The sequence below is a fragment of the Lynx canadensis genome, chromosome X, assembly GCF_007474595.2.
Source record: "Lynx canadensis isolate LIC74 chromosome X, mLynCan4.pri.v2, whole genome shotgun sequence".
In the NCBI taxonomy this organism is placed as follows: domain Eukaryota; kingdom Metazoa; phylum Chordata; class Mammalia; order Carnivora; family Felidae; genus Lynx; species Lynx canadensis.
The window spans coordinates 58414910-58486998 of record NC_044321.2 but is presented as its reverse complement, the minus strand read 5'-3'; the positions used below and the strand labels follow the sequence as shown (position 1 = coordinate 58486998).

General features: G+C 37.5%; 2 long non-coding RNA genes across 2 annotated transcripts; both read left to right on the top strand.

Moving 5' to 3' along the window:
• Nucleotides 1-12933: 12933 nt before the first annotated feature.
• On the top strand, nucleotides 12934-23668 carry LOC115507569. Its single transcript, XR_003966723.2, has 4 exons — nucleotides 12934-13079; nucleotides 13881-14073; nucleotides 21670-21805; nucleotides 22518-23668. It is a non-coding gene; the product is annotated as an uncharacterized LOC115507569 (long non-coding RNA).
• An 8704-nt stretch (nucleotides 23669-32372) lies between these two features.
• Nucleotides 32373-36580, top strand: LOC115507571. The gene is made up of 2 exons (XR_003966725.1): nucleotides 32373-32413; nucleotides 35992-36580. It is a non-coding gene; the product is annotated as an uncharacterized LOC115507571 (long non-coding RNA).
• Nucleotides 36581-72089: the final 35509 nt, after the last annotated feature.

The window sequence follows — 72089 nt, the reverse complement described above, 5'->3', positions numbered from 1 at the left end:
GCACTCATTTCTGACTGATTCTTTTTTTAACTTTTTTTTATCTCTGTGGTAAGGGTTTCCCTGATGTCTTCCATTCTTTCTCAAGCCTAGTGAGTATCGTTATGCTTTAAATTCCCCATCAGGCATGTTACTTGTATCTGTTTTGCTTAGATCTCTGGCCATGACCTTATCTTCTTCTTTCATTTGGGGTGAATTTTTCCATCATGGCATTTTGTGTTAGAAAAGCGAGTTATGTTTCCTGCTCCTGAAAATAATGGCTTTCTTTAGAGATCCTGTAGTGTCCAGGTCCTGGTGCTTCAGAGAGTGTCTCTAGTGTCTATGTGCACTCTGGTGTTGTGTTTTGTTTGCTCTATCCTTCAGTCCAGTCATCTGCATAGGCTCTCCTTGCCTGTAGTGGGCAGTCCTTGGTTTTACTGTGGCAAGTTTTACCTAGATGTGTTCTGGTCTGCTTGTGAAATGAGACCTGATACTACTTCCACTAGAACTAAAGCCATGCAGAACTCTTTAGTAGGGAAATGTGTTGTGGTCAGGGGCTTGTGCTGGTCTTCTGGGGAAGGGTCCTGTCACACTGGGTCTGAAGCAAGCTTGATTGAGGACAGTCCCACCAGAGTGCAGGGATATGGGTTTGGTGTAAGTAAGTTAGGCAGCCAGTATTGGCACTGTGCTGCTTCACACAGAGGGCTCTGTGTTAATGTTGAAGGGTGGGGGGAGAGAAATGGCAACACCCAGCTCCTTTGTCCCTGGAGAGGTGTCTCTGTAAACACTGCCTCTTAGGAATGCACTGGGAGAAGAGCAAATAATCTCCCTGTGTGCCCCAGGCATTCTTCAGATCACTGTTTCCATGCAGTCCACCCCCAGGTGGTTTGCTTGCCTTCCTTCCAGGACAGGGCCTTGCCCTCAGGGCTCTATCCCAGCCAAGCCTGCTGACCTTTAAAACTCAAGGCTTTAAACCCTGCTAGTTACAAGAACTCAGGAAATCAGCCCCTCTTTTTTTCCCAGCCAATGTCTTTGGGGGAAACCTTCTCCTTATGTGTTCCCATGTGTGCTTTCTTACTCTTCTCTCCACAACCATGGCTCCCTCTCCTCCACAGCACCCATGATGGGTTTCTCTCCTAAACCAAGTCTCCACACTTCCTACTTTCTTCAATGTGACCTCTTCTGTCCTTTTAGTTATGCAGTTCATTCTGTCAGTCCTCAGGTTGATTTCTGGGATAATTAGGGTGATTTGATAGTTATCTAGTTGTATTTGTGAGACAAGATAAGCCTAGTGTCCTCCTACTCCCCCACCATCTTCACACGCTCTTTTTTTAATCCATTCCATTATTCTATGTTTTTTGATTGGAGTATTTAGACCATTTGCATTAAAATAACTCATAGCATGTATTTACTGGCATTTTGTTAATTGTTTTGGATATTTTTATAGTTGTTCTTTCTTCCTTTCTTCTTCTCTTGCTCTCTTGTGGATGACAGCTCTATTATACTTGGATTCCATTCTTTTTTTGTGTATGTATTATAGGTTTTTGATTTGTGGTTACCATTAGGCTCATATATAACAAAATATGTGTAGCAGTCTATATTAAGTTGATGGTTCCTTAAATCTGAATACATTCTAAAAATTTTTTAATGTTTTATTTATTTTTGAGAGAGAGACACAGCTTGAGCAGGGGAGGGGCAGAGAGAGAGGGAGGCACAGAATCTGAAGCAGGCCCCAGGCTCTGAGCTGTCAGCACAGTCTAATGTGGGGCTCAAACTCAATGGGGTTTGCCCCACTGGTTTTCAAAGCCAGATGTTATGGGGATTCATCTTCTGAGTGTAAGTCCCCAGTGCCTAGGGTGACTGGTATGGGATTTGATCTTCTTGCTTCTTTGTGCTTGTGGTGTCCCTCCTGTTTGTGACTAGTCTTGTTAGGGGTTTGTTTCCCAACCACATCTCTGCCCCTCCTAGCTTTTTTGATGTGGCCTCCTTTCTACAATTAACCGTGGAAGGTCTGTTTTACCAGTCTTCAGGTTATTTTCAGAGTCCAGTCAGTTTCACGGATGTAGCTGTTATCTCAGTGTGCACATGGGAGACAGCTCAGGATCTTCCTACTCCACCATCTTCCCTGAACTCCCCTTAAATGACCTTTTTATTCTCAAAGGGAAATTTTTTTTCCCAGTTTTATTGCGCTATAATTGCCATACAGCATGGTATAAGTTTAAGGTATACAGCATAATGTTTTGACTTACGCATACTGTGTCACTACAATAAGTTTAGTTAACATCCATTATTTCATATAGATAATAAAAAAAGAAAAAAATGGTTTCTTTTCTTGTGATAAGAACTTTTAGTGTAACAGGGAGGAAATTTAACATGTATGGCTCCTTGCAGCTTCTATTTCCCTTGCTGCTGTTACCTATAGCTTAGAAGCTTCAGCTTAGCCCTGAACATATGCATGTTTCAGATAAGATTTGCAAAAACTGCTTTTTACTTAAAATCTACCTTATCGAAGGAGATAAAGATGTACAAAATGACTATGCTATGTTTAAAATTTACAGTAATGACATGACCAGATTTCTGTACACAAAGTTCAACTGACCAAGGACAAAGAAGTTACATGACCTTCCTGGGGTGTCTATAGACATCAGTAACCTTTTGACCCCTAGCCTCTCCTGCTTTCCCCTTTTGCTAACATAAAAGAAACTTGAATTTTATGTCAAGGGGAGATGGTTCTTTGGGACAACAGTCTGTAATCTCCTTGGTTTGATGGCTTACTGAATAGTCACTTTCCATATCCCAAATCCTGCCTCATGACTTACAGGCCTGTCAATGCAGTGAGCAGAATGAGCCTGGACTCGGTAACATTAGGATCTACTCTTAACAACTTTCAAATATACTATACAGCAGTATTAACTATAGTCACCGTGTTGTACATCTTCAGTATTTATAACTGTAAATTTGTATCTTTTGATCACTGTCATCCAATTCCCCCCTCCCACCCTATTTAGAGACTTTCACACTAATCCCGTACTCCTTGTTATTTTGGCTTCTGAAGTCTCTATTCTGTCCCCTAATAATTGCACAGAGATTTCCTTAAACATTTGAAGACAAAAAATCTTCATCTTTGACCATGGGCTCTGTGTTGGGGCACATCTCCAAAACTGAGTCCAGACAGTTTACACTTCTGCCTTTGTCTTCATTTCTTGCCTCCATAGCTACCCCTTTTGGAATAAGTAGTGCCCAAATTGATTCAAGCCTTTGGTTAATTTCCAGAGTTCTAAAAAATGTTGATTCTGACAGTTTTTGTCTATTTGTTCACTGAATTTATGGGGAGGACATCAAATTTTGAGTATTTTACTCTGTCATTATTGCTGACAACATTACTATAATGGTTCAAAATACATCTACCAGTTCTCTAATATTCATCCTTTACGTGGTAGAGTCTAAATACCATCATTTCACTCACAGAAGTAGAAAGTGAGAGACTTAGGGTCTACTCAGATTTTTTCTACATATACACACAGCCATGAGTAAGCATGTGGCCTTTTAGATTTCCAGAAATTTCACAGAGGTTTTCAAAGCCCTTTCAGATATATCATTCCCCAGCCTTACCTCTCAAACTGTTTTGTTAATGTATTATATGCCCTGTTCCCTATTGCTTCAGGCAGCAGACACCTAAGACATTATCTTACACATATTTTCCATAAATGCCTCCTGAGAAACATCTTTATCACTAGATCAGTTCTGAGTTAAAGATATCTTAATAAAGATAAAATTCTGAATCAGTCTCCCAGGTAGCCATAAGACAGGTAAAAACAAATAATTATTAATTATATTTATTTATAATGTCAGTTCCAGGCATCTAGGCTGGTATTTTCACTACTAGCCAAGGATTGGAGAATAATACTGAGATAAATTAAAATGGCACAATTTGCGGTTCTCATTGAGAATCAATTACAGTTTTTGGAATAAGCATTGCCCAGGTTGATTCAAGACTTTGGTTAACTTCCAGAGATCAAAAAAAAAGTTGATTTTGACTATTTTTGTCCATTTGTTCATTGGTTTTGTGGAGAGGTAAGATTATGAGTCTTTTATTGTCACAATTGCTGACATCTCTCCTATAATGGTTTAAAAATATGTCTACAAACTCTCTAGTATTCATTCTTTAAATTAAAAAAAAATTGTTAATGTTTATTCATTTTTGAGAGACAGAGAGAGACAGAGTGTGAGCAGAAGAGGGGCAGACAGAGAGGGAAACACAGAATTTGAAGCAGGGTCCAGGCTCTGAGCTGTCAGCACAGAGCCTGATGCAAGGTTCGAACTCACGAATCGTGAAATCATGACGTGAGCTGAAGTCGGACACTTAACCAACTGAGCCACCCAGGCACCCCTCATTCTTTAAATGGTAAAGTCTATCATTCTATAAATGTGGGTTGCATTTTGTGACTCAATCATAATAGAAAAAAGTGGAAGGGATGGTACATGACTCAAAAGGACTATGTCACAAAAAGCATCTTTTTTCCGCCTGCTCTCTTGGATTATTCACTATTGGGAAAGCCAAGTGCACATGCTGAGGCCCACACAGAAGGAATGTAGTATTTCTACCCAAAGCAATGTGATTGAGAAATCTTAAAAATTAATCCTACAACCCAGTCAAACCTTCAGATAATTGTAGTCACAGCAGACTCCTTATCTCCAGTATCCTGAGAGCCTCTGTGCCAGAACTATTAACTAAGCTACACCCAAATTTCTAACCCCTACAAAACTGTGCAATTAATGTTTGTTGTTTTTATCCACTACATTTTGGGGCAATTTGTTACACCACAGTAGATAGCTCATAAACCCTCTCATAAAAAAAGATTAAACTTTTAAGAGCAGTCCTGAAAAATATATTAGATGATCATCTTTTCCAGTGCTAATCAAATATTAGAAAAGGTAAAAGCCTATTAAAATGGATTCTAGATATAGTTCTTGACAGGTTGTCTGTTATACCTCTGAAATGATCTCTAAAGAAAACGAGAGAAATATATAAGCTGAGGGCCAGTTTTTTGTAGTGAATTTGGAAATTTCTGACCTGACCTAGGAAAAATGTGACCACCAGGTGGCAGTAGCATACCATGAGTTTTATTCAGATGGTACTTTAATAAATTTGTGTGAAGAACAGGGGATGGGGGAATTCCTTACAGCATGGGACCTTACAGAGTCTCACAACTTAGAAGACGAGGAGGCAAAGAAACTTCAATGAAAGAAGGGAAATAAGAAAGGGTCTTACCGTCTAGGTGGTATCACTCAGCAGCAAGATGGGGACTCTGGGTCAGGGAGCTCCACAAGGCAACAGGGGCTTGAGGTCATTTATAGCACCAGAATTTACCTTGTCACCAGCAGATTTACAAGTACAGTTTTATAAAGCATGCAAACCAGGCAAACCCAAAATGGCTAAGCAAATCCTTATAGGGGCTACATTTAAAGTAAATGCATACAATGTCTACATTTGTTAAAAATTGTACAAATTTGTAAAATGTGTAAAAAATTGAGTTTGTCACTGGTGGGCCTGCTGTGAAGAAGGAAACAATATAGGGCCAATATACAAGAGCCATCTTTGGCTTATTTATTTTTTGGCTTATTTATATAACAACTTCCCATGCCATTTAATATGAAGACAGTCTTCAATGATATACAGGTCTTTGTAGGTATGTTAATATTTTTAAAATCTCATTCAAGACAAAATAGCCTCTTCCCATTGTATGCCATGGGAATTCACTGGTTCTCTAGAGGGTAAATCAGAATTAAATATTTACCTTGGGTGGGGGCTCCTGGGTGGCTCAGTTGGTTAAGCGTCTGACTCCTGATTTTGACTCAAGTCAGATTCTCATGGCTGTGAGATTGAGCTCTGCACTGGGCTCAGTGCAGGGCCTGCTTGAGATTCTCTCCCTCTCTCTGTGCCCCTCACCCTTCTCTAAGTAAACAAACTTAAAGAAAATATTTACCTTGAGAAAATATTTTTTTGAAAGACAGGTTACTTACAGAGAACCAACTAAGATTCATATTAAGCTTTGTATGTGTTTTCTACATTTGTCTAAAAATTGCCACAAACTTAACAGCTTTAAATAAAATACATTTATTACATCGTGTTTTCTGCAGGCCAAGGATTTGTGACAGTTTACTTGCATCCTCTGTTTAGGGTCTCACAAGACTGTAACCAAGGTGTTAGCTGGGCTGCATTCTCATCTGGAAAAATAAATGGGGAAGAATATATTTCCAAGTTCATTCAGGTTGCTGAAATAATTTTAAAATTTTTAAATTAAAATTTAAAAAATGACAGGACCAAGAGAGGTTAAAATTTAAAAAATGACAGGGACCAAGAGAAATATCATGTTACCTAGGCATGATATTTCTCAGACTTAAGAAGATAACAAATTACTATGAATTCTGTATATATATAAAATAGATTACTTTCTTTCCCATGTTTTTACTACTAGCTGCAATTTACTCTTTTACAATTGCCATAGCTAATATTGTGATAGTAAAAAACACAACAAACATTAATTTTGTTTCCATTAGCCTACAAAAAATCTTGATGACAGACACTTCTGAATATATGAGAAAATATTTTATTTTTGGAATAAAGTATCATAAATATAGCCCAACTTAAGAACACCGATAAGCGGTTATAAACTGGTTCTCAAATAAATTTGCCAGAGTGAGTTATAATTGCTCTACAGGTAAAGTTTTCTAATTATAATTACTCTAACCTTTTAAGGTTAACATTTGAAAATATTATGAAAGAGAAATGAGAATTTTAATCTAATGCTTAAAAATCAGTCTTCCAAAATTAATTTGAGCATTCTAAGCTCTGAGATGTAAATTTGAAAGTGTTGTTTCTTCAGAAGAATTCTCCTCAAAAGAAATTCCAGGAAGAAATGACAGCCAGAGAATTGCTCAAAACAGAGACAAACAATATATCTGAACAAGAATTTAGAATAACAGTCAAAAGACTAATAGCCTGGCTTTAAAAAAAAAAAAAAAAACATAGAAGACAGCAGAGAATCTATTACTACAGAGATCAGAGACCTAAGAAATAGTCACAATGAATTAAGGAATGCTATAAATGAGATGCAAAATAATAAACTAGATGCAGTGACAGGATGGAGGAGAGAATAGGTGAAATCAAAGATAAAATTATGGAAAATGATGAAAAAAAGAGGGAAAATAAATGACTAGACCATAAGGAGAGAATTCAAGACCTAAGTGATTCAATGAAATGAAATAATACCTATATCATAGGAATTCCAGAAGAGAGAAGGTTTATTTGAACAAATGATAGCTGAGAATGTCTCTAATCTGGGGAAGGAAACAGGCATCCAAGTCCAAGAGGCACAGAGAACTCCCTTCAAAATCAACAAGAACAGGTAAACACCACGACATATCATCGTGAAACTGGCAAAATACAAAGATGAAGACAGAATTCTGAAAGCAGTTAGGGACAAACAGGTATTAAACCACAAGGGTGGACACATAAGGGTAGTAGCAGACCTGTCCATTGAAACTTGGAAGGCCAGAAGGAAGTGTCAGGAAATATTCAATGTGCTGAACAGGAAAAATATGCAGCCAAGAATCCCTTATCCAGCAAGGCTATCATTCAGAATAGAAGGAGAGATAAAGGTTTTCCAAGACAAAAACTAAAGGAGTTCACGCAGGAAATTCTAAGAGGGACTCTGTGACTGGAAAGCAGCAAAGATAACAAAGAACCAGAAACACCACCACAAGCATGAAACCTACAGATATCACAATGACACTAAATCCATATCTTTCAATAAGCACTCTGAATGTAAATGGACTAAATGCCCCAATAAAAAGACATAGGGTATCAGAATGGGTTAAAAAGAAAAAAAAAAAAAAAAGATCCATGTATATGCTGCCTACAAGAGATTCATTTTAGACCTGAGGACACCTGCAGATTGAAAGTGAGGGGATGGTGAACCACCTAATATGCTACCAGACATCAAAAGAAAGGTAGAGTAGCCATACTTACATCAGACAAACTATATTCTTTAAAAAGACTGTAACAAGAGATGAAGGGCACTGTATCATAATTAAGTGGCCTATCCATCAAGAAGAGCTAACAATTATACATGTTTATGCCCCCAACATGGAATAACCAAATATATAAATCAATCACAGACATAAATAAATGTATAGATAATAATACCATGATTGTAGGGGACCTTAATACTCCACTCATAGCAATGCACAGATCATCGGGGGAAGAAAATCAATAAGAAAACAATGGCTCTGAATGACACATTGGACCAAATGGACTTAACAGATATATTAAGAACTTTTCATCCAAAAGCAGCAGAATACACATTCTTCTCAAGTGTACATGGAACATTCTCTAAAATAGATCACACATTGGGTTAGAAAACAGCCCTCAATAAATATAAGAATTGAGATCATACCATGCATATTTTCAGATCACAGCACTATGAAACTTGAAATCAACTACGAGAAAAAATTTGGAAAGTCCCAAATACATGGAGGTTAAGGAATATCCTACTAAAGAATGAATGGGTTAACCAAGAAATTAAAGAAGAAATTTAAAAATATATGGAAGCAAATGAAAATGAAAACACAACAGTCCAAACCCTGTGGGATACAGCAAAGGCAGTCCTAAGAGGAAAATACATTGCCATTCAGGCCTATCTCAAGAAGCAAGAAAGGTCCCAAATGTACAACCTAACCTCACACCTAAAGGAACCAGAAGGGCGGCAGCAAAGAAAGCACAAAGCCAACAGAAAAGAAATAATAATGATTAGAACAGAAATAAACAATATAGAATCTAAAAAAAAAAAAGTAGATCAATGAATCTAAGAGCTGCCTTTTTGAAAGAATAAACCAAATTGTTAAACCCCTAACTAGACTTCTTAAAAAGAAGAGAGTACCCAAATAGATAAAATCACAAATGAAAGAGGAGAGATGACAACACCAAAGAAATACAATTATTAGACAACACTATGAAAAATCATATGTCAACAAACTGGACAATCTGGAAGAAATGTGCAAATTCCTAGACACTCACACACTACCAAAACTCAAATGGGAAGAAATAGAAAATTTGAATACACCCATATCCAGTGAAGAAACTGAATCACTTATCAAAAAACTCCCAAGTAAGAGTCCTGGACTAGATGGCTTCCCTGGGGAATTCTACCAGACATTTAAAGCAGTTAACTCCTATTCTCCTCAAGTTTTTTCAAAAAATATAAATGGAAAAAAAGCTTCCAGACTCATTCTAGGAAGTCAGAATTACCTTGATCCCCAATCCAGACAAAGACCCCACTAATAAGGAGAATTACAGGCCAATATCCCTGATGAACATGCATGCAAATATTCTCAACAAGATACTAGCAAATCTAATTCAACTGTATATTAAAAGGAATTATTCACCATGATCAAGTGGGATTCATTCCTGGGCTGCAGGGTTGGGTCAATAATTGCAAATCAATCAATGTGATACATCACATTAATAGAAGAAAGGATAAGAACCATAGGATCCTGTCAATAGAAGCAGAAAACACATTTGACAAAATACAGCATCCTTTCTTAATTAAAACCCTCAAGAAAGTGGGGATAGAAGGAACACACCTAAACATCATAAAAGCCATATATGAAAAGCCCACAGCTAATATCATCCTCAATAAGGGACAACAGAGAGCTTTCCTCCTGAGATCAGGAACACGACAGAGATGTCTACTCTCACCACTGTTGTCTAACATAGTGTTGGAAGTCCTAGCCTCGCAATCAGACAACAAAATGAAACACAAGGCAACCAAATTAGCAAAGAAGAAGTCAAACTTTCACTCTTCGCAGATGACATGATACTCTACATGGGAAACCCGAAACATTCCACCAAAAAAATTGGTAGAGCTGATACATGAATTCAGCAAAGTCGCAGGATATACAATTAATGTATAGAAATCAGTTGCATTTCTATACACCAATAATGAAGCAACAGAAAGATATCAAGGTATCGATCACATTTAGAATTGCACCAAGAACTATAAAAATACCTAGGAATAAACCTAACCAAAGAGGTAAAAGATCTGTATGCTGAAAACTATAGAAAGTTTATGAAAGAAATTGAAGACACAAAGAAATCGAAAAACATTCCATACTCATGGATCAGAAGAACAAATATTGTCAAAATGTCGATACTACCCAAAGCAATCTACAGATGCAATGCAATCCCAATCAAAATAGCACCAGCATTCTTCACAGAGATAGAACAAACAATCTTAAAATTTGTATGGAACCAGAAAAGACCCTGAATAACCAAAGTAATGTTTACAAAGAAAACCAAAGCTGGAGGCATCATAATCCCAGACTTTAGCCTGTATTACAAAGCTGTAATTGAGACAGTATGGTATTGGCACAAAAACAGACACTAGGCCAATGCAACAGAATACAAAACCCAGAAATGGACCCACAAACATATGGCCAACTAATCTTCAACAAACCAGGAAAGAGTATCCATTGGAAAAAAGACAGTCTCTTTAGCAAATGGTGCTGGGAGAACTGGACAACAACATGTATAAGAATGAAACTGGACCACTTTTTTTACACCATACACAAAAATAAACTCAAAATGGATGAAAGACCTAGATGTGAGATAGGAAGCCATCAAAATCCTCGAGGAGATAACAGGCAGCAACCTCTTGGACCTTTGCCACAGCAATTTACTTGACATGTCTCTGAAGGTAAGGGAAGTAAAACCACAAATGAAGTATTGGGATGTAATCAAAATAAAAACCTTCTGCACAAGAAAAGAAACAATCAACAAAACTAAAAGGCAACCAACAAAATGGGAGAAGATATTTGCAAATAACATATTGGATAAAGGGTTAGAATCAAAAATCTATAAAGAACTTACTAAACTCAACACCCAAAAAACAAATAATCCAGTGAAGAAATGGGCAGGAGAGATGAATAGTCTCTTTTCCAAAGAAGACATCCAAAGGCAAACAGACACAATGAAAAGATGCTCAACATCAGTCATCTTCAGGGAAATACAAATGAAAACAAGCTGCTCAGAGTGGCTAAAATTAACAACTCAGGAAACAACAGATGTTGGCAAGGATGTGGAAAAAAGGGAACACTCCTAAACTGTTGGTGGGAATGCAAACTGGTGCAGCCACTCTGGAAAAGTGTGGAGGTTCCTCAAAAAAATTAAAAAAGAATTACCCTACACCCCAGCAATAGCACTACTCAGAATTTGTCCAAAGGATACAGGAGTGCTGATTCATAGGGGCACATGCACCCCAATGTTTATAGCAGCACTATCAACAATAGCCAAACTATGGAAAGAGTCCAAATGTCCATCAATTGATGAATGGATAAAGATGTGGTATATATACACAATGGAATACTATTCAGCAATGAAAAAGAAATACTGCCATTTGCAACAACATGGATACAACTGGAGAGTATTATGGTAAGCTTAAATAAGAGAAAGACAAACATCGTATGATTTCACTCATATGTGGAATTTGAGAAACCTAACAGATGACCATAGAGAAAGGGAAGGAAAAATAAGAAACAGAGACGGGGGCAAGCCCTAAGAGACTCTTAATTAGAGAAAACAGACTGAGGGTTGATGGGGGTGGAGGGCTGAGGAAGTGGGGAAGATGGGTGAAGGGCACTGAGGAGAGCACTTGTTGGGATGAGCATTGAGTGTTGTATATAAGTGATGAATCACAGGAATCTACTCTTGAAGCCAAGTTAGCTAACTTGACAATAAATAAATAAAAACAAAGAAAAAAAGAAAAGAAACTGTTGTTTCTTATTACTTCACTTCACACACATAAAGTAGTTGTATTAGTTAGGGTTCTCCAGATAAATAGAAATAGAACCAATAGGGGAGATGTATATATATATATACACACATACATACACATACATATACATATATTATAGAAATTTATTATAGGAATTAAATCATGTAATTATGAAGGCTAAGTCCCACGATCTGCTGACTGTAAACTGGACAATCAGAAAATCTGGTGGTATAATTCAGTCTGAGTCTGGGAACTAGGGGAGCCAATGGTGTAACTTAGTCAAGATTGAAAGCCTAGGGGAGGAGAGAGGTGCTGCTATAAGTCCTGGAGTCTGAAGCCTGAGAACCAGGAACTCCAATGTCTGATAGCAGGAAAGAGAATTCCTTTGCCTTTTTGTTCTATTGAGGCCCTCAACAGATTGGATGGAATTTCTCAAATAAAAATGTACAAAATATTTTCATGTACTTATGGCTGCTGATGTATCAACTTTGGAGAAATGTCTTATTTAAGCTCTTGGTGTATTTGGTTTTGAGTTTATTTATTTTGAGAGAGAGAGAGAGAGAGAGAGAGAGAGAGTGAAAGAGAGAGGAAGACAGAGAGAGAGAGAGCAGAGGAGGAGCAGAGAGGGAGAGGAGAATCCCAAGCAGGTTTTGCACTGTCAGCATGGAGTCTGATGTAGGGCTTGATGTGGGATTTGACATGGGACTGGAAGAAGGGTTTGAACTCACACTGTGAGATCATGACCTGATCAAAAGTCTGATGCTTAACCAACTAAACCACCCAGGTGCCCCTCTTGGTGCATTATAAATTGGGTTTTGTTTCTGTTTTTTAATTGGAAGTGTTCTTTATATATTCTGCATGCTAGTACTTTCTTTTTAAAAAAAAAATTAATGTTTTTATTTGATTTTTGAGAGACAGAATGCAAGCAGGGGGGAGGAGCAGATAGAGAGGGAGACACAGAATCCCAAGCAGGCTCCAGGCTCTGAGCCATCAGCACAGAGTCTGACGCGGGGATCAAACCCCTGAACCGCAAGATCATGACCTGAGCTGAAGTCAGATGCTTAACCAATTGAGCCATCCAGTCACCCCACATGCTAGTACTTTCTTAAATATATTTTTTCCAAGTATTTCCAGTTTTGTGGGTTGTCTTTTCACTTTCCTGACAATGTCCTATGGTATAAAAGTTTATGTTTGATGGAAGTCCAATTTATTTTCTTTTTGTGATTTTAATTTCAGTGTTATACCTAAGAATCAACTGCCAAATTAAAGGTCAGGAAAATTTAACTATATTTTCTATTAAAGTTTTTATAGTGTTAGCTCATACATTTAGCTTTTCATTGATTTTGAGTTCATTTTTGTAAAGGGTATGAAGTAAAGGTCCAACTACATTCTTTCTAAGTTGCTCTCCAGTTGTTGAAGGACCATCTGTTGAAGAGATTATTCTTTCATAATTGAATCATCTTGGCAACCTTCTAAAAATCAATTAGCCATAGATGTATGGGAGTATTTCTGGACTCTTTTCTATTCCATTGGCTGATATGTCTATCCTTATAAAAATACCACATTGTTTAGATTACTATAACTTTGTTGTAAGGTTTGAAAAAAGGAAGTGTCCATCATCTAGATTTGTGTTTCTCAAGATTGTTTAGGCTATCCAGGGCCCTTTGTAATTCTGTATCTATTTTAGGATCAGCTTTTCCATTTCTATAAAAATGACAGTTGAGATTTTGATAAGGATTGCATTCAATCTGTATATCACTTTAAGGGCTGACAACATGCTAAATTATGCTTTCCAGTAAATGAACACAGGATGCCTTTCCATTTGTTTAGGTTTTCTTTCATTTCTCTCAGTGAAGTTTTATAGACTTAAATTTACAAGCCTCCCACCTACTTGAATAAATGTACCCTATTTTATTCTTTATGCTAATATTATAGATGGAATTGTTTCCTTATTTTCCCTTTTGCATTGTACATAGCTACTGTATAAAAATACAACTGACTTTTGTGTATTTTGCAAATGTTCTGAAACCTTGCTGAATTTCTTACAAGCTCTACTGGTTTTTCACGCAGATTCTTTAGGACTTCCTACATGTAAGATCACGTCATCTGAGATTAAGACAGCTTTACTTCATCCATTCCAATTTCAGTGTATTTTATTCTTTTTCTTGCCTGACTGCTCTGGCTAGAACTTGTAGCACAAAGCTAAATACAAGTGGCATCATAGTTTTATTTGTGATAACAAAGGGAAGACAGACTTTTCACAGTAAGTATGTTAGCTGTTTTTCACAAATGCTTTTCATCCTCTTGAGGAAATTCCATTCTATTCTTAGTTTGTAGAGCTTTGTACACTGTGAAAGGGTGTGGAGTTTGTTAACATGTTGCTACATTTGATTTACTAGTACTTTATTAAGGTTTTTGGCATTTATAGATAAGGTATATATAGGTTGTGTTTGACACTGGTACAAGGGAAATGTCTCAAAATGAGTTGGAGTGTTTTCTCAATTCTATTTTCTGAAAGAGGTTGAAGAGTGGTATTAATTCTTTAATTTCTGAAAGAACTCACCAGTGGAACAATTTGGTACTAGGCTATTCTTTTGTCAGGTCATTTTTTAAAACACAATTTCCTGATATGAAATCCATATAACATCAAAGTAACAATTTTAAAGTAAACAGCTTAGTAGCATTAAATCCCATTCACATGATCTACCTGCAAAATGTTCACCTCACTCAAAACACTATAGTCATTAAACAGTTTCTCCACATTGCCTCTCCGAGCTTGTGGCAGCTACCAATCAAAATTCTTTTTCAAAGGAATTATCTATATGTATGGAATCATACATGCAACCTTTGTGTCTACTTTCATTCACTTTGCATAATGTTTTGTAAGTTCATCGACACTATAGCATGTATCAGTAATTCATGACTTTTCATGCCTGAATAATACTCCATTTTATGCATATACCAAAATTTTATTACTTTGGACATTTGCACTGTATTCTACTGCGGCTAAACCATTTTATTTTATTTTATTTTTTTATTATTTTTTTTATATGAAGTTTTTTGACAAATTGGTTTCCATACAACACCCAGTGCTCATCCCAAAAGGTGCCCTCCTCAATACCCATCACCCACCCGCCCCTCCCTCCCACCCCCCATCAACCCTCACTTTGTTCTCAGTTTTTAACAGTCTCTTATGCTTTGGCTCTCTCCCACTCTAACGTCCTTTTTTTTTTTTTTTTTTTTTTTCCTTCCCCTCCCCCATGGGTTCCTGTTAAGTTTCTCAGGATCCACATAAGAGTGAAACCATATGGTATCTGTCTTTCTCTGTATGGCTTATTTCACTTAGCATCACACTCTCCAGTTCCATCCACGTTGCTACAAAAGGCCATATTTCATTTTTTCTCATTGCCACGTAGTATTCCATTGTGTATATAAACCACAATTTCTTTATCCATCCATCAGTTGATGGACATTTAGGCTCTTTCCATAATTTGGCTATTGTTGAGAGTGCTGCTATGAACATTGGGGTACAAGTGCCCCTATGCATCAGTACTCCTGTATCCCTTGGGTAGATTCCTAGCAGTGCTATTGCTGGGTCATAGGGTAGGTCTATTTTTAATTTTCTGAGGAACCTCCACACTGCTTTCCAGAGCGGCTGCACCAATTTGCATTCCCACCAACAGTGCAAGAGGGTTCCCGTTTCTCCACATCCTCTCCAGCATCTATAGTCTCCTGATTTGTTCATTTTGGCCACTCTGACTGGCGTGAGGTGATACCTGAGTGTGGTTTTGATTTGTATTTCCCTGATAAGGAGCGACGCTGAACATCTTTTCATGTGCCTGTTGGCCATCTGGATGTCTTCTTTAGAGAAGTGTCTATTCATGTTTTCTGCCCATTTCTTCACTGGGTTATTTGTTTTTCGGGTGTGGAGTTTGGTGAGCTCTTTATAGATTTTAGATACTAGCCCTTTGTCCGATATGTCATTTGCAAATATCTTTTCCCATTCCGTTGGTTGCCTTTTAGTTTTGTTGGTTGTTTCCTTTGCTGTGCAGAAGCTTTTTATCTTCATAAGGTCCCAATAATTCACTTTTGCTTTTAATTCCCTTGCCTTTGGGGATGTGTCGAGTAAGAGATTGCTACGGCTGAGGTCAGAGAGGTCTTTTCCTGCTTTCTCCTCTAAGGTTCTGATGGTTTCCTGTCTCACATTTAGGTCCTTTATCCATTTTGAGTTTATTTTTGTAAATGGTGTGAGAAAGTGGTCTAGTTTCAACCTTCTGCATGTTGCTGTCCAGTTCTCCCAGCACCATTTGTTAAAGAGGCTGTCTTTTTTCCATTGGATGTTCTTTCCTGCTTTGTCAAAGATGAGTTGGCCATACGTTTGTGGGTCTAGTTGTGGGGTTTCTATTCTATTCCATTGGTCTGTGTGTCTGTTTTTGTGCCAATACCATGCTGTCTTGATGATGACAGCTTTGTAGTAGAGGCTCAAGTCTGGGATTGTGATGCCTCCTGCTTTGGTCTTCTTCTTCAAAATTCCTTTGGCTATTCGGGGCCTTTTGTGGTTCCATATGAATTTTAGGATTGCTTGTTCTAGTTTCGAGAAGAATGCTGGTGCAATTTTGATTGGGATTGCATTGAATGTGTAGATAGCTTTGGGTAGTATTGACATTTTGACAATATTTATTTTTCCAATCCATGAGCAGGGAATGTCTTTCCATTTCTTTAAATCTTCTTCAATTGCCTTCATAAGCTTTCTATAGTTTTCAGCATACAGATCCTTTACATCTTTGGTTAGATTTATTCCTAGGTATTTTATGCTTCTTGGTGCAATTGTAAATGGGATCAGTTTCTTTATTTGTCTTTCTGTTGCTTCATTGTTAGTGTATAAGAATGCAACTGATTTCTGGACATTGATTTTGTATCCTGCAACTTTGCTGAATTCATGTATCAGTTCTAGCAGACTTTTGGTGGAGTCTATCGGATTTCCCATGTATAATATCATGTCATCTGCAAAAAGCGAAAGCTTGACTTCATCTTTGCCAATTTTGATGCCTTTGATTTCCTTTTGTTGTCTGATTGCTGATGCTAGAACTTCCAGCACTATGTTAAACAACAACGGTGAGAGTGGGCATCCCTGTCGTGTTCCTGATCTCAGGGAAAAAGCTCTCAGTTTTTCCCCATTGAGGATGATGTTAGCTGTGGGCTTTTCATAAATGGCTTTTATGATCTTTAAGTATGTTCCTTCTATCCCGACTTTCTCAAGGGTTTTTATTAAGAAAGGGTGCTGGATTTTGTCAAAGGCCTTTTCTGCATCGATTGACAGGATCATATGGTTCTTCTTTTTTTTTGTTAATGTGATGTATCACGTTGATTGATTTGCGAATGTTGAACCAGCCCTGCATCCCAGGAATGAATCCCACTTGATCATGGTGAATAATTCTTTTTATATGCTGTTGAATTCGATTTGCTAGTATCTTATTGAGAATTTTTGCATCCATATTCATCAGGGATATTGGCCTGTAGTTCTCTTTTTTTACTGGGTCTCTGTCTGGTTTAGGAATCAAAGGAATACTGGCTTCATAGAATGAGTCTGGAAGTTTTCCTTCCCTTTCTATTTCTTGGAATAGCTTGAGAAGGATAGGTATTATCTCTGCTTTAAACGTCTGGTAGAACTCCCCTGGGAAGCCATCTGGTCCTGGACTCTTATTTGTTGGGAGATTTTTGATAACCGATTCAATTTCTTCGCTGGTTATGGGTCTGTTCAAGCTTTCTATTTCCTCCTGATTGAGTTTTGGAAGAGTGTGGGTGTTCAGGAATTTGTCCATTTCTTCCAGGTTGTCCAATTTGTTGGCATATAATTTTTCATAGTATTCCCTGATAATTGTTTGTATCTCTGAGGGATTGGTTGTAATAATTCCATTTTCATTCATGATTTTATCTATTTGGGTCATCTCCCTTTTCTTTTTGAGAAGCCTGGCTAGAGGTTTGTCAATTTTGTTTATTTTTTCAAAAAACCAACTCTTGGTTTCGTTGATCTGCTCTACAGTTTTTTTAGATTCTATATTGTTTATTTCTGCTCTGATCTTTATTATTTCTCTTCTTCTGCTGGGTTTAGGCTGCCTTTGCTGTTCTGCTTCTATTTCCTTTAGGTGTGCTGTTAGATTTTGTATTTGGGATTTTTCTTGTTTCTTGAGATAGGCCTGGATTGCAATGTATTTTCCTCTCAGGACTGCCTTCGCTGCGTCCCAAAGCGTTTGGATTGTTGTATTTTCATTTTCGTTTGTTTCCATATATTTTTTGATTTCTTCTCTAATTGCCTGGTTGACCCACTCATTCGTTAGTAGGGTGTTCTTTAACCTCCATGCTTTTGGAGGTTTTCCAGACTTTTTCCTGTGGTTGATTTCAAGCTTCATAGCATTGTGGTCTGAAAGTATGCATGGTATAATTTCAATTCTTGTAAACTTATGAAGGGCTGTTTTGTGACCCAGTATATGATCTATCTTGGAGAATGTTCCATGTGCACTCGAGAAGAAAGTATATTCTGTTGCTTTGGGATGCAGAGTTCTAAATATATCTGTCAAGTCCATCTGATCCAGTGTCTCATTCAGGGCCCTTGTTTCTTTATTGACCGTGTGTCTAGATGATCTATCCATTTCTGTAAGTGGGGTGTTAAAGTCCCCAGCAATTACCACATTCTTATCAATAAGGTTGCTTCTGTTTATGAGTAATTGTTTTATATATTTGGGGGCTCCGGTATTCGGCGCATAGACATTTATAATTGTTAGCTCTTCCTGATGGATAGACCCTGTAACTATTATATAATGTCCTTCTTCATCTCTTGTTACAGCCTTTAATTTAAAGTCTAGTTTGTCTGATATAAGTATGGCTACTCCAGCTTTCTTCTGGCTTCCAGTAGCATGATAAATAGTTCTCCATCCCCTCACTCTGAATCTAAAGGTGTCCTCAGGTCTAAAATGAGTCTCTTGTAGACAGCAAATAGATGGGTCTTGTTTTTTTATCCATTCTGATACCCTATGTCTTTTGGTTGGCGCATTTAATCCATTTACATTCAGTGTTATTATAGAAAGATACGGGTTTAGAGTCATTGTGATGTCTGTATGTTTTATGCTTGTAGTGATGTCTCTGGTACTTTGTCTCACAGGGTCCCCCTTAGGATCTCTTGTAGGGCTGGTTTAGTGGTGACAAATTCCTTCAGTTTTTGTTTGTTTGGGAAGACCTTTATCTCTCCTTCTATTCTAAATGACAGACTTGCTGGATAAAGGATTCTCGGCTGCATATTTTTGCTATCTAGCACCCTGAAAATCTCGTGCCAATTCTTTCTGGCCTGCCAAGTTTCAAAAGAGAGATCAGCACGAGTCTTATAGGTCTCCCTTTATATGTGAGGGCACGTTTACCCCTTGCTGCTTTCAGAATTTTCTCTTTATCCTTGTATTTTGCCAGTTTCACTATGATATGTCGTGCAGAAGATCGATTCAAGTTACGTCTGAAGGGAGTTCTCTGTGCCTCTTGGATTTCAATGCCTTTTTCCTTCCCCAGTTCAGGGAAGTTCTCAGCTATAATTTCTTCAAGTACCCCTTCAGCACCTTTCCCTCTCTCTTCCTCCTCTGGGATACCAATTATGCGTATATTATTTCTTTTTAGTGTATCACTTAGTTCTCTAATTTTCCCCTCATACTCCTGGATTTTTTTATCTCTCTTTTTCTCAGCTTCCTCTTTTTCCATAACTTTATCTTCTAGTTCACCTATTCTCTTCTCTGCCTCTTCCATCCGAGCCGTGGTGGTTTGCATTTTGTTTTCCATTTCCTTTAAAGCGTTTTTCAGCTCCTCGTGACTGTTCCTTAGTCCCCTGATGTCTGTAGCAAGAGATTCTCTGCTGTCCTGTATGCTGTTTTCCAGCCCAGCGATTAATTTTATGACTATTATTCTAAATTCACTTTCTGTTATATTATTTAAATCCTTTTTGATCAGCTCATTAGCTGTTGTTATTTCCTGGAGATTCTTCTGAGGGGAATTCTTCCGCTTGGTCATTTTGGATAGTCCCTGGTGTGGTGAGGGCCTGCAGGGCACTTCCCCTGTGCTGTGGTGTATAACTGGAGTTGGTGGGCGGGGCCGCAGTCCGACCTGATGTCTGCCCCCAGCCCACCGCTGGGGCCACAGTCAGACTGGTGTGTGCCTTCTCTTCCCCTCTCCTAGGGGCGGGATTCACTGTGGGGTGGCGTGGCCCGTCTGGGCTACTTGCACACTGCCAGGCTTGTGATGCTGGGGATCTGGCGTATTAGCTGGGGTGGGAAGGCAAGGTGCCCGGCGGCAGGGGGGGCAGGCTTAGCTCGCTTCTCCTTAGGTGATCCACTTCAGGAGGGGCCCTGTGGCAGCCGGAGGGAGTCAAATCGCTGCCGGAGGTTTGGCTCCGCAGAAGCACAGAGTTGGGTGTTCGCGCGGAGCGAGCAATTTCCCTGGCCGGAGCCGGTTCCCTTTGGGATTTTGGCTGGGGGATGGGCGGGGGAGATGGCGCTGGCTAGCGCCTTTGTTCCCCGCCAAACTGAGCTCTGTCGTCCGGGGGCTCCGCAGCTCACCCTCCCTTTGTCCTCCAGCCTTCCCGCTTTCCGAGCAGAGCTGTTAACTTATGACCTCCCAGACGCTAAGTCGCGCTTGCTAAGTCGCGCTTGCTGTCGGAACACAGTCCATCAGGCCCCTCCGCTTTTGCAAGCCGGACTCGGGGGCTCTGCTTGGCCGGCGAGCCACCCCTCCGCCCCGGCTCCCTCCCGCCAGTCCGTGGAGCGCGCACCGCCTCGCCGCCCTTCCTACCCTCTTCCGTGGGCCTCTCGTCTGCACTTGGGTCCGGTGACTCTGTTCTGCTAATCCTCTGGCTGTTTTCTGGGTTATTTAGGCAGGTGTAGGTGGAATCTAAGTGATCAGCAGGACGCGCGGTGAGCCCAGCGTCCTCCTACGCCGCCATCTTCCCAGAATCTCCTAAACCATTTTAAATAGCAGTTATGTTGACATTTCAATTTATGCACATTCTTGCCAAGACATTATTTGTCATGCTTTTTAAAAACCATGTTTATTTTGAAAGAGAGCACACAAGCAGGGGAAGGGCAGAGAGAGGAGAGAAAGAATCCCAAGCAGACTCCACGCTATCAGCACAGAGCCCCAACATGGGGCTCTATCCCATGAACTGTGAGATCATGACCTGAGCCAAAAGTAAGAGTCGGATGCTTAACTGACTGAGCCACCCACGTGCCCCTATTCTTCATGCTTAAAAATATTTTTCACACTTAGTCATTTTTGAGTGAGACAGGCAGAGCATGAGCGGGGAAGGGGCAGAGAGAGAGGGAGACACAGAATCCAAAGCAGGCTCCAGGCTCTGAACTGTCAGCACAGAACCCCACGTGGGGCTTGCACCCATGAACCGTGAGATCATGACCTGAGCCGAAGTCAGACACTTAACCGACTTCAAGCCACCCTGGCGCCCCTTTCACGCTTTTTAAATTACAAGCAAACTAGTGGATGTGAAATGATCTCACTGTGGTTCTGATCTGCACTTCACTTATATCTAATGTGAAGAATGTTTCATGTGTTTTTTGTCCATTTGTACATTTTTGAAAAAATGTCTTTTCAAGATTTTGCATTTTAATTGTCAATTTGTTATGGAGATGTGACCAGGTTTTTAAAAAATACATAACATATTCTTGATACCAGACCTTTATTTAATATATGCTTTGTAAATATTTTCTCATCGTCTGCATATTGTCATTTTATTTTCTTGGTAATGTCTCTGGATGCATAGAAGTATTAATTTTTGATAAATTGAATATATTATTTGTTTTTGTTTCTGCTTTAGGAATCACATTTAAGATTCTATCATCAAATCCAAGGTCATGAAGATTTATTCCTATTTTCTACTGAAAGTTATAGAGATTTAACTCTTGTATTTGGGATGCTGATACATTTTGAGTTAATTCCGTAGAAGGTGGAAGGTAGGAGTCCATCTTCATTTCTTTGCATGTGGAAATCCAGCTGTCCAAGCACTATTTGTTGAAGGGACTGTTCATTCCTGTAAATCATCTTGGGACCCTCATCAATAATCAACTGGGTACAGATGTATGCATTTATTTCTGGAACCTCAATTCTATTCCAGATTCTATTAAGCTTTGAAATAAAAACTTGAGTCCTTCGACTTTATTCTTTTTCAAGACTGATTTGGGTATTCAGAAACCCTAGCAATTTTATATGAATTTCTGGATTAGCTTTTTCACTTCTGCATAAAATGCTGTTCAGATTTTGAAAGAGATTGCATTGAATGTGTAGATCACTATGGGTTGCACCAACATCTTAAGAACATTGTATTACATTACATGAACACAGGATGTTTTGCCATTTATTTACATGTTCTCTAATGTATTCCAGCAAAGTTTTGCAGTTTTCACTGAACATGTATTTTACCTCTCAGGTTAAATTTATCCCTAGGTATTTTCTTTTGTATGCATGGAATTATGTTAATTTTTCACACTGTAATTAGCTATAGAAATGCAATTAATTTTATGTGATTTTTAACCCTTTAACTTTCCTGATTCTGTTATTATGTCTGAAACTGTGCCCATAGCGTTAATGAGGTTCAAACTAGCAGAAAATTTAAAACTTGTGTTTCAGAGAACTGTTTCCCCCTAATCAGCCATTGTATCTTTTCAGAACCCACCAATAAATCCACTAGCTGTCTCTGCAGAAGCCTGGACTCAAGGCCAACTAATATGGTTCCAGCCTATGAAGAAGCAAAGTTACATTCAGTTTATGCCAGTTCTGAGAGCATGCAAGTAGCTCCTTCTTCTTGTCCTAAGATAACCTCCTGACATCAGGGACTGAATTTTGCCTCATTTTGATGTTAACTTTCCACCCCAAAGTGAACAAGGAATGTATGTTACATATATGTTTGCTCAATGAGCATGTTCCACCTTTCCTCATGAATAGTCACAAGTTTCCCCACTCTTTTCTTCAATATGTATGTAATCTCAACTCCTATGGTTATAAAAAACTTGTTCTCTCCACCTTTGCGGAGTTGGATTTGAGGCTTGCCCTCCTGTCTCGTTTGGCTGCCTCTCAAATAAACCCTTTCCTTACTGCATACTGTTATTTTAAAATGCATAGATTCATCTAAACAACACGAAGCAAAAACTTCTATAACCAACAAAATAACTTGTCTACTCTCATACTTAACCTCAGGAAAACAACTTATTCTGTGTTACTATACTTGGCTTTTACCAAAACATCATCTGTATATAGGAATTTTGAATATGGATTCTTTCACCTACCAAAACCCATTTGAAATTCATCTATATTGCTCATGTATCAATAGTTCATTCTGCATTATTGTTTAGTTTTACATTATATGGATGTAGCACATTTTATTCATCCAATACTCTATTTGAGGGTCATTCAGGTTTTTTTCCAGTTTGGGCTGACAAAAAAAAAAAAAAAAAGCTACTATGTTTTGATGGTGCGCAACATTAATGCACAGTTCTATGTTAGAACACAGATTATTATTTCAACTTGGATAAATACCTTTAAGAGTAACTGCTTGGCCATATAATAGATGTACATTTAATTTTATGAGAAACTGACAAACTGCTTTTACAAAGTACCTGTCTCATTTGATAGGCAATGCATAGGAATTCCATTTATTCTGTATCTTTAGCAGCACTTTAAAATGTTGGTTTTTCTTATTCAGCCATTCAAGATGTTTAGTGACGTCATGGTGATTTTAATCACCATTTCCTTAATGACAAATGGATGCTATTTTTCTATTTACTTGTGTATTAATAAAAAATATATTTCCATCTTTTGTACATTTAATTGTGATATAATTCATATACTACAAAATTAACCCTTTTCACTACCCACTTATCATTCCTTCTAGTCTCTGAAAACTACTCTTTACTTCTGCTCTATCACATAATAAATGGCATTTTGTGTCTGACTTCTGTCATTTGCATAATATTTTCAAATTCATCCATATTGTACCAAGCATCAGTACTCTATTTTTTTTCATTGTAGAATTTTTTTTTTTTTATCAATAGGGGATCACTTTCATTATTTTTTTTTATTTTCTATTTTTTTTAATTTACATCCAAATTAGTATATAGTGCAACAAAGATTTCAGGAGATTTTTTAGTGCCCCTTACCCACTTAACCCATCCCCCCTCCCACAATCCCTCCAGTAACCTTCAGTTTGTTCTCCATATTTATGAGTCTCTTGTTTTGTCCCCTTGCCTATTTTTATATTATTTTTGTTTCCCTTCCCTTATGTTCATCTGTTTTGTCTCTTAAGTCCTCATATGAGTGAAGTCATAGTACTTTATTCTTTTTATTGTAATTTATTTCACTTTTTTGGCAGTGTCTCTTTAAGCATGAAAGTTATTAATTTTGATGAATTTTATGTACAGGTTGTCTTTGGCTGCTTGTACTTTACATATCATATCAAATCCAAGGTCACAAAGATGTACAACTGCTTTGGTTATTTCAGCTCTTAAATTTAGGTCTTTGATTCATGTTGTCATCATTTTTTCAGTGTTAAATCCTTGGACAAACTTCTTGTGTTTAGAATGGGGATATCCACGTATCCCAATATTATTTGTTGAAAAGATTATTGTTCTCCACTGCACTGTCTTGACACCCTTTTCAGGAAATCAATCATATAGATATATTTGTGGACTTTCAATTCTATCCTTCCATATGCCTTTGTAACCTAACCTATAGGTCTATCCTTACAATATTACTATTCTTATGTACTGGATTTTTGTACTAACTTTTACAAAAGTAAAATGTAAGTTCTGCACTGCAGTCCTTTTTCAGATTGCTTTGTCTATTCTGTAGCTGTATTTCCACATGAATTTTAGAATCAGCTTGCCAATTTCTACAAAAAAAGCCAGTTAGAACATTGATGAGACTGTACTAAATCTCTGGATCAATTTGGGGAGTACTGCCAATCGTATTCATTTCCTAGAGCTGCCTAACAAACTACCACTGGAAAGCTTAAAACAAGAAAAACTGGTTCTTCCACAGTTCTGGAGACTAGAAGACAGAAATGAAATTGTCAGCTTAAAGCAAGTGAAATTAATTCTCTCACAATTCTGGAGGACAGAAATCTGAAATCAAAATATTCACAGCCGTGCTTCTTCTGAAGGCTCTTCCATATTTCTCTAAGCTTTTAGTGTAGCTAGCAATCCTTAGTGTTCCTGATCATGTAGAAACACCAATCTCTGCCTTTGTAATCATATGCCATTTTCCCTGTATATCTCTTTCTTTTGTGTCCTCTCCTTACAGGAACACCAGTCCCATTGGATAAAAGCCCCAACCTCCTCCAAAATAACCTCATATTAACTTGATGACATTTGCAAAGCCCCTATTTCCAAATAAGATCAAATTCATAGGAAACAGAGATTAGAATTTAATAATATCTTTTAGGGGTACATAGTTCAACCCAGGACACCATCTTAACATTACAAATTTTTCCAATTCATGAACAAGGTGTTTAGTTCTTAAATTTCTTGCAATGTGGTTTTCCTAGTTGTCAGTGTAAAACTCTTACACACTTCTTTTGTTCAATTTATGCCTAAGTATTTTATTCTTTTGGATACTATTGATGGGGAAACATAAGGTAAGCTGACAGGCTGCAAACACTTCCCCCAACCCTAGGTGGGATAGGTGTGATATTCCTCAGGCACTCCTGACTGTCCATGGGTCTCCATCAGTTTGCAAATATCTTAGTAAATTACAAGAAAAAGGCAATCTTATCAGTAGCCTAATCTCCAGAAACCTATAGGCTCAGTTTTCTGGAGCCCCAACATCACCCCTCAATAGTGATATGGGGAAACAAAGGCAAAAGGAAATGGCAGGTAAAATTAAATTTCCTTACAACCTGCAGCCCATTGACAGATAATTGAGGCTGGCAGAGGAAAACATTTCTCCAGGAACTCCCTACTGTCTTAATGTTAATGCTTTGCTAGAGGGAAAAACAACCTTAGCTTGACAATAGCAAGGCCTCAGGTATCTCAGAGTCCTCTTTAGCATATCAAAGTCCCTCTGGAGGCCTCCCTTTTGACTTTACCTCCCCCAACCTCAAAGTATATACTGAACCACTCTTCACAACCCCAGTGCACTTCTTTCTGCCCAAGGGTCCAGTCCCCATGCTTTAATAAAATCACCTTTTTGTACCAAAGACATCTTCAAGAATTCTTCCTTGGCTGTCGTAGACTCCGGACCCCACGAACTCCCACCATCACCCCAAAACTTCAGCACTATTGTAAATGGAATTTTCATAGTTTCATTTTCAAACTGTTCATTGCTACTATACAGAAATACAACTTATTTTCTATTTTTTCTTCTATCTGGCAATCTTCCTGAGATCATTTATTAGATCTAATCATGTTATGTGGGTTACCTAGGATCTTCTACATACAAGATCTTTTCATCTGTGAATACAATTTTTCTTCTTCCTTTCCAATCTAGATGCAATTTGTTTTTCTTGCCTTGAACGACCTGAATGAAATTTCTAGTATAATGTCAAAAAGAAGTAGTAAAAGCAGACATTCATGTCTTGCTCCTGATCTCAAGGGGAAAGTATTGAGTCATTAAACATTAAGTTTCTTGGGGAGCCTGGGTGGTTCAGTCAGTTAAGCGTCTGACTTCGGCTCAGGTCATGATCTCACAGTTCGTAAGTTCAAGCCCCACGTTGGGCTCTGTGCAGACAGCTCGGAGCCTGGAGCCTGCTTTGGATTCTGTGTCTCCCTCTCTCTCTCTCTCTGTCCCTTCCCAGCTTGCACTCTGTCTCTCCCTCTCTCAAAAATAAACATTAAAAAAAATTTTTTTTTTAAAAACACACATTAAGTTTCTTAGCTGGAGATTATTCCTAAATACCCATTATCCAGTTGAGAAAGTGATCTTCCATTCCTTAACATGAACACGTGTTGGATTTTGTCAAGTGCTTTATATCATCTATTGTGCTTATGTGCATTTTAAAATGCATCCATTTTCTGGATGTACCACAGGTTATTCATCCATTCACCTACTAAAGGACGTCTTTTTTACTTCCACCTGGGCAATTATGAATACAACTGCTATAAACATTCATGTGCAGACTGTGTAGACATAAGTTTTCAACTTTTTTGGGTAAATATCAAAGAGCATGATTGCTGGATTGTATGGTAAGAGTCTGTTTACTCTTGTAAGAGCCATTTTGAATCTCTACCAGCAATGAAGGAGAGTTACTGATGTTCCACATTCTTGTCAGCACATGGTATTGTCAACGTTTCAGAATTTGGCCATCTCATAGGTATGTAGAGGTATCTCATTGATGTTTTTAAATTTACATTTCCCTTATGTTTACAACATATCTGTATATTTTCTTTGGTGAGGTGTCTGTTAAGGACTTTGACCCACTTTAAAAATTCTTAGGGGCTGTGGGAGGGGGAATGGCCTAAATGGGTAAGGGGCATTAAGGAATGTACTCCTAAAATCATTGTTGCACTATATGCTAATTTGGATGTAAATTAAAATAAAATATCTCGAAAAAAATAAAAATTAAAAAAAATTTTAAAAATTCATTGTATATACTAGATTAACAGCTCTTTATCAGATATGTCTTAAGCAAATATTTTCTCCCAATGTGTAGCTTGTCCTGACAATCTCGGGACATTGTCTTTCACGAAGCAGAGATTTTTAATTTAATGAAGTCTAGCTTGTCAACTATTTCTTTCATAGACTGTGCCTTTGGTGTATCTAAAGAGTTATTGGCATACCCAAGGTCACTTAGGTTTTCTATTATCTTGTAGGACTTTAAATTTGCATTTTAAATTTACTGTAAAATGCCTGGGATTCATTTGGAGTTAATTTTTACAAAGAGTGTAAGGTTTGTGTCTAGATTCATTTTTCCCATATGCATATCTAGTAGTTCCAACACTGTTAGAAAGATTACTTTTGCTTTCATTGTATTGACATTGTTCCTTTGTCATAGGTCAGTTGGCAATATTTATTTGGGTCTATTTCTGGCTACCCTATTTCATTGATATATTTATTTGTTGGATAATACCACAGTATTTTGATTACTATATCTTTAAAGTAAGTCTTGATGTACAATAGTATCAGTCCTCTAAGTTTGTCCTTCTCCTAGAATAATGTGGTTGGAAATGTGGGGTCTTTTTGTCCCTCCATATAAACTTTAGAAGCAGTTTGTTGATATCCACAAAATAAGTTCCTGAGATTTTGATTAGGATTACATTGAATCTATCAATCAAGTAGGAAAGAACATACATCTTAAAGATACTGAGTCTTCCTTATCCACAAACATGAGTATCTCTCCATTTATTTAAATCTTGATTTCTACCATCAGAATTTTATAATTTTCCTCAAATAGATCTGGTATATATTTTATTAAATTTCTACTTAAGTATTTCATTTTGGGAGGTGTCAATGTAAATGGTATTGCATTTTAACTTTAAATTCCACTTTTTAGTGGTGGTATACAAAAAAGCAATTGACAAAAACCTTGTATCTCACAACCTTGCCACAATCATTTTAGTTCCAGTTTGTGTGTGTGTCAATTTGGATTTTCTACACAATCACATCATCTGCAAAGACAGTTATACTTTTTCCTTCCCAATCCGTATTCCTTTAATTTCTATTTTTTGCCCTATTGCATTAGCTAGAATTTCCAGTACAATGTTGAAAAGAAGTGGTAAGAGGTGACATCCTTGCTTTTACCTGATTTTAATGAGAAAGCTTCTAGTTTCTCACCATTAAGCATAATGTTAGCTGTAGTTTGCCTATGGATAGATCATCTTTATGAGATGAGGGAATTCCCCTCTATTCCTAGTTTACTGTAACTTTTTATCACAAATGGGTGTTGGATTTTGTGAAATGCTTTTCCTGCAAGTAAAATCATGTGGTAATTATTTTTCTTTGGCTGACTTATTTCACTTAACATAATACCCTCTATGTCCATCCATGTTGTCACAAATGGCAAGATCTCATTATTTTTAATAACCGAGTAATATTCCATTATATTACTTATACACACCCACACACCACATCTTTATCCATTTACCTACTGATAGACATTTGGGTTGTTTCCGTAACTTTGCTATTATAAATAACACTACACTAAACACAGGGGTGCATGTTAACTGTTTAAGTTAGTGTTTTTTGTTTTCTTTGAGTAAATACCCAGTGATGGGATTATGGGATCATATGATATTTCTATTTTTAATTTTTTGAGGAGGCTCTATACTGTTTTCCACACTGGCTATACCAGTTTACATTCCTAACCACCAGTGCATGAGGTTTCCCTACTTCCCAAATCCTCATAAACATTTGTTATTTATTGGCTTATTGATACTAGCCATTGTGACTGATGTGAGGTAGTATCTCATTGTGGTTTTTATTTGCATTCCCCTAATGATTAGCAATGCTGAGCACACCCTCATGTGTCACTTGCTATCTGTATGTCTTTTGAAAAATATCTATTCAGGTCCTCTACCCATTTTTTTACTGGATTGTTTTGTTGGTGTTGAGTTGTATAGTTCTTTATATATTTTGGATATTAACCCTTTCTCAGATATATCATTTGCAAATATTCTCCCATCAAGTAGGTTGCCTTTTTATTATGTTGATGGTTTGCTTTGCTGTGCAAGGTTTTTTATTTTGGTGTAGTTTCAATAGTTTATTTTTGCTTTTGTTTCTCTTGCCTTAGAAGACATAGCTACAAAAATGTTGCTAAGGCTAATATCTAGGAGATTACTTCCTGTGTTCTCTTCTAGAAGTTTTATGGTTTCAGGGCTCACATTTAGGTCTTTAATCCCTTGTGAGTTTATTTTGGTGTATGGTGTAAGAAAGTGGCCCAGTTTCAGGACAGTTACATTTAAAAGAATGAAACTGACCTGGGGGCTAGGGCTTACCGAGACAGCAGGCCTGTTAGGGTGTCCAGACCCTGCTATTGTCTGCACTACCAAAGTGGAAGGAAATGTAAACATTAGTGTCTATCAGCGCCCCCCCCCACCCCACCCTGGAGAGAATTCCAGCAGGCCACCTACCATTTGGCAGAAGAGTAGTTCCTTTATATTTTAGTTGCCTTTTCCAACAACAATTTTTCTGTGCCCCAGGGCAGATGAATCTGCTTCTGGTCCCTCAGTACTGTCCTTCCCTACTGCAGTTTTAAGCATCAGGAATGGGTTTCCCATCATTAGTGTGTCTCTCCTACCATTCTCTAGGTTATCCCTCTCTATCCTTTGTTGTATAGAAGCTGTCCAGACTTCTTAAATATATGTGTTTTTGTTTATATGTATTTGTGTATCTGTGTATATGTACACATGTACTTCCTAGCTGAAAGGGCAAAAACCCCAGGAGCAATGAGCAACCTACTGCCTAGATCTCGGTTTCTAAATACTATTCCTCCACTAAAAGGCTCCTAAAAAAATGTATAATTGTAAGATGAGGCAGGATACGTACAAGATGAGTCTTACAACGACAAAAGTAAGGACGTACTCAAATATGTGTTGGGGATATATCACAAAAACATAAAAAGACAGTTTGAAGGGGCTCACACTGTCCAAAAAATCTAGATCATTTTGATCACAAAAATAAATATGATAAATTATAAGCCATTGAAAAACAGCTAAGAATTCGAATCCCTCATGATAATTAATAAATAAATCAGAGAGAAAGTAGGTTTTGTGCTTATGGTATTATGCTGAGGCCTGACTGATAAATCTAGAGAGAGTACCAGAGTTACAAAACAATCATGGTAAATAATGGGCAAGGTAAAAGGCTAAATACAAGGAGACATGTTTGATAGGGAGAATATTTTCCTGATCATAAATGTCTCACTACATTTTGATGGAATCGTTGTGTATTCTAGACTGCAACAACATGAATATTCAGGTTGCCATACTGTACTACAGTTTTTCAAGGCTGTAGAAATGCTGCAGATTAAAGAAGGCTAAAAAGACATGACAAGTAAATGCAATACTTGTACCTAGACTGAATGCAAACTTAGAAGGGGTAAAAATGCTATTAAGAAAACATGGCTATGTAATATGAAGGGTAGTTTAGAAAAATGAGGTTGACAAATTTACTATGGTTATAAAAACAAATCCAATTCTTAGGAAGTATCCACTTAAGTATTTATAAGTAAAGGACCAAACAGTCTAGAAAAAAACTATTCACAGTGGAAGAGGAGGAGCACAAAAGATAAAACAAGTGACGTAAAATGTGAACAAAAGACAAATCTTGATAAGGGAATGAATGTGTTCATTGTATTATTTTTTGGTAAATTGTTGAAGTATGAAATTGTTTTCAAACAAATTTTTAGGAAGAATGATATCTACAACATTAAAAAAAAAACCTAACGTAAAACAGAATCCAGAATATTAAAAGTCACAAATCAATTAACAAAATTAAAAATAAAACAAGCCAACAGATAACAGTAAATGACATGAACAGAAACTTCAGAAAATAAAAAAGCAATCAGTAATAAGGCTATGAAAAGATCTTCGCATAAGCACAAGATACCATTTTATATCCATTATACTGGCAAATTTTTAAAAACAAATAATAACAAACTGCTGAAAAGAACAAGTGGGGGTGGGGGGGAAGGGATATAGACAGGAAAGAAAATGATATAGAGAAACCAATATTCTCAGACCCTTTGGTGAAAGTATAAATTAGGACAATCAATCTGGAGAGTAACACACATTTCACGTTAAATACAATGCAATTTTAACTTTAAGTTTAAAAACTAAAGAAATTCTCATAGATGTTCATAAGAACTCATACATTTCACTGCATTTTAAGTCAATAACTAGAAACAACCTAAAAGTCCATCGATAGAATAATAGATCTACTGTATTTTCACCAACTGGAATATGACACAGTAATTGAAATAAATTGACTAGATCAATACATTTATCAAATCAGATAAATCCAATGGTGAAATACTAAAAAATTTAAAAACTAGTATAGGTATTAATCAGAAAGGACATGGGCTGTAAATAACTACTATGGATACAGAAGTCCATACTTGCTCATTACCCTATATGTCCTGAAACACATGAGTGAAAAAAATCAAATGGTGGGATAAATAAAATGATATAAATTTTACAGTTTAAGTACATCAAAATACCATTAATCTATAACTGCACAAAGTATAAAAATGCATAGTAAGGATACACACCTTCAGAACACGACTTACTTATGTGGAATGGAGAAGTACAAAAGGGACTTCAACTGTACCTATGTTATTTAAATTTTTTAAAAATCTAAAACAAACATGGTAAAGTGTAAGATTTGTTAAAGCAGAATAGTGGTAAGAAGTGTTCAATATGTCATTTCCAGTATTTTCTGTCTGAAATATTTCATCTAAAAAACTGTATTTAGAGAGGAGGGGAAGATGGCGGCGTAGGAGGACGCTGGGCTCACCGCGCGTCCTGCTGATCACTTAGATTCCACCTACACCTGCCTAAATAACCCAGAAAACCGCCAGAGGATTAGCAGAACGGAGTCACCGGACCCAAGTGCAGACGAGAGGCCCACGGAAGAGGGTAGGAAGGGCGGCGAGGCGGTGCGCGCTCCACGGACTGGCGGGAAGGAGCTGGGGCGGAGGGGCGGCTCGCCAGCCAAGCAGAGCCCCCGAGTCCGGCTTGCAAAAGCGGAGGGGCCTGACGGACTGTGTTCCGACAGCAAGCGCGACTTAGCGTCTGGGAGGTCATAAGTTAACAGCTCTGCTCGGAAAGCGGGAAGGCTGGAGGACAAAAGAAGGGTGAGCTGCGGAGCCCCCGGACGACAGAGCTCAGTTTGGCGGGAACAAAGGCGCTCGCCAGCGCCATCTCCCCCGCCCATCCCCCAGCCAAAATCCCAAAGGGAAACGGTTCCGGCCAGGGAAATTGCTCGCTCCGCGCAAACACCCAACTCTGTGCTTCTGCGGAGCCAAACCTCCGGCAGCGGATCTGACTCCCTCCGGCTGCCACAGGGCCCCTCCTGAAGTGGATCACCTAAGGAGAAGCGAGCTAAGCCTGCCCCCCCCCCTGCCGCCGTGCACCTTGCCTTCCCACCCCAGCTAATACGCCAGATCCCCAGCATCACAAGCCTGGCAGTGTGCAAGTAGCCCAGACGGGCCACGCCACCCCACAGTGAATCCCGCCCCTAGGAGAGGGGAAGAGAAGGCACACACCAGTCTGACTGTGGCCCCAGCGGTGGGCTGGGGGCAGACATCAGGACTGACTGCGGCCCCACCCACCAACTCCAGTTATACACCACAGCACAGGGGAAGTGCCCTGCAGGTCCTCACCACTCCAGGGACTATCCAAAATGACCAAGCGGAAGAATTCCCCTCAGAAGAATCTCCAGGAAATAACAACAGCTAATGAGCTGATCAAAAAGGATTTAAATAATATAACAGAAAGTGAATTTAGAATAATAGTCATAAAATTAATCGCTGGGCTGGAAAACAGCATACAGGACAGCAGAGAATCTCTTGCTACAGAGATCAAGGGACTAAGGAACAGTCACGAGGAGCTGAAAACCGCTTTAAATGAAATGCAAAACAAAATGCAAACCACCACGGCTCGGATGGAAGAGGCAGAGGAGAGAATAGGTGAACTAGAAGATAAAGTTATGGAAAAAGAGGAAGCTGAGAAAAAGAGAGATAAAAAAATCCAGGAGTATGAGGGGAAAATTAGAGAACTAAGTGATACACTAAAAAGAAATAATATACGCATAATTGGTATCCCAGAGGAGGAAGAGAGAGGGAAAGGTGCTGAAGGGGTACTTGAAGAAATTATAGCTGAGAACTTCCCTGAACTGGGGAAGGAAAAAGGCATTGAAATCCAAGAGGCACAGAGAACTCCCTTCAGACATAACTTGAATCGATCTTCTGCACGACATATCATAGTGAAACTGGCAAAATACAAGGATAAAGAGAAAATTCTGAAAGCAGCAAGGGGTAAACGTGCCCTCACATATAAAGGGAGACCTATAAGACTCGTGACTGATCTCTCTTTTGAAACTTGGCAGGCCAGAAAGAATTGGCACGAGATTTTCAGGGTGCTAGACAGAAAAAATATGCAGCCGAGAATCCTTTATCCAGCAAGTCTGTCATTTAGAATGGAAGGAGAGATAAAGGTCTTCCCAAACAAACAAAAACTGAGGGAATTTGTCACCACTAAACCAGCCCTACAAGAGATCCTAAGGGGGACCCTGTGAGACAAAGTACCAGAGACATCACTACAAGCATAAAACATACAGACATCACAATGACTCTAAACCCGTATCTTTCTATAATAACACTGAATGTAAATGGATTAAATGCGCCAACCAAAAGACATAGGGTATCAGAATGGATAAAAAAACAAGACCCATCTATTTGCTGTCTACAAGAGACTCATTTTAGACCTGAGGACACCTTTAGATTCAGAGTGAGGGGATGGAGATTTATCATGCTACTGGAAGCCAAAAGAAAGCTGGAGTAGCCATACTTATATCAGACAAACTAGACTTTAAATTAAAGGCTGTAACAAGAGATGAAGAAGGACATTATATAATAGTTACAGGGTCTATCCATCAGGAAGAGCTAACAATTATAAATGTCTATGCGCCGAATACCGGAGCCCCCAAATATATAAAACAATTACTCATAAACAGAAGCAACCTTATTGATAAGAATGTGGTAATTGCTGGGGACTTTAACACCCCACTTACAGAAATGGATAGATCATCTAGACACACGGTCAATAAAGAAACAAGGGCCCTGAATGAGACATTGGATCAGATGGACTTGACAGATATATTTAGAACTCTGCATCCCAAAGCAACAGAATATACTTTCTTCTCGAGTGCACATGGAACATTCTCCAAGATAGATCATATACTGGGTCACAAAACAACCCTTCATAAGTTTACAAGAATTGAAATCATACCATGCATACTTTCATACCGCAATGCTATGAAGCTTGAAATCAACCACAGGAAAAAGTCTGGAAAACCTCCAAAAGCGTGGAGGTTAAAGAACACCCTACTAACGAATGAGTGGGTCAACCAGGCAATTAGAGAAGAAATTAAAAAATATATGGAAACAAACGAAAATGAAAATACAACAATCCAAACGCTTTGGGACGCAGCGAAGGCAGTCCTGAGAGGAAAATACATTGCAATCCAGGCCTATCTCAAGAAACAAGAAAAATCCCAAATACAAAATCTAACAGCACACCTAAAGGAAACAGAAGCAGAACAGCAAAGGCAGCCTAAACCCAGCAGAAGAAGAGAAATAAAAAACTGTATTTAAAATCTTCAGATGGCTTGTTGTTTTCACCACAATGAAGTGCAAATTACCAAGGAAAACCTTGTGGGTTCTGTACACTCTAGCCCCAAACTATGTCTATCTTATCACCTACCACTCACTCTCCACCTCGTATAACCCTGTTACAGATACAAACAATAGTACTTAGTACAAGTATTAGTACTTGGCGTGTCTCAGCCTGGGTTCCTGTTAACAGCTCTGAGCCCTACATGCATCCATTGGGACTAGGTGCTCTTTCCAAGCTTGTTCAACACTGGCACTCAACTATAAGACAAAAATGATTTGTTGGCCTGTTGATCATGGGTATCTTAGCAGCAGTAGGCATTATCGCCTCTGCCACTGTCACTGGAATCAGTCTACATTATACTATCCAAACAGCCATGTCCTTAATAAATTTACAGTTAACGCTATTGAAGAATTAATAAGCCAAACTTCTATTGATAGACAAGTTCTGGCCCACCTCGAAGCTCTTGAGACTGCAGTGGAATTTATTGAGAAAAGACAGGACGCCTTGATCCTCCACTCTAAACTAACCTGCGACCCTAACTACCAACATATTTGCGTGACTGGCGTTCCTTATAATCACTCTCAATCTTGGGATGCTGTCTAGACACACCTTCGCAGTGTTTTTTCTTCCAACCTTTGTAACAATATAGAAAACTTAGATGTGACCTTGCACCAACAAGTACAATATGCAGAAGACCAACTCAGAAATGAATGGGCTGATTCCTGGGCAATGTAGCATAACCTAAATCCTTTCTCATTTATAGCCAGCATCCATCTCAAATTCTGGATAACTCTGTGTCTCTTTTTATATCTTTGCAGAATCACCCTCCAAGCCACCCGACAGCAAAACAAGGACCAAGAGCTCGTCATGGACAGTCCTCTCACACAAGACCAGAAGAACCAAGAAAAACAAGAGGGAACTGTGGGGAATAAGTTTAAGAATTCTCTAGGCTTACACCAATGGGTTAACAAGGCTTAGAGCAGAAAGCCGCTTCTGCTTCCACAGTAACAGGTAGGGGAGGAAAGCTGCCACAGGTAGAAAGTGCCCAAGGCTAGTCGTTAAGTAAAAAAAAAAAAGAAAAAAGGATAGAGCTGAAAGTGGCTGCAGGGTGAAAAAGCCCAAGGCTAGCTAGCAAGAAAAATGCCTCCTTAACCTTAAGGTGGCATGCCCCACTTACCTTAATCCCTAGAAAAGTTAAGATAAAATAAACAGATATGGTGCCTGCTTTAAGTAAAGTGCCTGAAGTAAAAGCACTGAGATGCTATGCAGATTTGTCTTGACCCTAACCCCTAACACTGCCTACCTTCGAAACCCCTTTTCTCACACACATGGATTAATGATTACTGTTTTATTGTTTCTACATGTCCATCATGTATGCAGGCCTTCTGATTCTAATAAATACAGAGAAAGGCCCCTTACTCTGGGCTCTTGTCACTTCCTGGACATTAGCCTCTCTTGTTTACTTTTTTTTTAATTTTTTTTTAACATTTATTCATTTTTGAGAGAGAGACAGAGCATGAGTAGGGAAGGGGCAGAGAGAGAGGGAGACATAGTATCAGAAGCAGGCTCCAGGCCCTGAGCTGTCCGCGGGGCTCAAACTCATGGACCACAAGATCGTGACCTGAGCCGAAGTCAGACACTTAACTTAACCAACTGAGCCACCCAGGTGCCCCTCTTGTTTACATTTCTGCATCTGCTCTATTGCTGAACAAGAGAGAAAGACAGGAAAGTAGAAATAAAAAAGCAATAAATTACTACCAACACTATCTTCAAAAACAGGCTTGAAATTTAGTGAACATCTTTTGCATATTTCTGCCTATCATTCAGAAAGAAAAAAGTGTTGCGGGGGGCACCTTGGTGGCTCAATTGGTTAAATGTCCAACTCTTGATTTTGGCTCAGGTCATAATCTCATAGTCTGTGAGATGGAGCCCCACATCAGGCTCTGCACTGAGAGCATAGAGCCTGCTTGGGATGCTCTTCTACCCCTCCCCCATCTTGCGGTGTGTGTGTGTGTGTGTGTGTGTGTGTGTGTGTGTGTGTGTGTGTCTTTCTCAAAATAAACATTAAAAAAAAAAAAAAGACTAAGTCTTAATCCAAACATTGGAGAATACTCTCCCCTATTCTACCCTCACAAGCAGAGTGAAATTAGAATCACACACAGGGAAAGCTGAGTAAGAAAGATCCTGTCCTGCGAGCAGTACAAAGGAGGAAACCCAAAACCAAGCAGGGACACAACAAAGCATCTTTACATGGTTCTAAGTCTCTGGTGTAGAGAGAAACCATAGTAACAAAACTCTAAAGCCAGCCCAATTCTAGTTTGACACAAAATTCTACATGAAGAGCCTAGAGAAAGGAAAGGTGTACTTTCCTCAAAGAATAAAAAATATTTACCTCAGGAGGTTGCAGGAAGATGGCAGATAAGGAGGACCCTGAGCTCACCCCAACCCATGTTTACAACTAGACATCATCCACATCCGAGTCAATAAACTGGAGAACAGTTTGAAGATTGACATAACAAACTCCACCAAGGAAATATAGAGAAGAAGCTGCATCTGAAAGGTTAGGAAGGTCAGAAAGGCAAAGAAAGGCTGCCCAGAGGAGGGAGAGAAATGGGCCCTTACATCAGGAACTCACACAGGGAAGATTAACCCCATAATGTCAGCTTTAAAAACCAGAGGGACTGGTGCAGATGAGTTAGGAGAGGTCAGCAAGGATGATATTTGGCCAAATCTATTACAGTCCTACTTGGCTCCTGATATGGACGATGAAGAGGAAGGGGAAGAAGATGACAATGAAGGACTGGAAGATGAAAAAGGACATAAGGATGAAGGTGAAGAAGAGGTGACGAAGATGAAGGTGAAGAGGAGAAGGAGGAAGGACAGGAGGATGAAGGAGAAGATACCTAATGGAACACTGATGGATTCCAACCTTCCTTTTTAAAATTTTCTCTGGTCCCTAAGAGCAAGCTGTACACTTTTTTTTTTCCCTCCTCTTGTGCTCATTTACAGTTTTTTTTTTTTTAATTTGTTTATTTGAGAGGGAGAGAAAGCACGAGTGGGGGAGGGGCAGAGAGCAAGAAGAAAGCAAGAATCCCAAGCAGGCTCTGCACCAGCAGCGCAGAGGCCAACGTGGGTCTTGAACTCACGAACCATAAGATCATGACCTGAGCAAAAGTCAGACACTTAACCAACTCAGCCACCCAGGCACCCCTTGCCCTGTTTTTTGAAGTCTCTTTTTTCTCCCTTTATAACATGGTCCTCAACTTATCTGGGGGAGGAGAATACCTTGAGAACACAGTGGGAAAAGAATATCCCTTTCTGTTCTAAATTCATTTTTATTGATTCCTGTCTCAACAAAAACAGTATAGAATCAACACCACTGTGCTCTGTGGGAAAAAGAGCTCTGCTCCCTCACTTGCTAGAAGCTGGAGGGTGCAGTGCCCCTGTACAGCAGTGCATAGAATTTTAGCTTTTTTTCTCCTTTTTCTATATTTTGGGCTCAGAGATCACACAGTATCTCTATGTGAATATGGACAGTTAGCATTTACCAACATGTATCCCTCTACTTTCAATTATTTAAAAAAAATATTTAAAAAAATAAGAGGGGCGCCTGGATGGCTCAGTCGGTTAAGTGTCCGACTTTGGCTCAGGTCATGATCTCGTGGTTCATGGGTTCAGGCCCCACGTCAGACTCTGTGCTGATAGTTCAGAGCCTGGAGCCTGCTTCGTATTTGTGTCTCTCTCTCTGCCCCTTCCTCACTCATGCTCTATCTCTCTCAAAAATAAACATTAAAAAGTTTTTTTTTTTTAGTTTTTTAAAAAAGTTTTTTTAAAGGAAAACTTTAAAAAATGGGATTACAGAAGGTCAGCAAAGGGTGGGTTTGAGATGCTTCGCTGGGTTAAGTGGGCATTTTGACAACAAGGCTTCCCTATCGCCATGTTTAATAGTGATATTTAATGGACATCCTTGCAGTTTAAGTTGATACCTTTAAAATAATACTCTCCAGGTGCTCCTGGGTGGCTCAGTTGGTTAAGCATCCAACTCTGGCTCAGGTCATGACCTCATGGTCCCCAAGTTCGAGCCCCGCATCAGGTGAGCTCAAGCCCCATTTTAGGTGAGCATGAGCCCCGTTTCAGGTGAACACGAGCCCTACTTCGGGTGAGTCCTGCTTCTCTCTCTCTATCCCTCTCTTCTGTCCCTTGTTTACTTGTACCTCTGTCTCTCAAAAAAAAAAAAAATAAATAAATAAATAAAAATTTTAAAGTTAAAAAAGAAAAAAGAAAAACCCACAGTTAACATCATCCTTAATGGAGAAAAACTGACAGCTTTTCCCCTAAGTTTATGAAGAAGACATGGATGCCCACTCTGACCACTTTTATTCAACGTAGTACTGAAAGTCCTAGCCAGAAAAATAGACACAACAGAAAGAAATAAAAAGCATCCAAATCAGCAAGGAAGAAGCCAAACTTTCACTATTTGCAGATGACATGATACTCTATATGGAAAACCCAAGACTCCTAGAACTGCTAAAACCTGCTAGACCTGATAAACGGATTCAGTAAAGTGGAAAGATACAAAATCAGCATACAGAAATCTGTTGCATTTCTATACAGCAATAATGAAACAGCAGAAAGAGAAATTAAAGAATCAATTCCATTTACAACTGTACTAAAAATAATAAGATACCCAGGAATAGACTGAACCAAAGAGGTGAAAGGTCTGTACTCTGAAAACTATAAAACATTGATGATAGAAATTGAAGACAACATAAAAAAATGGAAAGACATTCCATGCTCATGGATTGGAGGAACAAACTGTTAAAATGTCTATACTACCCAAAACAATCTACACATTTAATGCAATCACTATCAAAATACCAATAGCAAACAATCCTAAAATTTGTATGGAACCACAAAAGACCCCTAATAGCCAAAATAATTGTGAAAAAGAAAAGCAAAGCTGGAGGCATCACAATTCCAGACTTCCAAGTAATATTACAAAGCTGTAGTGATCAAAACAGTATGGAAGTGGCACAAAAACAGACACAGATCAAGAGAACAGAATTGAAAATCCAGTGAGAAACCCACAATTTTATGGTCAATTAATCTTTGACAAAGCAAGAAAGAACACCCAATGCAAAAAAGCTTTTTCAACAAATGGTATTGGGAAAATTGGACAGCTACATGCAAAAGAATGAAACTGGCCACTTTTGTAGACTACATACAAAAATAAATTCAAAATGGAGTAAAGACCTAAATGTGAGACCTGAAACCATAAAAGTCCTAGAAGAAAACACAGTCAGTAACTTCTTTGATATGGGCTGTACCAACTTCTTACTAGATATGTCTCCTGAGGCAAGGAAAACAAAAGCAAAAATAATCTATTAATATTACTGTCTTTTGGTATTTTGAGTTTTTTAAAAATTTTAATCATTCTAATTTGGGTACGGGGATTTTTCATTTTTTTTAAATTTACTTTCTCTAATTGCAAATGACCTTCTTTCCATTTGCTCATTTGCCATCTCTGTATATTCTTTGGTGAGGTGTATGTTCAGACCTTTTGCACTATTTCTATTTGGGTTGTATTCTTATTACTGTATTTTAAGAGTTCTTTGTATATTAAAGTCTTTTACTGGATATGGGTTTTGTAAATTTTCTTCTAGTCTGTGGTTTGTCTTTTCATTCTATTGACACTTTTTTCAGAGCAAACATTTGTAATTTTAATGAAGTCCTACTTATCAATTTCTTCTTTCATGAATTATGCTTTTTGAGAGAGACATGGAGGAGGAGCAGAGGAAGAGGGAGAGAATCTTAAGCAGTCTCCATGCCCAGGATGGAGCCCAATGTGGGGCTCGATCTCATGACCATGATATTACGACCAGAGCCAAAATCAGGAGTCAGATGCTTAAATGACATAGCCACCCAGGTGCTCGATGAATTAATGGCTTTTGATGTTGTATCTGAAACTCACTACCCAAACCCAAGGTCACATATTATTTTGTATTAATTTTAGAAGTCTTACAGTTTTCCATTTTATATTTAAGGTCTGTGATCCATTTTGAGTGAATTTTTGTTAAAGTGTAAGGTCTCTAAGTAAGTTCACTTTTTTTTTTTTTAAACCTGTGAACATACATTGTTCCAACACTATTTGGAAAGACTATCCTTTCACCACCGAGCAGTCTTTCTGCCTTTGACAAAGATCAGTTTGTTATATTTGCGTGAGCCTATTTCTGAGCTCTTTAATCTGTTCTATTGATCTACAGATCTGCCCCTTTACCAGTAGCATGCTACCTTCATAACTGTAGTTCCACACTAAGTCTTGAAAACCAAGTGGTCTGAGTCCTTCGACTTTTGAGTCCTTCAACTTTGTGCTTCTTTCCCACTACATTACTTGTTACAGAGTATCCACCTTTCCATATAAAGCTCAGAATCAGCTTATCAGTAGCTACAACATATTTTGGTGGAATTTTTTTTTTGGTGGAATTGTTTTTTAATTTTTTTAATGTTTATTTATTTTTGAGGGGGAAAGAGAGCACAAGTTGGGGAAGGGCTTAGACAGAAAGGGAGACCAGAATCTGAAGCAGACTCTAGGCTCTGAGCTGTCAGCACAGAGCCTGATATGGGGCTCGAACTCACAAGCTGTGAGATCATGACCTAAGCCAAAGACAGATGCTTAAGCGACTGAGCCACCAAGGCACCCCTTTTTGGTGGAATTTTGATGGAAACTGCATTCAATTTGTAGATCAAGATGGGAAAAACAGACATTTTAATAATATTCAGTCTTCCAATCCCTGAACACAAAATACATTTAGATCTTCTTTGACATCTTTTATCAGTGCTTTCTAATTTTCCAACAATAGATCCTGTACATATATTGTTAGATTTATATACAAGTATTTCAACTTCACTTGGTGCAACTGGAAATGGTATTTTTAAAATTATACACTCTAATTGTTTACTGTTGGCTTATAAGAAAACCATCCACTTCTGCATATGCAACAGGTGTCATGCATCCTTCTTATCCTTGCTTATTAGTTCTAGGTTTTTGGAGATACTCTGAAATTTTCTACATAATCTTATAATCAACAAAGAAAAATAGTTTTATTTCTTTTCCAATAAACATTTTAATTTCTTTTTCTTATCTTATTGAACTATGAACTAGCTAAGACTTCCAGTATGATTTTGAGTAGGATGGCAAAAAAGGACATGCTTACCATGTTACTGATCCAAGGGGGAAAGTAACCAGACTCTCACCATTAATGAGTTGGGTCTAGTCTGTAAGACTAAAGGCAAAAGGAACTATCCATAAATACTATACTCCAGTGGATAAGACTATTTCCCACAGGGGTAAAAATCTTTTCGAAGTTTTTAAACTGCTATATATACATAACTGAATCAAACAATTAAGTTTAATGGACAGCAAATACTAGGAGCCAGATTACTCCCTGCAGGAGTGGGAGATTAATAGACAAAGGGGAGAAGACTATGATTACTCATGTGCTAACAGATTAGAGTTGAAGACATCAATATGAATGCATGTTTAGCTTAAGATAAATACAGATGAATAAATAAAAAATATTTATAGATGGGCGCCAGGGTGGCTCAGTTGATTAAGTGACCAACTCTTAATTTCGGCTCAGGTCATGATCTCACGGTAGCAAGATTGAGCCCCATGTCAGGATCCACAATGAGCATGGAGCCTGCTTGGGATTCTCTCTCTCCCTCTTTCTCTCTGCCACTACCCTGCTCATGCTCTCTCTCTGTCTCTCTCAAAATAAATAAATAAACTTAAGAAAATATTTTTAGATAATGTGTATACATATTTGTTAGTACGCATATGTATATTTCTTTCCCTGTCAGCTGAGAGAGCTGCCTATATGATACAAAATCCATATACAGTAATAAACTGTTTCTCCTACATACTAGCAATGAACAGACCAAAAATGAAATTAAGAAATCAATCCCATACACAACAGGATCAAAAAGATTAAGTATTCAAAAATAATTCAATAGGGATACCTAGGTGGTTCAGTTGGTTAAGAATCTGACTTGATTTCGGCTCAGCTCATGATTTCACAATTGTTAGACTGGCCTTGAGTCAGGCACTGCCCTGGGCATGGAACCTGTTTAACATTCCCTCTCTCCCTCTCTAGTTGCCCCTCCCCTGATCACTCTCTTTCTATCTCTCAAAAATAAAAAAATAAAAACAATTCAACAAAAACCTTGCAAGACTTGTACAATGAAAATTACACAATGCTACTGAAGAAAATTAAAAGATCTGAATAAATGGATGGATACTTCATGTTTAAGGTGCATTATGATTAAAATAACAATTCTCCCAAAACTGATCTATAGATTCAATTACAATTGCTATCAAAATTACATCAGGCCTTTTCCAGAGGGAAAAAAAAAAAGTTTATTTCAGAAATTATTACAATTATCTAGACAATGTGCTACTGGAATAAGGACACAGATATTGTTCAAAGCAATCAGTTCTGTTTACAGAACTGATTACAGAAGTAAACCTTTATCATTATGGACAATTTGTTTTCAACAAAGGTACCAAGCAAATTCAATGGGGAAATAACAGTCTTTTCAAATTATGGTGATGGAAATATTGTATATCCACAAACAATAAGATGAACTTAGGCCCTTATTTCACAACATACGTAAACATTATCTCAAAGTATATACAGAAATCTAACTAAAAGAATAGACTATAAACACATAAGTAAATCTTTGAGTCAGTGGGGTAGGCAAAGGTTTGCTAGATATGGTACCAAAAGATTAACCCTAAAAAAAACCAGCTGAAAATTAGACTCATCAAAAACCAAAACCTTTTGTTTCATAAGACACTAATAAGATAATGAAAAATACAAGGTATATACTATACTAAAAGAGAATACTTGCAAATCACATCTGGTAAGAGACTACTATCTAGAATATACCACAAAGTGTTACAACTCAGTAAGAAGGCAAACAATCCACTTAAAAATTGGGTAAAATATTTAAACAGACATTTTACCAAAGAAAATATACAAATGACTAACAATTCATATACAAATGGAAAAAACCCACAAACATTTCCAAGTCAATGTCCTTAGAAGCATAATTTTTAATAGCCAATAAAACAGAAAACAAATTCCCATCAACTGTTTAATGGGGAAACAAAGAGTGGTATATATTCATATAATTGAACATTATTCACAAATAAAAATGAAATAGTGATACATATAATAATATGGATAAACCTCAAATTAATTAACCTATGTAAAAGAACTCAAACATAAAAGACTATATATCATATAATCCCAATTGCATGAAAGGTCTAGAAAAGACAAATCTACAGAAACAAAGGTACATTAGTGTCTGCCTGGGGTTGAGGGTGGGAATGCAGATGAAATATAAACCAGTATGAAAATGTTACAAGGGTGGTGAAAATATTATAAAACTGTATTATGGTGATGATTGCAGAACTTATTAAACTTACAAAAAACTGTTTAATTGTATACTTTAAATGAGTAAATTACATAGTATGTTAAAGTTTTATCTGTAAAACGTTTTTAAAAATTAGAATCTTCTAACCATCACCAGTAAAAAGACAAACATTGTCATATGAAGTGAAACACAAGCCAAACCATCTACCTATTTTATTTGACCTAAAAATCCAACTACCAACCTACTTACTGAGAAATACAAACACACACACACACACACACACACACAAGCTATACAAACACACAAAGATTAAAAGTAGAAAGATGAATGGGGCACGTGGGTAGTTCAGTCAGTTAAGTGTCCCACTTCGGCTCAAGTCATCATTTCACAGTTCATGAGTTCAAGCCTCACATCGGGCTCTCTGCTGTCAGCACAGAGCCTACTTCAGATCCTTTGTTCGCCCCCCTCCCCCACCCCACCTCCACTAATGCACTCCCTCTTTCTGTCTCTCTCACAAAAATAAACATTTTTTTAAAAAACTAGAAAGATGAAGAAAGATATAACATGGTAACATTAACCAAAGAAAAAGGTTGAGAACCTGTATTAATTTGAAACAACATCAACATCAAAACCAAAAATAATATCAGAGGATAAAGAGGAATATTTTGAAAAAATAAAGGGGTAACATCTGGCAAGGCCATAATAATTCCATGTGCACATGTACCTAGCAAGATTTTCATAATGTATAAGAAAATATATTATAGATGTGAAAAGATAAACAGGTAAATCCATAATGAGTTTGAGATATCAACACTGCTCTCTCAAAAATGAGTAACACAGAGTTGGAAGAATCCTAAAAGATATGGAAGTCCTGTATAATACTATCAACCAACTGGATATGCTTACAGAATACTCCAAACAACAGAATACGTATTCTTCTAGAATACAGATGTGTAACATTCAACAAAAAAGATCATGTTCTGGTCTATAAAACAAATTTCAGTGAATTAGAAAAATAATAATAATGCAAAGAGCATCCACAGAACATAAAATTAAACTAGAAATCAGCAAAGAGAGGTATCTGAAAAATTCCCAAATAATTGGAAATTAAACAACTAACCTCTAAATAGTACACAGATCAAAGAGAAAGTCTTAAGGGAAATACAAACATGGATTACACAAAAAGACAATGAAAATACAATATATCAAAATCTGTGGGATGCAAGTAAAGCAGTACTAACAGGAAAATCTATAGCATTAAATCAATATATTAGATAATAACAACTAAAATCAGTATAACTAAAGCGTGTATTAAAAAAACTAGAGAAAGAGGAAATCAAATCTAAAGCAAGCAAAAAAAAAGAAATAAAGATTAACAGCAGGTATTGAAAACAAAAACAATACCAAAAAAAATCACTAAAACAAAAAGCTAGTTATTTGTAAACATTAATATAATTGATAAACCTATAGCCAGATGACCAAAGGTGGGGGGGGGGGTATAAATCATTAGTATCACAAATAATGCCAAAGACATTAACAGTAAAATGCAGAAATACTACAAAAAAATCTGCTCATGAATTTGATAAATTACATGAAATGAACAATTATTTGAAAGACCACCAAAACTCGCTCAAGAAAACAAATAGCCCTATACCCAGTAAATAATATTGGATTGCAAGTTACAAACTTGCAAAGGTTGCAAAGGTTTCATAAAGAAGAAAACTTCATGCCTAAATTCTACCAAACAAGTAAGAAGTCATACCAATTCTATACAACCAACTCCATTAAAAAGAAAAAAGAGAGAACATGTCTCAGTTATGAAGCCAGTATTACCCTGTTTACAAATCCAGAGAGAAATACTACCAGAAAAGAAAATTACAAATCAGTATCTCTAATAAATGTAGATTTAAAAATTTTTCACAGAATGTTAGCAAATAAAATGGTGTAATATGAAAAATATATATCACAATCGTGGGTTTCATTCAAGAAATATAAAGTTAGTTCAACATTCAAAAATCAATGAATTTCTATATCAACGACTTGAAGAAGACCATAAAATCATCTCATTACATTCAGAAAAAGACTCTTAAGAAATTCAACGTACTTTCATGATAAAAACTCCCAGAACACTAAAAATAGAGTGGTGCTTAACTTAATAAAGGGTACCTACAAAAGACCTACAGTTACCAAAGTCTGGAAAGAAAGGAAAATATGCCCTCTCTATCCTATGGCATATTGTACTGGAAGGCATACCAGTTCAATAAAGCAAGAAAACCTACTATAAGGCACATGTGTTGGAAGAGAAAAAATTTATTTAAGTTGCAAGAAAGATTACTGTCTATCTGAAAAATCTAAAATAATCTATCAAAATAAAAGGCCCTCTTAGGGTGACTGGGTGGCTCAGTTGTTAAGCATCTGACTTCGGCTCAGGTCATGATCTCATGGTTCATGAGTTTGAGCCCTACTTCGGGTAAGCTCGAACCTCACTTCGGGTGAGCTTGAGCCCCGCTTCAGGTAAAACACGAGATCTGCTTCAGGTGAGCCCTGCTTCCCTCTCTCTCTCTGCCCCTCCTGGGATTCTCTCTCTCTCTCTCTGCCCTTCACTCACTTGTGCCCTCTCTCAAAAAAAAAAAAAAAAAAACCCTCTTAGAATGAAAAAGTGAGTTCAGCAAGGTAGCAGAATATAAGGTCAATAGACAAGTCAATCATATTCCTATATGTGGCTATAAATGGAATTTGAAATGAAAAAAACAATAAAATTTATAATAGCACCTCCAAAAATAAAGTTCTTATGTATAAATCTAACAAAATGTATGCAATAACTGTATGTGGAAACAAAATATTAAAGAAATAAATCAAAAATAGATCTAAATAAACAGGGAGAAATACTATGCCTATGAATTAGAAGACTCAATAAGATATCAAATCTCCCCAATTTCATCTATAAATTCAATGCCATTCGAATCAAAATCCCAGCAAGCTCTTTTTAAGGTCTTTCCTAGACCATTCCTCTAGGGAAACTAGAGGCTAGCTAAAACAAAACCCAGAGGAGAGACTTGGCATTCACTCCTTGTTGAGGAGGAAGTTGGTTCCGGAGTGCACAGTGTAGTGTAGTGATCTCCAGGTCGCAATGGGAGAGAACAGTACACTTCCTGGTGTACTTTGGGAAGAGGGTTTATTGCCTCCCCAAGGACAAAAGACTCTGCAGGTCAGCCACAGACCATTCATCAGTAGGGTGGAGAGGCTCTACTCCGGAGCAGGGGAGTAGATCCAGGTGGTGCCAGGGCCCTTAAGAAATGGGGTTTTGAATCCCAGGCAAGCATCAAGAAGGCGGCTCAGGAGAACTGTGGCACAGGGCAAGCTGACCACCCTTGCTATTCTGTTAGGGCTGCCTGAACAGGGTGGATTGAGATTCCCAGTCCAGAGAGGAAAGAATGTGGTGACACCATTTTCCCCCCAACATCAAACAGTGGGACTTCAGAGAGGAGCACAGCAGCCCCAGTAGCGGTGGGACCTGCTTACACCAAACCGTGCCCCTCCATGCCTGGCAACTGCTTACTTTCTGGAGTAAGACTGCTCTCCTCCAGACCAGCACAGCCACCAGCCCCAAGTACCAACAGACAACTATTTTTTTTTTTTCTAAGAGGGACTCTGTAAGTGAAAAGCAGCAAAGACTACAAAGAACCAGAAAACACCACAAACATGAAACCTACAGACAACACATTGGCATGAAGTCCATATCTTTCAATAATCACTCTGAATGTAAATGGACTAAATGCCCCAATCAAAAGACACAGGGTATCAGAATGGATTAAAACTCACACACACACACACACACACACACACACACACACACACACACAAGATCCATCTATATACTGTCTACAAGAGACTCATTTTAGACCTGAGGACACCTGCACATTGAAAGTGAGGGGATGGAAAACCACCTAATATGCTACTAGACGTCAAAAAAAGCTGGAGTAGCCATACTTATATCAAAGTACATTTTAAAACAAAACTATAAAGAGATAAAGAAGGGCATTATATCATAACTAAGGGGTCTATCCATCAAGAAGAGCTAACAATTATAAATATTTATGCCCCCACTTGGGACCCCCAATATATAAATCAATTAATCACAAATGTAAGCAAACTCATTGATAATAATACCATAATTGTAGGAAACATTAATACTCCACTTACAACAATGGACAGATCATCTAAGCAGTAAATCAACAAGGAAACAATGGATCTGAATGACACATTCGACCATACGGACTTAACAGATTTACTCAGAACATTCCATCCTAAAGCAGCAGAATACACATTCTCTTCAAGTGCAGATGAAACATTCCCTAGATTAGATCACATATTGGATCATAAAGCAGTCCTCAACAGGTGCAAAAAGACTGAGGTCATACCATACATATTTTTAGATCACAATTCTATGAAACTTGAAACTAACCACAAGAAAAAATTTGGAAAGTCCTCAAACACATGGAAGTTAAAGAACATCCTACTAAAGAATGAATGGGTTAACCAGGAAATTAAAGAATTTAAAAAATACATGGAAGCAAATGAAAATGAAAACAAGACAGTTCAAACTCTCTGGGATGCAGCAAACACAGTCCTAAGAGGGAAGCATATTGCAATTCAGGCCTATCTCAAGAAGCAAGAAAGATCCCAAATACTCAACCTAACCTTATACCAAAAGGAGTTAGAAAGCAGCAAATAAAGCCCAAAGCCAGCAAAATAAGGGAAATAATGATTAGAGCAGAAATAAACGATATATAATCCAAATCAATATGTAATCCAGATCAATGAAACTAAGAGCTGGTTTTTTGAAAGAACAAAATTGATACACCCCTAGCCAGACTTCTCAAAAAGAAGAGAGGACCCAAATAGATAAAAAACAAGAATAAAAGAGGAGAGGCCACAACCAACACCAAAGAAATGCAAACAATTATTAGAGAATACTATGAAAAATTATATGCCAACAAACTGGACAATCTGGAAGAAATGGACAAATTCCTAGACACACACTACCAAAACTCAAACAGGAAGAAGTAGAAAATTTGAACAGACCCAGTGAAGAAATTGAATCAGTTATCAAAAAACTCCCAACAAGTAAGAGTTCTGGGCCAGATGGCTTCCTAGGGGAATTCTATCAGACATTTAAAGAAGAGTTAACTCCTATTCTTCTCATTCTGTTTCAAAAAATATAAACAGAAAGAAAGCTTCTAGACTCATTCTATGAAGACAGCATTACCTTGATTCCCAAACCAGACAAAGACCCCACTAAAAAGAATTATAGGCCAATATCCCTGATAAACATGGATGCAAAATGTCTCAGCAAGATACTAGCAAATCGAATTCAACAGTATATTAAAAGAATTATTCACCATGATCAAGTAGGATTCATTCCTGGGCTGCAGGGCTGGTTCCATATTTGCAAATCAATCAACATGATACATCACAATAGAAAAAAGTGTAAGAACCATAGGATTCTGTCAATAGATGCAGAAAATGCATTTGACAAAATACAGCATCCTTTCTTAATAAAAACCCTCAAGAAAGTAGGGATAGAAGGAATGTACCTCAATATCATATAAGCCATATGTGAAAGGCACACAGCTAATATCATCCTCAATGGGGAAAACTGAGAGCTTTCCCCCTAAGATTAGGAACAAGACAGGGGCAACCTAGTGGTAGAAGTCGCAGCTTCAGCATCAGACAACAAAAAGAATTAAAAGGCATCCAAATAGGCAAGGAAGAAGTCAAACTTTCACTCTTCACAGATGACATGATACTCTACATGGAAAACCCAAAAGACTCCACCAAAAATCTGTGAGAGTTGATACATGAATTCAGGAAAGTCACTGGATATAAAATCAATGTACTGAAATTGGCTGCATTTCTATATACCAATAATGAAGCAGCAGAAAGAGAAATCAAGGAAACAATCCCATATAATCCCTTACAACCAAAAACCAGAAGATACCCAGGAATAAGCCTAACCAAAGAGGTAGAAGATCTGTACGCTGAAAACTACAGAAAGCTTATGAAAGAAATTGAAGACGACACAAAGAAATGGAAAAACATTCCATGCTCATGGACTGGAAGAACAAATATTGTTAAAATGTCAATGCTACCAAAGCAACCTCCAACATGCCATGCAATCTTTATCGAAATATCACCAGCATTCTTCACAGAGCTAGAACAAAGAATCCTAAAATTTGTATAGAACCAAAAAGACCCTGAATAATCAAAGTAATGTTGAAGGAGAGAACCAAAGCTGGAGGAGGCATCACAATCCCAGACTTTAGCCTGTATTACAAAGCTGTAATCATCAAGACAGTATGTTATTGGCACAAAAACAGACACACAGACTAACAGAATAGAGAACCCAACTAACCTTCAACAAAGCAGGAAAGAGTATCCAATGGAAAAAAGTCTCTTCAGCAAATGGTGTCAGGAGAACTGGACAGCAACATGCAGAAGAATGAAACTGGACCACTTTCTTACACCATACACAAAAATAAATGCAAAATGGATTAAAGACCTAAATGTGAGACAGGAAACCATCAAAATCCTACAGAAGAAATCACGCAGCAACCTCTCTGACCTCAGCTGCAGCAACTTCTTACTTAACGTGTCTTTGGAGGCAAGGGAAATAATAGCAAAAATGAACTATTGGGACCTCATCAAGATAAAAAGCTTCTGCACACTGAAGGAAACAATCAACAAAACTAAAAGGCAACCTCCGGAATGGGAAAAGATATCTGCAAATGACCTATCAGATAAAGGGTTAGTATCCAAAATCTATTAACTTACCAAACTCAATACTCCAAAACACAAATAATCCAGTGAAGAAATGGAGAGAAGACATGAATAGACCGTTTTCTAAGGAAAAAATCCAGATAGCTATCAGACACAAGGAAAGATGCTCAATATCACTCATCATTAGAGAAATACAAATCAAAACCATAATGAGATACCACTTCACACCTGTCAGAATGGCTAAAATTAAAACTCAGGAAACATGAGATGTTGGTGAGGATGCAGAGAAAGGGAACCCTTTTGCACCTCTGATGCAAATGCAAACTGGTTCAGCCACTCTGGAAAACAGTATAGAGGTTCCTCAAATAATTAAAAATAGAGCTACCTTACGAGCTAGCAATTGCACTACTAGGAATATATCCAAAGGATACAAAAATGCTGATTCAAAGTGGCACACACACCAATGTTTGTAGCAGCGCTATCAACAATAACCTAATTACAGAAAGAGCCCAAGTGTTAATCGGATGATGAATGGATAAAAGATGTGGTATATATGTACAATGGAATACTACTTGGAGATGAAAAATAATGAAATCTTGCCATTTGCAACAACATGGATGAAACTAGAGGGTATTATGTTAAGCAAAATAAGTCAGAGAAAAACAGAATTATATGATTTCACTCATATGTGGAATTTGAGAAATTCAATGGAAGAACATAGAGGAAGGGAAGGAAAAATAAGATAACAAAGAGGGAGGCAAACCATAAGAGACTCTTAATTGCAGAAAACAAACTGAGAGTTGCTGGAGGGGTGGTGGGTGGGGGAATGAGTTAAATGGGTGATGGACATTAAGGAGGTCACCTTTCAGGATTAGCACTGGGTGTCATACGTAAGAGATGAATCACTGGTTTCTACTCCTAAAGCCAGACTACACTGTATGTTAACTAACTTGAATTAAAATAAAAAACAAAAACAAAAACCCAAAGTGGAACTAATAAGCAATTATACCAAGTTGCAGGAAATAGGATTAATATACAAAAATCAATGGTTTTCCTACATACCGGCAATAAATAGTGGAATCTGAAGTTAAAAACACAATACTGTTTACATTTACACCCCCCAAAATTAAATACTTAGGTATAAATCTAATAAAATATATACAAGATTTATATGAGGAAAACTACAAAACCCTGATGACAGAAATCGAAGGACTAAAAAATGGAAACACATTCCATGTTCATAGACAGGAAGTCTAAATGCAAATCTTTCTCAGCTCATGACGAGGTTATGTCCCAAAAAACCCCATCGTAAATTGAAAATGTAAGTTGAAAATACATTTAATACATCTAGCCTACTGAACATTATTCCTTAGCCTAGTCTACCTTAAACATGCTCAGAACACTTATACTAGCCTACAGTTGGGCAAAAATCATCTAACACAAAGCCCATTTTATAACTAAAGTGCTGAATATTGGGGTGCTGGTGGCTCAGTCAGTTAAGTGTCAGACTTTTGATTTCAGCTCAGGTCATGATCTCATGCATTCAAGAGTTAGAGCCCCACACTGGGCGCCACGCTGATGGTGCACATGGAGCCTGCTTGGGATTCTCTCTCTCTCTCTCTCTCTCTCTCTCAGAATAAATAAACTTAAAAAAAATGAAGTGCTGAATATCTCATGTAATTTACTGAATAATGTACTGAAAATGAAAAACAAAATAGCTGTATGGGTACAGAATGGTTTTAAGTGTGTTGGTTGTTTACGCTTATGATCTCATGGCTGACTGGGCACTACAGCTCACTGCCACTGCCCAGCATCACAAGAGAGTATCATACTGGATACTGCTAGCCGGGGAAAAGATCAAAATTCAAAATCTGGAGTACAATTGCACTTTTCCACCACCATGAAGTTGAAAAATCTAAGTTGAGGTATCATAACTTGGGCATCATCTGGATTGCCAAGATGTCATTTCTTCCCAATTTGTTTCAACGTACTCAATGTAATTCCAATCAGAATCCCAGAAAATTATTCTGTGGATATCAACAAACTGATTACATTTTTTATATGGAGAAGTAAAAGGTTCAAGATAGCCAATGCAATACTGAAAAAGAAAAATATAGGACTGACACTGACTTCAAGATTTGCTATAAAGCTACCGTAATAAAGACACTGTGCTATTGGTGAAGGAATAGACAAATTGATCAACAAAACAGAATAGAGAGCCTAAGCCCAGAAATAGACTCATGTATATATTCAATTGAACTCTGACAAAGAAGCAAAGGTAATAAAGAAAAAAAGAGTCTTATCCATAAATGGTGACTGAATAAGTGGACATCCACATGCAGTAAAATTAATCTAGACACAGCATTCACAAAAATTAACTCAAAATGGATCACAAACCTAAATATAAAATGCGAAACTATGAAATTCCTACAACACAGGAAAATCTAGATGAACTTTTGTATGGTGAGGACTTTCTAGATATAACACCAAAGGTAAGATCCGTGAAAAAAAATTGATATGTTGGACTTCATTAAAATTCAAAACTTCTGCTCTGCAAAAGACACTATCAAAAAAAAAAAGTGAAGGAAAAATATCCGTAAAGACATTAACTGATAAAAGACTGTTATCCAAAATATACAAACACACTTAAAACACAACAAGGAAACCCAATTAAAAAATGTGCAAAACACCTGAACAGACACACCTAACCAAAGATATACAGATGGCAAATAATCGTATAAGATGCTCCACAACATATCATCAGGAAACAAATTAAAGTAACAATGAGATACCACTATATACCTATTACAATGATCAAAATCTGGAATTCTGACAATACCAAATGCTAGAGAGGGTATGGAACAACAGGAACTCTCATTCATTGCTAGTGGGGATGCAAAATGGTACAGCCACTTTATAAGACAGTTTGGCAGTTTGTTACAAAACTAAACATACTCTTATAACATGATCCAATTATCATACTTCTTGGTATTTACCTAAAGGAGCTGAAAACTTGTATCCACACAATAACCTGTACATAGATATTTATAGCAGCTTTATTCATTAGTTGCCAAAACTTGGAAGCAATCAAGACGTCCCTCTGTAAGTGAGTGAACTGGTAAACGAAATAATGGAATATTCAGCACTAAAAAGAGATGAGTTATCAAGCCATGAAAAGACAAATAGGAACCTTAAATTCATATTACTAAGTGAAAGAAGTCAATCTGAAAAACTACATACTGTATGATTCCATCTATCTGACATTCTAGAAAAGACAAAACCATGGAGACTATAAAAAGATCAGTGGTTGCCAGGGGCTAAGGGGGAGAAACACACAAACACACACACACACACACACACCAAAAAAAACCCTAAAAACACTAAAGTTGGAGCACTCACACTACCTGTTTTCAAGACTGATTTCAAAACATATGCGATATTAGCAAAATGACAGACACATAGATCAGTGGAACAAAATACCATACCTAGAAATAGACCCACCCATATATAGTCAATTAATTTGTGGCACTGATGTAAAAGAGTTCAAAGAAAAAAACAGGCTTTTCACAAACACTACTGGATTATTAGAGAATGAGAGGAAACGGCTAACTACAAAGGATCAGGAGAGAAATTTTTTAGGCTGTGAAACAATTCTATACCTTGATTATAGTGATAGTTATACTGTGAAATCCCTTTGTGAAAACTCATAGAAGTATAAAACTAAAGAGGGTGAATTTTACATTCATTATTTAAATTACACTTCAGTAGGGGCGCCTGGGTGGCGCAGTCGGTTAAGCGTCCGACTTCAGCCAGGTCACGATCTCGCGGTCCGTGAGTTCGAGCCCCGCGTCAGGCTCTGGGCTGATGGCTCGGAGCCTGGAGCCTGTTTCCGATTCTGTGTCTCCCTCTCTCTCTGCCCCTCCCCCGTTCATGCTCTGTCTCTCTCTGTCCCAAAAATAAAATAAACGTTGAAAAAAAAAAATTAAAAAAAAATAAAATAAAATAAATTACACTTCAGTAAACCTAAATAAAATTTTAAAAACCAGACACTGCATAGTGGGAAAATAAAAATCATGATATAAATATATTAAGATAATGGAAAGGACCAGCAGTTGAGTATGTATTAATATAACTGAATTCAGGGTGGGGGATTGAAGGGTATGTGTATGAAAGAAGTTAAATCTTTATCATCCAGGGTGGTCAGTCAATAGATAATGGCTAAAACTTAAAAATAAACTCTACTAGCATATTATTTAGATAAGCAGATCTAACAGAAGAATCAACTGAAATTTCAACATCATCTGGTTATCTTTGAAAATGGAAAATTCAGGAGTGAGGGAAATCAGACAACTGTATTTTTTGTTTAAACAACCTTATAAAACTGTACAACTCTATGGCAGAACTTTTATTTTCAATAATTTTTTAAATGTTATTTTTGAGAGAGACAGAGAGCAAGAGAGCACATGAGCAGGGGAGGGGCAGAGAGTGAGGTAGACACTAAATCTGAAGCAGGCTCCAGGCTCTCAGCTGTCAGCACAGAGCCCGATGCAGGGCTTGAACTCACAAACCACGAGATCACGACCTGAGCTGAAGTCAGATGCTTAACCGACTGAGCCACTCAGGCACCCCAGATTTTATTTTTAAATTTAAATCATAAGAAGTACATCTGCATCTGGAATATGTGCCATTAGTTCACTGGTACATTAAACTATTGTTTAGTTAACTTATAAATTACATTTTACGTAAAATTAAGAATCATTTAAAAGATGCACAATAAGATGGGGATGGGGAGACTTCTAAATACAAAGGAATAGTGCATTCCCTAAGTCCAAACATTACTATAAATAAACAGCTTAGGTAACCATCTAGTATAAAATTGCAACTTAATCAGCTGGAGTCTCTGAGGCTGGGCACTGACTGCAAAAGGATGAATTCTGGAGTTCTACCTCTTACCAATGGCTAAGACTGAAACTACTTCACCACAAAAACCTGATATGTAGTATGACAAAGGTGAGCCCTGACAACCTATGCTTTCACAAAAATGGAGCTTTCCTCTAACCTCCTATTCTCAATCTGATACGACTGTTAGGAATCTTGCCTTGTACCTCAATCCTTTGGTTTGGGTCCTACACCATCTAAACCAACCACCAAGGGAGGATAATGTGCTAGTATCTATCTGCCTGAGTAACATACCTACCTAGAAGTTTTCTGCTGAAATGCTCTACCTACCAATTTGGATCCCATCCCTCTGAATGCCAGGCTAGATCCGACTTATACGTTGTCCCCAATCCCAAACATGCACTTTAGACCAGTGGTTTTAAAGCTTTTCAAGAGTTTATACTCTTAGAACTATTGAGAACCTAAAGAGCTTTAGTTGATTTACTTACTAAAATAATTTAATAATTTAAATACGTGTTTAAAATACCTATTAATAATATAATCAATTTAATGATTTGATTAGTTAACTTTGATTAAGATGGTTAATGATTTATTTATAACCCTAACCCTAATATGTTACATACATAACAAATTGTTGTGGAAAATGATCATATTTTCAAAACCAAATAACCTTAGTGATGAATGACATTGTTTTATATATATTTATACATTCTTGCAATTCTCCTTAATCCTTAGTTTAATAGAACAGAACTAGACCTCATGTAAGCTTCTGCATTCAAACTATTATGAAATGTTTTGCTTGGGTGGAAATGTATAAAATCCCGCCTGATATGTAGTTGAAAAAAAATACATTAATATCCTTTCAAATAATTATGAATATTCTTCAATGGTACTATACCAAAACCCAACAAGTGGTAGTTTCCCAAAGATTAGTTGTAACGTTGAATCTAAAAACGTAACTTTTCATACTCTGTTATATTAAAACCCACTGGTCTGTCTTGCTCTTTCAATGAATATTTGATCCATACATGATTATGGAACATCCTACAAGGATCATTTGGAAAATATTGGCTCAGGAAGATGGCGGTGTAAGAGGACGGTGGGCTCACTGCATCCTGCTGACCACTTAGATTCCACCCACATCTGTGTAAATAACCCAGAAAACCACCAGAAGAATAGCAGAATGGACTCTCCAGAGCCAAGCGTAGATGAGAGGCCCACGGCAGAGGGTAGGAAGGGTGGAGAGGCGGTGCGCACTCCATGGACTGGTGGGAGGGAGCCGGGACAGTGGAGGGGCAGCCCACCCGGCCAGGCAGAGGCCCCTAGTCTGGCTTGCAAAAGCGGAGGGGCCGGACGGAGTGTGTTCTGACAGCCAGCGGGACTTAACATCTGGAATGTTATAGGTCAACAGCTCTGCTCCAAGAGCGGGAGGGCTAGAGGACAATGGCAGGGAGAGTTGTTGAGCCCTGGAGGACAGAGCCCAGCTTGGCAGGGAACAAAGGCACTGGGAAGCGCCATCACCCTCGCCCATCCCCCAGCCAAAATACCAAAGGGAACCAGTTCCCGTCATGGAACTTGCTTGCACCGCGCAACCACCTAAGACAGTGCTTCTGTGGATCCATCCCTCCGACGGGTCTGCCTCCCTCCTGGTGCCACGGGGCCCCTCCCGAAGCGGACCACCGAAGGCAAACCAAGCTGAGTCCGCCCCTCCTGCCCCTGTGCACCTTGCGGATCCACCCCGGCTAATACGCCAGATCCCATCAAAGCAGCACCACAAGCCTGGCAGTGTGCAAGTAGCCCAGACAGGGGACACACCACTCCACAGGGAGTCCTGCCTCTGGGAGAGGGGAAGAGAAGGTACACACCAGGCTGACGGTGGCCCCAGCAGTGGGCTGGGGTAGACATCAGGTCTAACTGTGGCCCGCCCACCAACACAAGTTACTCCAGACAGCACAGAGGAAGAGCCCTGCAGTTCCGTGCCACTCCAGGGACTATCCAAAATGACGAAAAGGAAGAATTCTCCTCAAAAGAAACTCCAGGAAGTAGCGACAGCTAACGAACTGATCAAAAACGATTTAAACAATGTAACAGAAAATGAATTTAAAATAATAGTCATAAAATTAATCGCTGGGCTTGAAAACAGTATAGAGGACAGCAGAGAATCTATTACTACAGAGATCAAGGGACTAAGGAACAGTCAGGAGGAGCTAAAAAATGTTATAAATGAGCTGCAAAATATAATGGAGGAGACCACAGCTCAGATTGAAGAGGCAGAGGAGAGAATACGTGAATTGGAAGATAAAATTATGGAAAAAGAAGAAGCTGAGACAAGAGAGACAAAAAAATCCAGGAGTATGAGGGGAAAATTAGAGAACTAACTGACACAATGAAACACAATAATATACACATAATTGGGATTTCAGAGGAGGAAGAGAGAGGGAAAGGTACTGAAGGTGTACTTGAAGAAATCATACCTGAGAACTTCACTGACCTGGGAAAGGAAAAAGGCATTGATATCCAAGGCACAGAGAACTCCCTTCAGACGTAACTTGAATCGATCTTCTGCACAACATATCATAGTAAAACTGGCAAAATACAAGGATAAAGAAAATTCTGAAAGCAGCTAGGGATAAACATGCTCTAACATATACAGGGAGACCGATAAGACTTGTGATGGATCTATCTACTGAAACTTGGCAGGCCAGAAAGGAATGGCAGGAAATCTTCAATGTGATGAACAGAAAAAATATGCAGCCGAGAATCCTTTATCCAGCAAGTCTGTCATTTAGAATAGAAGGAGACATAAAGGTCTTCCCAAACAAACAAAAACTGACGGAATTCATCACCACTAAACCAGCCCTACAAGAGATCCTAAGGGGGATCCTGTGAGACACAGTACCAGAGACATCACTGGAGCATGAAATCTACAGACATCACAAGGACCCTAAACCCATATCTTTCTATAATAACACTGAATGTAAATGGAATAAATGCTCCAACCAAAAGACATAGGCTATCAGAATGGATAAAAAAACAAGACCCATCTATTTGCTGTCTACAAGAGACTCATTTTAGACCTGAGGACACCTTCAGATTGAAAGTGAGGGGATGGAGAACTATTTATCATGCCACTGGAAGTCGAAAGAAAGCTGGAGTAGCCATACTTATGTCAGTCAAACTAGACTTTAAATTAAGGCTATAACAAGAGATGAAGAAGGGCATTATATAAAAATTACAGGGTCTATCCATCAGGAAGAGATAACAATTATAAATGTCTATGCGCCGAATACCGGAGCCCCCAAATATATAAAACAATTACTCACAAACATAAGCAACCTTATTGGTAAGAATGTGGTAACCGCAGGGGACTTTAACACTCCACTTACAACAATGGATAGATCATCTAGACACAGGATCAATAAAGAAGCAAGGGCCCTGAATGAGACATTGGATCAGATGGACTTGACAGATATATTTAGAACTCTGCATCCCAAGGCAACAGAATATGCTTTCCTCTCGAGTGCACATGGAACATTCTCCAAGATAGATCACATATTGAGTCACAAAACAGCCCTTCATAAGTATACAAGAATTGAGATCAAACCATGCACACTTTCAGACCACAATGCTATGAAGCTTGAAATCAACCACAGAAAAAAGTCTGGAAAACCTCCAAAAACATGGAGGCTAAAGAACACTCTACTCAAGAATTTATGGGTCAACCAGGCAATTAGAGAAGAAATTAAAAAAATATATGGAAACAAATCAAAAGGAAAATACAACAACCCAAACTCTTTGGGATGCAGTGAAGGCAGTCCTGAGAGGAAAATACATTGCAATCCAGGCTATCTCAAGAAACAAGAAAAATCCTAAATACAAAATCTAACAGCACACCTAAAGGAAATAGAAGCAGAACAGCAAAGACACCCCAAACCCAGCAGAAGAAGAGAAATAATAAAGATCAGAGCAGAAATAAACAATATAGAATCTAAAAAAAAACTGTACAGCAGATCAATGAAACCAAGAGTTGGTTTTTTGCAAAAATAAACAGAATTGATAAACCTCTAGCCAGGATTCTCAAAAAGAAAAGGGAGATGACCCAAATAGATAAAAGCATGAATGAAAATGGAATTATTACACCCCTCCCTCAGAAAAACAAGCAATTATCAGGGAATACTATGAAAAATTATATGCCAACAAACGGGACAACCTGGAAGAAATGGACAAATTCATAAACACCCACACACTTCCAAAACTCTAACAGGAAGAAATATAAAGCGTGAACAGACCCATAACAGTGAAAAAAATTGAATCAGTTATCAAAAATCTCCCAACAAATAAGAGTCCAGGACCAGATGGCTTCCCAGGGGAATTCTACCAGACTTTTAAAGCAGAAATAATACCTATCCTTCTCAAGCTATTCCAAAAAATAGAAAGGGAAGGAAAACTTCCAGACTCATTCTATGAAGCCAGCATTCCTTTGATTCCTAAACCAGACAGAGACCCAGGAAAAAAGAGAACTACAGGCCAATATCCCTGATGAATATGGATGCAAAAATTCTCAATAAGATACTAGCAAATCGAATTCAACAGCTTATAAAAAGAATTATTCACCATGATCAAGTGGGATTCATTCCTGGGCTGCAGCGCTGGTTCAACATTCGCAAATCAATCAACGTGATACATCCTATTAATAAAAGAAAAGAACCATATGATCCTGTCAATCAATGCAGAAAGAGAATTTGAGAAAATTCAGCATCATTTCTTAATAAAAACCTTCAAGAAAGTCGGGATAGAAGGAACATACTTAAAGATCATAAAAGCCATTTATGAAAAGCCCACTGCTAATATCATCCTCAATGGGGAAAAACTGAGAGCTTTCTCCCTGAGATCAGGAACACGACAGGGATGTCCACTCTCACCGCTGTTGTTTCACATAGTGTTGGAAGTGCTAGCATCAGCAATCAGACAACAAAAGGAAATCAAAGACATCAAAATTGGCCAAGATGAGGTTAAGCTTTCACTTTTTGCAGATGACATGATATTATACATGGAAAACCCGACTCCACCAAAAGTCTGCTAGAACTGATACATGAATTCAGCAAAGTCGCAGGATACAAAATCAACGTACAGAAATCAGTTGCATTCTTATCCACTAATAATGAAGCAACAGAAAGACAAATAAAGAAACTGATCCCATTCACAACTTCCGCAAGAAGCATAAAATACCTAGGAATAAACCTAAGCAAAGATGCAAAAATCTGTATGCTGAAAACTATAGAAAGCTTATGAAGGAAATTGAAGAAGATATACAGAAATGGAAAAACATTCCGTGCTCATGATTTGGGAGAATAAATATTGTTAAAATGTCAATACTACCCAAAGCTACCTACACATTCAATGCAATCCCAATCAGAATTGCACCAGCATTCTTCTCAAAGGTAGAACAAGCAATCCTAAAATGTGTATGGAACCTCAAAAGGCCCCGAATAGCCAAAGTAATTTTGAAGAAGACCAAAGCAGGAGGCATCACAATCCCAGACTTCAGCTTCTACTACAAAGCTGTAATCATCAAGACAGCATGGTATTGGCACAAAAACAGACACATAGACCAATGGATTAGAATAGAAACCCCAGAACTAGACCCACAAAAGAATGGGCAACTAATCTTTGACAAAGCAGGAAAGAATATCCAATGGAAAAAAGACAGTATCTTTAACAAATGGTGCTGCAAGAACTGGACAGCAACATGCAGAAGGATGAAACTAGACAACTTTCTTACACCGTTCACAAGAACAAACTCAAAATGGAAAAAGGACCTGAATGTGAGACAGAAAACCATCCAAACCCTAGAGGAGAAAGCAGGAAAAAATCTCTCTGACCTCAGCCGCAGCAATTTCTTACTTGACACATCCCCAAATGCAAGGGAATTAAAAGCAAAAATGAACTATTGGGACCTCATGAAGATAAAAAGCTTCTGCACAGCAAAGGAAACGATCCACAAAACTAAAAGGCAACCAACGGAATGGGAAAAGATATTTGCAAATTACATATCAGACAAAGGGCTAGTATCCAAAATCTATAAAGAACTCACCAAACTCCACACCCGAAAAACAACCCAGTGAAGAAATGGGCAGAAAACATGAAGAGACACTTCTCTAAAGAAGACATCCAGATGGCCAACAGGCACATGAAAAGATGTTCAACGTCGCTCCTCATCAGGGAAATACAAAACAAAACCACACTCAGATATCACCTCACGCCAGTCAGAGTGGCTAAAATGAACAAATCAGGAGACTATAGATGCTGGAGAGGATGTGCAGAAATGGGAACCCTCCTGCACTGTTGGTGGGAATGCAAACTGGTGCAGCCACTCTGCAAAACAGTGTGGAGGTTCCTCAAAAAATTAAAAATAGACCTACCCTATGACCCAGCAGTAGCACTGCTAGGAATTTACCCAAGGGATACAGGAGTGCTGATGCATAGGGGCACTTGTACCCCAATGGTTATAGCAGCACTCTCAACAATAGCCAAATTGTGGAAAGAGCCTAAATGTCCATCAACTGATGGATGGATAAAGAAATTGTGGTTTATATACACAATGGAATACTACGTGGCAATGAGAAAGAATGAAATATGGCCTTTTGTAGCAACGTGGATGGAACTGGAGAGTGTGATGCTAAGTGAATAAGTCATACAAAGAAAGACAGACACCGTATGTTTTCACTCTTATGTGGATCCTGAGAAACTTAACAGAAGTTCATGGGGGAGGGGAAGAAAAAAAAAAAGAAGAGGTTAGAGAGGGAGAGAGCCAAAGCATAAGGGACTCTTAAAAACTGAGAACAAACTGAGGGTAGATGGGGGGTGGGAGGGAGGGGAGGGAGGGTGATGGGTACTGAGGAGGGCACCTTTTGGGATGAGCACTGGGTGTTGTATGGAAACCAATTTGACAATAAATTTCATATAAAAAAAGAAAATATTGGTTCACTGAGTAATGCAGATCTTCAAAATATTGGCATATTTCATTGGACAATATTTTAAAAATCATGTTCATTAAGTTGTCATCATAAAAGTCTTTTAAGTATCAGTGAAAGCTATAAAGCTCACACAGGTGGATTTAAGTTTACAAACGTTCTAAAATTTGTTTGTAAGCTAAAATTTTAAATGAGCAACAAATACTATCAGTTGTTTTCCTTGAAGGGATAAGCTCACTTATTTATTTAGGAAAAAAATATGCCTAATATCCAATTATAAAAAACCATTGTTTGTCTATCAGTTATTCTGCTAAGTAACTGTTGTAAGTGAAAAAAGCGAGTAACACTGTTTTTTGTATTATAGGTCACGTTTCTCAAGGCAAATACCAGAACTCAGTTTACAGAAGTGATTTGGGCTTACTTCCCTTTTTATCACACTATATTAAGACATGTATTCAAGGGTCTATATTTAATATAATTAGTAACATTTATTGCTCAAAAACATTTTTTAAGAAAAATTGTGGTTTTTTTTTTTTTTAGTACAAGTTCATGGTGAAGAAGACAATGACTACTGCTACAGTTTGGTACCACTACCTCTGTACTCAGGCAGAAGCAGATTTATTTTCTGCTGCTTTGACACCATCAGTACAGATGCCAACACAGTAAAAGTGAAAGTAACAACTTAGTACTATTCTGAAAATATTTTTCCACTTTGCAATTCCCCTGAGAAGCCCACACACTGAAAACTGTTTTATACTGTTGGCCATCACCTCAGGAAAATATGTCCCCCTAGATCTGCTCCCACTGTATTTCAGCTTATTGCCCTTTCCCAACAGATATTGATATTTCCCTACTGATATTGATACCAATCTAAACAATGAAAACTTCACTATCATTTAACCTACTGTTTTGTAGAAAACAAGGGATCCAAAAAAAAAAAAAAACAAAAAACAACACACCCACACTTCATTTCCAAATCAATAAGGATTTTCCACCCCTCCCAGGAACTACAAAAGCTGTTGTCTTCTAAATAGCTGAGTTTCCTCAATGAGCTGAGGGTTTACACCACATGCAAACTTTTTTTTTAACTTTAGAAGAGAATCCTAAAATGTATAACATACATTTCTGCCTGACAAACAGAGAATATAACTTCACCTTTTCTGGATGCCCTCTACTAATTGTCCCGGACTACTCTATTTTATATGTTTGTCTCCTTACCTGCAGTCAGGTTATGAGCTGCATTTGTAGTAACAATCAATATATCATGCTATCACTCCTCTTCTACCTTCTAAATCTGTCATAGACTTGGAAACCAGACTTATTAGAATTATGTACTTAAAGGCTTCAAGTGAGAGATACACTGAAATGAATTCAACGTAAGTTCTAGTACAGACACTGCTGTACCTCTTTTAGATATTCAAAATACTTTTCATTCTACTTCTGAGCTGTGTTCAAAACATGTTCACTGGCTAAACAGTTGAGTTCCAGACATTAAGATGATATCGTACTTGCATTTAATATGAAGGCTTAGGGGCACCTGGGTGGTTCAGGTGGTTAGGCATCCAACTCTTGATTTCATCTCAGTTCTTGATGTCAGGGTCGTGAGTTCAAGCCCCATGTTGGACTCCACGCTGGGCATGTAGCCTGAACCTACTTTAAAAAATAAGTAAACAAAAACTAAAAACAGAAAAGACAATGAAGGCTTACCCAGATAACGTGAAATCTACACAAAAAGAGATCTGATAAATCAATTACTTAAGACCAGAGTATTCTTAATTAAATTTTCAATTTTAAGATAAATGTACACATTCATATGCAGTTGTAATAAATAACACAAAGATAACCCTTTTACTATTTACCACATTACTCCAACAACAGCTTACAAAACCATATTACAACGTCACCACCAAGATACTTTATTGGTAGTCAAGATACAGAACATTTCTATTAACACAAAGATATTTCATGTAATATTTCATAACCCATCACCCTCCTGCACCCAACCCCATCCCTGAACTTAACAACCACTATTCTATTTGTCATTGCCATAATTCTGTCATTTTAAGAATATTATATAAATCATATGTAATCTTTCACAATTGGATTTTTTCACTTGGCAGAATTCTCTGAGGATTTGCCCAGGTTGTTTCATCAACTTCATTCTTTTTTATTCCTAAGTGGTATTACATGTGTCAAGAGTTTAGCTAAGCTCCCCCATAGTGTTGCTACCTCAGCATCCATTTTGTTTGGCCAATAGGCCTGAAGGGGCCCTAAACTGACATTAGCTCTTCATGCAAGCACATGCCCTAGTTAATAGCCTGCAGAGTCACAACTGTATGTTAAGTCCTGATATAACTTCCCCAATGGCCCTTGTGACAGTTTCCCTTGCCTCCCAGGGCTTTTCCCTTGTGTACTCCTTATATTAGACCCCTGAAAAGCTTACCAAAACCTTACTTTCTCTGGTTTGATCAATCCAGTCTCAGCCCCAAAACCCCAAAGCACTACCTACAGACCCTAACAAAGGCATGTACCCCAAATCCTGACCTGCTGTCTGCCTGCACCCTGCCTTGACTTCATGTGGCCCCTGAAGATGTGCTGTGTACTTCCTTCCAAGGACCAGTGAGTAATAAACTCTTATTTCAGTTTCCCTTGTGGTCTCTTATAGAACCTGGGCTCACAATCAAATGTTAATGTAACAACAACTTGCAATGAATGTACCACAATTTGTTTAAGGCATCTAACTATTAAAAGACATCTGGGCATTTCTCCATTCTTACTATTATGAATAAGATGCTATGAACACTCATACACAAGTTTTTCTGTGAGCATAAGTTTTCATCTCTCTGGGATTTATTTTTTACACTCAAGAGTATAACTGCTGGATTATAGGGCAGTTGCAGGTTTTTTTATAAGAAACCACCAAACTTTTCTAGAACGGCTATACCATTTTACATTCCAATCAAAAACGCAGGGGTAATCCAGATTCTCTGCATCCTAACCAATACTTGGGTGTTACCACTATTTTTAATTTTATTAATAGGTAAATATATTTCCCAGTGGTTTTAATTTGTATTTCAAACATGGCTAATGATGTTAAACAGCTCTTCCTTTTCTAATGTGCCATCTGCATATCTTCTTCCTTGAAATATCCCTTCATATCTTTTGTCCATGTTCTAATTGGATTGGTGGTCTGGTTTTTTTTTTTACTATTCTCTAGTTTTTTTATGTATTGTAAATGCTAGTATTTACATGCAAGATAACATGGTTTACAAATAAATTCTGCCACTCTGTAGCTTCTCTTTATAACCTCTTAGCCAGCGTCTTCAGCAGAATAAGAGTTTTTAATTTTCACAAGGTTTCATTCATCAATTTTTCCTTTTATGGGTCATGCTTTTGAAGTATATGAACTCCTTGTCTACGCCAAGATTCTGAAGAATTTCTCCTGTTTTCTTCTAGAAGTTTTACAGTTTTAAGTTTTACATTTTATATTGAAGTCTATAATTTGTTTTCAGTTCATTTTTGTATAAGGTATGAAATTCAGGTCAAGAGTCTTTTTTCTCCCCTATGGATGTCCAGTTGCTCAAGTACCATTGTTGAAAGGCTCTCTTTCCCTACTGAACTTTTTCTGTTTTTGTCAAAATCAGTTGAGCATAATTGTGTCTATTTCTCATTTCTCAATTTTGTTACATTGATATGTGTGTCCATCCCTTTACCAGTACAATACTACCTTGATTATTCTAGATATACAGTATAATACCTTGATTATTCTAGATATGCAGTAGGCATTAATAACGAGTAGAATGATTCCAACAATTTAGTCTTTTTCAAGATTGTTTTAACTATTCTAGGGTCTTTACTTTTTCATACAAATTTTAGAATAAGCTTGTCTATATCTACAAAAACACCCTAGGATTTAAATATAATTTCTGGAATACAGATCCTATACATGTTTTATTAAGTTTATATCTAAGTATTATATTTCCTTAGAGTAGCTATAAATTGTATTTATAAATTTTGATTTTCATATATAAATCAATAACATACAGAAATATGACTGATTCTGTGTATTGATCTTAAAGCCTGTGACATTGCTAAAATCACTAATTCTAAGGAGTTTGGGGGGCTTTTTTGTAGACTCTGAAAATTTTTACATATACATATTATCTGCAAATAGGGACAAATTTCCTTTTTTTTTTTTAAATTTTTTTTGACATTTATTCATTTTTGAGAGAGCATGAGCAGGGAAGGGGCAGAGAGAGAGGGAGACACAGAATCTGAAGCAGGCTCCAGGCTCTGAGCTGTCAGCACAGAGCCCGACGTGGGGCTCGAATTCATGAACCGCGAGATCATGACCTGAGCCGAAGTCGGACGCTCAACCAATTGAGCCACCCAGGCACCCTGGGACAAATTTCTTTCTTTTTAATTAGGATACCTTTTATTTCATTTTCTTGCCTTCCTATAGTTTGAACTTTTGGTACTATGCTGAGTAAGAGAGGTAAGAGTAACATTCTTTCCGTTTTCCTGACCCAAGGGTTATGTATTCAATCTTTCATCATTATATACGATGTTACCTGTGGGTTTTTTTTTTATAGATGCTCTTTATCAAGTCAACAGAGTTACGCTATATTCCTGATTTTCTGAAAGTTATCACAAATGGGCATTTGATTTTGTCATATGCCTTTTTGGCATCAATTAATATAATCACATGATTTGTTATTAAGGTGCATTATACTGATTGATTTTCAAATGCTAAACCAGCCTTGCATACCTGGGAAAATTCCACTGGTCATGGTGTATAATTCTACTCATACAGGACTAGATTCAATTTGCTAACATGTCAAAACTATTTTGGGTCTAAGGTAGGGAAAGACATTGGTCTGGACTTTTGTGGGGATTTTGTACTAACTTTGAATGGTTTTCATATTAGGGTAATATTAGGGTCAAAATGAGTTCTATTTTTTTCAGTGAGATTATGTAAAGTTGATTTTAATTATTCTTAAATAATTTGCAGTATATAACATTGAAATCACCTGGGTCTTAAGATTTCTATTTAGAATCTTTCAAATTACACATTCAATTTCCTTAATGGCTATGGGACTATTCAAGTTGTGCATTTAATTGTGGTTTAGATTCTCTCAAAACTAATAAAGATTTAAAAAAATTTTTTAAAAGGGGTGCCTGGGTGGCTCAGTCGGTTAGGTGTCCGACTTCGGCTCAGGTCATGATCTCACGGTTTGTGGTTTCGAGCCCCACGTCAGGCTCTGTGCTGACAGCTCAGAGCCTGGAGCCTGCTTCAGATTCTGCGTCTCCCTCTCTCTCTGTTCCTCCCCTGCTCTCACTCTGTCTCTCTCTCACTCTCTCAAAAAAAACAAAAACATTTTTTTAAATTGTGGTTTAGATTAAGTAGTTTGTTGATTTTGAAGAACTGGTCTTTAAGTTCTAAGTTGATTAATTTATGAGTATAAACTCATTCATATTATGCCCTTATCTTTTCAAGGGCTATAAGATCTTTCCTGATACTGTGACTTGTCTTCTTTATCTTTGTTATACTTCCTAGAAGTTTACCAACGTTATTTTTTGTTTCACTGATTTCTCTATTGTTTTCTACTCTCAAATTCATTAATTTCCTTCGTTTTGCTGGTTTGGGATTAATTATACTCCTTCCCCTCCACCCCCCGTTTTTACTTTCTTGAAGTGGGAAGTAAATTATGGAATTGAGAACTTTCCTCATTTCTAACAAAAGTATTTAGTGATATAAATTCTTCTCCATACCATGCTTTAATACTTTGTCTCACATATTTTGGTAGCTGTGCTTACATTTTCTTTCAGATGCATATATATAAAATTTTCCTCCTTGAGACTTTATCTTTGACCCATGGATTATTTAAAAGAGACATTTAATATCCAAGTAGTTAGAAAGTTCCTTGTTGTTTTTCTACTTTGAATTTTCAGTTTGAGTCTATTAAAGTCAGAACACACTAAGTATGATTTAAATTATTTCAAATTTGTTGAGGTTTGTTTCATGGCTAATATTTGGTCCAAAGAGTACAGAAAATACTACAAAACAGTATGTATTTACTATTCAGCAATAAAAAGAAATGAACTAACAAGCCAGGAAGACATAGAGGAACCTTAAACGCATGTTGCTAAGTGAAGAAATAAAGTGAAAAGGCTACGTAATATATGATGCCAACTGTATGACATTCTGGAAAAGTCACAAAAATAAGGAGAGTATAATATCAGTAGTTGTTTAGAGTATGAAGGGAGGGATGGATGAAAAGTTGGGAGTACAGGGGATTTTTACAGTAGTGTGACTACTCTGTGATACTGTAATATGATATTATAATTTAACATTTGACAAAAACAAATACAATGTATAATGTAGAGTGAACCCTAATGCAACCTATAGATCTTAGTTAATAATACATCAATATTGGTTCAATTGTGATAAATGTATCATACCAATACACGATAATAATAGAGAAAACTGGTTTTATGGGGGAGGGGTTGTGAAGGATATATAGGAACCATCTGCATTTTCTCAATTTTTCTGTAAACTTAAAACTTTAAAAAAATGAACCCTTATTAATTAAAAAATAATAATGTATATTCTTCATTTATTAGGTAAAATATTCTATAAATGCCACTTAAATCTTATTGGTTAACAACACTATTGAGTTCTCCTATATACTTACTGATATTCTGCCTTACTGTTCTGCCAATTGTGAAAAGACTGCTTAAGTCTTACAGTTCTATTGCTTGGTACACATACTTTAGGACTGTCATATAATCTAAGTGAATTTTATCTTTACAAAGTATCCTCCCCTTCAGCAATTTTTTTTTTTTTTTTTTGGTCTAAAGCCTACTTAATCAATATTAAAATAGTTACTACTGGGGCACCTGGCTGGCTCAGTCAGTAGAGCATGTGACTCTTGATCTCAGGGTTATAAGTTCAAAGCAGCATGTTGGATGTAGAGATCACTTAACAATAAAATTTTTTTAAGAAATAGTCACTACTGCTTTCCTTTGATTAAGGTTTGCATGGCATATCTCTGCCTACATTTGTACCCTCAATCGGCCTATATAATCATATTTGAAGTGAGTTTATTAACACGTATAATTGGGTCACAGCTATTACAATATTTTGACAGTCTCTTCTAAGTGGTGCAGTCAGACCATTTAAATCTAATGTATTAGTGCTTACATCTGGCATTTTATTTTTCCTTTGTTCTCTTGGTATTCTTTTTTCTTTTTTTCTTTTAACCTGCCTCTCTGTGGGTTACTTTAACATTTCTTTTGGAATTCTGGTTTATCTCTTCTGTTTCTGAGTATGTTGTTTATATGGCTTTTTAGGGACTACTCTCTCTATATATCACTATTACTGTCAACATTTTACTAGTTCGAATCAAGTGTAGAAACCACCCTTCCTTTATGACCCTTCACCCTCCCCCATATATACCATAATTGTCTTAAATATTTACTTTAAGTACAATTTAGATACACCAAAAGCATGATCCATGAAAGAAATAACTGATAGGTTATACTGCTTTGTAAAAGAAACTGAAAAGACAATCCACAGACTAAGAGAAAATTGTGCAAAACACATATCAGATAAAGGACTTGTATCCAAAATATGCAAACACTCATAAAATTCAACAATTAGGAAATAAGAAACCTAGTAAAAAAAAAAAAAATATCTGAATAGTCACCCAAAGAAAATAAGGAGATGAAAAGATGTGCAACATATGTGATAAGAGAACTGCAAACTAAAACAATGAAACCCCACTACACACCTATCAAAATGGCTAAAATACAAAAACAAAAAACAAAAATCAAAAAACCCCCAAAACAAACAAACAAAACTTGGTAATACCAAATGCTAGCAAGGACAAAGAGCAACAGAAACTCATTCATTGCTAGTGAGATGCAAAATTACCACAGCCACTATAGAAGATAGTTTGGCAGTTATTACAAAACTAAACATACAATTAAGCAATCACACTTCTTGGTATTTACCCCAAAGAACTGAAAATTTATGTCTACACACCAACCTGCACAAGGATGTTTATAGCAGTTTTATTCATAAAGGTACGGGTTTAGTTAATAATACATCAATTGCCAAAAATTAGAAGGAACTAAGATGTTTTTCAGTAGAAACTATGGTATATCCAGACAATGGATTATTATTCTGCACTAAAAAGAAATGAGCAATCAAACCATGAATAGACATGGAGGGACTATAAAAGCACATTGCTAAGTGAAAGAAACCAATCTGAAAAGGCTACATACTATGTAATTCAGACAATATGATATGGAAAAGGAAAAACTATAGAGACAAAAGGATCAGTGGTTGCTAGAGACTTGGGTGAGGGCAGAGGAAACGAAGGGATAAATAGATGGTGCAGAGGGGAAACTATTCCGTGTAATATTACAATGTTAGATACATGACATCACACATTTGTCAAGACCCTTAGAACTGTAGGACACAAAAAGTGAACCTTAATATAAACTACAGACTACAGTTAATGATAATATGACTATTAGTTCATTTATTGTAACATATGTACCACACTAATGAAGATGGGCAAACTGTGTATGATGGGGGGGGTGGGGCGAGGAGTAGTATTATGGGAACTCTCTGTACTATTTGCTCAATTTTTCTGTAAGTTGGAAACTGTTTTATGAGTAAAATTAAAGTTAAATTACCTTTAATAGATTTAAAGACCTAAATGTAAGAAATAAAATGATAAAACTAGAAAAAAAATATACAGTATTTTTCATACTTTGGCATAAGTAAATACTCCTTAGATAAAAAACATAAAGTA